The following is a 69,122-nucleotide window of genomic DNA, read 5'->3' as shown; positions in this document are numbered from 1 at the left end:
GGGACCCTTATGGGGTGCTGAAAACGATCTCGATCTTGATCCTGGTGGTAAGAATTCATGGAGCTGGACCCTTAAGCCTAGTGTGCTTTACTCCCCTCCAGCCATCCCCCCGCCCCCTGCCGCTGCCCCCCACCGCCAGGCTCTCTTCTTGTTCTCACTTTTCCTCCGCTTGCCAGGAGCTCCTGCTCAGTTCCTCTTTGCCGGCAGAACATCTGCCTTCCCCATCCTGCTTTCTGCTCCTTCCCCTCCTCTTCCTCCTCCTCCTTCTGGGAGTCCTGCAGGACCCTCTGTGGATGGGATGAGGGGGAGGCAGCTTTGCTTAGGAAGGGAGGTACAGGCCAGAGACCCTGGTTCCCCTCCCCTGGGCAGGCAAACTGCAGACTTGGTTGCGGGGAGGGTAAAGTGTAGCCTGCGCTTGCAGAGGAAGCCTAGAAGGCACCTACCTGGCATCTACCCTCAGAGAGTTCACAGCTTGGCAGGGTTCAGAAGATGCCCCCAACGAGCCAGGGGCCCAGGCAGAAGGGAGGAAGTGCCGGGCGCAGGTGCACAGAGGGTGCTGCATTCTGAGCGTGGCAGTAGGAGTCCCCTGGGGTGGGGTTGGGGTTGGGGTAGACATTCCAGATGGAGTAAAGAGCATCAGATGTGTTGTGGGGAAGTCAGTTCACACCTGGTCCCTCTCCGGCAGAAGCTCACAGGTGTGTCTGGCAGTCTTCCTTGGACAGAGACCATACCTCCTCAGGTTTATTTTTATTTTATTTTTTAAAAAGCGAATGTGGGGCTTCCCTGGTGGCACAGTGGTTAAGAATCCGCCTGCCAATGCAGGGGACACGGGTTCAAGCCCTGGTCCGGGAAGATTCCCACATGCCACAGAGCAGCTAAGCCCATGCACCACAACTACTGAGCCTACGTGCTGCAACTACTAAAGCCCGTGCGCCTAGAGCCCGTGCTCTGCAACAAGAGAAGCCACCGCAATGAGAATCCCGTGCACCGCAATGAAGAGTAGCCCCCGCTCGCCACAACTAGAGAAAGCCTGCGCGCAGCAATGGAGACCCAATGCAGCCAAAAAAAAAAAAAAAGTAAAATATCTCAATAACTTTTATATGATTGCTTATTGAAATAATAATATTTTGGATATATGGGTTAAATAAAATAGATTATTAAAATTAATTTCACCTGCTTCTTTTTACTTTTTTAAAAATGTGTCTACCAGGAAATTTAAAGTTACATGGGCGGCATGCATTATATTTCTACTGGAAAGCACTGCTCTAGATGATTCCAGACTGAAGAGAGGGTTCGTTGACACAGCACGTGGCAAATCCACACTCATGCACTTGGCTGTTCCCCCCAGCCTTCTCCTCACCAACATCAGACTTGTTTCCTGGTCTCCTACTCCAGCCTCAGGCATCTCTGATGAGCTTGCGAATTGCTTCCTGCTCCCAGTTTAGAAAACAGCTCAGGGATGGTCATGTGAAGAGAGTTACATGATCTTTTCCTTTCCCAAGTGGCTTATCTTCGCCCACCCAAACTGGGTCTCTTCCTGGGCAGGGCTGAGAGTTCTACCACCAAGATGGTGAAGGTCTTTCCTTTTGTTTCACTCGCCCAGCCCAAGCTGACACCTCCACCAGCTAGTGACCAAATATGGCCACCTGACCATGCCCCAGGGACTGGGGCACCGACCTTGTCCTTTGCCCCAAACAGCTTAGATGCTGTCCTCCCTACCCCTAGATAAGACTCTTCCTAAGAGGAATTCTAGGAAATAATTACAAACAAATAGACTTTATTCTTTAGAGCAGTTTCAGGTTTACAGCAAAATCGAGAGGAAAGTACAGAGAGTTCCCATATACTTTCTGCCCCCACCCAGGCATAGCTGCCTCTTCCACTGTCAACATTCCCACCAGAGTGGTACATTTGTTACAACTGATGAACCTACAGCGACACATCACAATCACCCAAACCCCATGGTTTACATTAGCGTTCACTCTTGGGCAATGCATTTTTCATTTTGTGAAACGAACAATTATTGAGTACCCACTACCCACTACATGCTGTGCTGAGTGTTTCCCACTCCTGTCCCACGAGATTCTGACAAAGCAGGTGGCATTAGCTCTTCTGTAGGTAAGGCGCCTGGGCTTGGACAAGGACACTGGCCAGGGTGGTGGTGGCCCTCTTCCCGCTGGCCAGCATGGCCACCTGGAGTGGCTGGGTTTCCAGGAGAAGCCTTGGGGTGATTCTGCCTTTGTAAGGGGGTTGGTCATTTGCTTGGTGGGGCTAGTGCCTGGGAGTGCATCCCAATTCTTGGGGTGAGGGGGGGATGTTACTACAAGCTTGAGGACTGAGTCTGGGTGATCACTTCTGCTGTGGACAGGGCAGCTATCACAGCACATAGACTAGGATTTAAAGAACAGTTTTTTGGATCCCTAATTCCTTTCTTTAAACAAACAGTGGCTGAAACCCACACTTTGACAGAAGGGTCAGAGGGGTCGCCAGAGTTCAGTTGTGCTTGACAGATGAGCGGGACAACGTATGTGTGTGTGTGTGTGTGTGTGTGTATGTGTGGGTGTGTGTGAGTACGTGCAGGTGAGAGTGCGTGTGCAGGCTATAGGCATGTGAGTGTCAGGGTGCGTGTGGATGCACATCTGAGTGAGTGTGAGCGTGTATTCGTGGGTGTTTTCCTTTCTCTCTTCCCAGATGCTCCCGAGAATCTGAGAGCTTCCTGCGTTGCAGCCCAAACCCAGGGGAATCATCTCAGTCCCTACAGGAGGCCCTGCTACAAAATTGGGGTTTTAAGTCAAGGGACCATTTGAGATGCTGTCCTGCTACTCGTCTGTTCTATGTCCTCAGGCTGTAACCGAGTCCAAGCTCGTACTTCTCACCGCAGGACAGGCCAGTAAATCAAGAGACCAGTTGTTGGGGCAAAGGATAACGACTTTACTTGGAAAGCCAGCAGACAGAGAAGATGGGGGACTAGTGTCCCAAAGAACCGTCTTCCCCGAGTCAGAGTTCAGGCTTCTTTTAGACTAAAAGGGGAGGGTGTGTGGTTGGTTGCTGCAAACTTCTTGGTGCCAGAATCCTTTATTCTTTTTTTTTTTTTTTATTAAAACAATTAAAAAAAATTGGAGTATAATTGCTTTACAATGTTGTGTTAGTTTCTGCTGTACAATGAAGTGAATCAGCTATACGTATACCTATATCCCCTCCCTCTTAGACCTCCCTTCCAACCCCCCATCCCACCCATCTGGGTTGTCACAGAGCACTGAGCTGAGCTTCCTGTGCTTTATAGCATGTTCCCACTAGCTAGCTATTTTGCGCTTGGTAGGGTATATATGCCAATCCTAATCTCCCAATTCGTCCCACCCTCCCCTTGCAGCTGTCTGCGTAGGTCAGGTTTTGATGTTCCTGTAAACCTTCAACAAGAAAAATGTTATTCTCTGTTCTGCAACTTTTTATTTCTGTATGAATAGAAAAGTGTTATACCTTTAAAGGTCAGAGCCTTAAGAATGGGCTATCCTGTAAATTGCAGGCTATAAGCAACATTCTTGTAAGAAAAGCAGTAGGATGCAAAGGTTAAAGTAAAAGAAACAGATCCAGTATGGAGTCAGGTTTGTTCTTCCCTATTACAGGACAACTTGCATAACCTCTCTGAGCCTCAGTGTCCTTTCCTGTATGTATCAGGAAAAAAACCCACTGGTTTATCTATAACCTGCAGCCCACCTTCTAAGGAGAGCAGCTCCAGTGCCCTGAGGGGCCTTAGTTGGCAGGTGGAGGAGACTGGTGGAGCTACGATGCTGGGCGAAGGATGAGACCCCCGGGGAGACTTCAAGGGAGGGGTAGGCATGGCCAGTGAGGCTGGGGGCCATGCAGTCTGTGGGGACAGGTGGAGAGGGAGGGTCTGGGAGAACCTGGATTTGTGCACCGTGGGTGTCCCACCTGACCTATCCTCACTGCTCCTGCCGAATCCTTCGTAAAATACCAATTGCTCACTGGTGCTTCTGAGGACAGGATTTTCTTTTGGGGACAGAGTGAGGTTTGGGCTTTTGCTTCAAGACTGGCCTGGGCTTCTGCATGGGGGAAACTGTGACACTTTGGTTACCTTATAGGGAGGCCATGGCCTGTTGTAGAAATATTATTTACTATCTGCTTCCAAGTGATGGGCTTGGCATTAAGCACTTTATATTTACTGTCTTGTTCAATCCTCCCAACACCCCACCAAGTGGGAATGGCTCTTCTCTTTTACAGACGAGGACACTAAACTTAGAGAGCTGGGATTATTTTCGCAAGATCATAGCTAGTAAGTTGCAGGGCTGCATTCAAGCCCTGAGCCTGTGCCCTTAACTGTGAGGGTACTCCCGCCCTGGAGGACTGTGTGTGCCTGGCCGTGCCCCCCAACAGATACCCCCAAATCACTGCTGGCTTTTCTTCCCAGGGCGGGGGAGGCACGGAACCCCCGCACAGGGCAGGACGGCCTGGCTTGGCCCTTGAGTGAACCCACTTCCTTCAGTTCTTTCAGCATCTCTATGCTTTATTTTATTTTCAAAATAATGATGATATCTCCCCAAATTGTAAAATAATACATTCTTATTGCATAAAAATTTAAAAAGTAGAAAAGTGACCCCCCAAAAAACACCTGTTAAGTCAGTTACCACCTAGGGATGACCAGGACCCATTTTGGCATGTTTCCGTCTGTTTACGTGGATTTTTATGAATCTGCCCACTGCTTTGAGTGTCCTTCTGCCTTGTGCCTTGCTATCCTGTACACAGCCTTCGGCATGGCTTCAGATCCTCCCCAAAGAATCCATTCTTACTTAAAACATGAGTGAACGATGTAAGTTTTACCCAGTGACCCTCAACAGAGGGCACTTACACCGCCTCCCCTAACTTAGCTCAAAAGTCTTAGCTTGCGCAGACCCCTCCTGGTCTTTCTAATGCGGCTCTTTCTCCATCCGGGACCCACCTGTGCTGGCTCCTTCGTCTCCCGCTTTGATCCTTTCCCAGTTCCAGGCCTTAAACTCTTGCCCCCTTGATTTTGCAGTTCAGCTCTGCGCCATGCCTCCCTCTGCATGTGTACAGTCAAGACCCATCTCCACTTGGCAAAACAAAAGGTGTACAGGATTGTAGGATCCCTAGAGAGCAGATGCGGTTAGAAACATCAAAAATGTTTTTTTTTTTCTATTATTGTACATTTAAAAACAATATTTTTGTTTGGGATCAAACTTTACAAACTGTTTGTAACTTGTTTTTGTCTGTAATAGATAAGGAGGTACCCTAGTCTTAGTAAGAAAAAGGATACGTGTGTGTGTAAAAAAAAAGGTCTTTAAAAAAAAAAGGTTACTTGTAAGGGGAAAGAGGGGATATAGTAGAGGGGACAGGAATAGAAGCTGGATTTCCTTGACTTTATCTTGTTTTAGAGATTTGATTTTGGAACGATGTAAGTATTTTACATAATTATAAGGATAATACATGCAATAGATTGAAACATACCATATATATTTATTTTTTAATATTTATTTATTTGGCTGCACAGGGTCTTAGTTGCGGCATGTGGAATCTTTAGTTGCGACATGCATGTGGGATCTAGTTCCCTGACCAGGGATCAAACCTGGGCCCCCTGCATTGGGAGCACAGAGTCTTAACCACTGGACCACCAGGGAAGTCCCCAAATATGTTTATTTTAAATATATTTAAATTTATAAGTTTGTAATGAGGAAAGAAAATCCTTATGAGTTACTGTTGGAGCATGTTAGGGAGTCATCTCATCACTTTGAAAGCTTGCCTTTCCCGTAACAACTGTGGAAACAAATTGTAGTTGCAGGGGAGGGGCATGATTCTCCTTATAGCAGTATTCCCAGGTAGTAAATGAAGAAGTACAATCAGAGTGTTGCCATTTTGCAACCCCTAATGAATGAATGGATCTGGGCATTGATCACCTATGGCTGCTAAAGTCACCAAAAGAGAAACAACATATTTCTCCCGCACCACCTATAAATTGCCCCTGCTGAGAAGGAGGAGGAAACCTTAAATTTGATCAAGACTTTAGGTCTAACTAGCAAGTTTCAGGCAATACAGAGGACAGGGAAACATGTTAAATTACACCATGGGAATGCAATCAAAGAAGTCCAGACTCTTTGGCCGTTGGGTTGACCAGCAGTCCGGGTCTACGGGACAAATCATTTTTTCCACAACAGATACATTGGGAGGGGAAAGAAAAGACAGGGAGGAGGTACCCATCATTTGAAAGACTTAGGATATATACAACCAGTTGTTTTGTGTGGACTTTATGTGGATCCCAAATTCAAAAGAAAAAATTGTCATTTACAAGACAGAAATTTAAACACTGACCAGATATTGGATTATGTTGTGTGGTATTGTGATAAAACAAATAAATATTTGGTCTCTGTCCCCAGTTCCTGGCACAGAGCTCCTAAAACCATTGTGATTTCCTGAATGATAGGGGTGCTGGGAGTATCTTTTATTAGAATATTTGGTCTTAGTCCCTGGTTCCTGACCCAAGAGCTTCTAAGACTCTTAGAATCTCTGGAGTGATAAGAGTGTCTTTTTGTCTGTGAAAGTGATGCCTGGTGGCTGGGGCCCCTAGATAGCTTCCGGATGGGGGCTGGTTACCAGAGGAACCAATCACGTGATTAGAGGGTTAGAACTTTCAGTCTTGTTCTCCAACCTCCTCTGAGGTGGGGGAGGGGCTGGAAATTGAGTTACTCACCAGGGGCCAAGGATTTAATCAATCAGGCCTACATAATGGAAGCTCCATAAAAACTTTAAACAACAGGGTTCCTGTTGGTGAACACATCCACGTGCTGGGAGGGTGGTGTACTCATTCCCTGGGAATAGAAGCTCCTGAGCTTGGGACCCTTCTGCACCTTGCTCTGTATTCCTCTTCATTTGGCTGTTCAAGTCTGTTGTTTATAATATCCTTTATAATTAACTGGTAATAGTAAGTAAAGTGTTTCTCTGAGTTCTGTGAGCCATCGTAGCAAATTATCAAATCCAAGGAGGGGGTTGTGGGAACCCCCAATTTGTAGCCAAGTTGGACAGAACTATGGGTACCTTAGGACCCACCACTTGTGATTGTCGTCTGTAGAGAGGGACTGAACCTTTAACCTGTGGGGTCTGTACTAACTCTGGGTAGTTAGTGTCAGAATTGCTTGGTATGGAAAACCAACGCATTTTGTTCAGAAGTCTTATGAGTAGAGAAACCATGTTCCTTTACTAAGGAATTATTAATTATTTTAGGTGTGATAATTGTATGTGGTTATGTTAAAGAAGAAGAGTTCTTATTTGCTAGCTACATACTGAAATATTTATGGATGAAATGCAATGATTCTTGGGATTTATTTGAAAATAATATGTAGGAGGAGGGAGGAGGTGGGTGGGGTTATGGATGAAGGCTGTTTGTGAGTTGGTAATTGTTGACTTTGGGTGATGGGTGCATGGGGGTCTATTACATTATTTTTTCTGCTTTGGTGCATGTTTAAAAATGTCTGAAATAAAAGAGTAACAAATGTATATATTTGAGCCTCTTTCTGTGCTGATAAAACAATTCTACAACCACATTTTTAACGGCTATGTAGTTTTGATTTATCTGAATGTAGCATAAATAATGTAACCAGTTTCCTTTTCTTGGACATCTAAATCATCTCCAATCCTCTGTTCTCATCAACAGCACTGGATGAACATCCTTGTGGGTAATTCAACTTGCACACCTTTCAGGAATTCTGAGGATAATTCCTCTAAGTGGATTTTCTGGGTCAACAGATAAGCATATCTTTAAGGTGTTTGCTAAACTGCCCTCCAGAGACAAGCTGGTTCACATTCCCTCTAGCAGCCCATGTGGAGGAGGGCCTTTCCCCTCTCTCCCAGCCACTTCTCTGACTCTTTCCTCCCTGGGCTCTGTGACACTCTCTCAGCTCTCTGCCAAGGGTTTTACAAATCCTAGTTCATCATATTTAGTTGTTACGTCAACCCAATGAGGCAAGGACTTTTTAAAAAAATTAATTAATTTTTGGCCGTGTTGGGTCTTCGTTGTTGCGTGCGGGCTTTCTCTAGTTGCGGCGAGCAGGGGCTACTCTTCGTTGTGGTGCGTGGGCTTCTCATTGCGATGGCTTCTCTTGTTTCAGATCATGGGCTCTAGGCACGCGGGCTTCAGTAGTTGTGGCATGCGGGCTCAGTAGTTGTGGCTCACGGGCTCTAGGGTGCAGGCTCAGTAGTTGTGGCATGCGGGCTCAGTAGTTGTGGCTCACGGGCTCTAGGGTGCAGGCTCAGTAGTTGTGGCATGTGGGCTCAGTAGTTGTGGCTCGCGGGCTTCAGTAGTTGTGGCTCTTGGGCTGTAGAGCACAGGCTCAGTAGTTGTGGCTCACAGGCTTAGTTGCTCCGCGGCATGTGGGATCTTCCCGGACCAGAGCTTGAACCCATGTCCCCTGCATTGGCAGGCAGACTCTTAACCACTGTGCCACCAGGGAAGTCCCAAGGCAAGAAGTTTTATCATCACCATTTTATAGATGGGGAGACAGAGGCTCAGAAAGGGTAGGTAGGGACTTACCTACTTATAAGTAAGTAAGTAAGTAAGTAAATAAATAAATAAATAAATAAGAAAGGGTAAGTAACCAGCCCAAGGTCACACAGCTGCTAGCAAGCTGTGATTGGATGGCCTGTCCTGGGACTGTACTGACAGGCAGCTCTCCCTTTGCTTTCTCTGCTAGCTCCCCTTCCTTCTCTGGACTCCTGCCGGGTCCCAAACTCCTACTTCCTGCTGTCTTGGGTCTCACATTCCTCTCTTCTGCAGCAAACTGGCAAACTCGTTGCCCACCAGCGCTATGAAGATGGCTCCTAAGTTTGCACCTCGGTTCAATTCAGCTCCCACAAGTTTCTATTTCCAGGTCTGTCTCTAGCAGAGGTTTCCGAATCACAGTGGCCAAGCGAACCAGAAACATCTCTGGGGCAAGCATCCTTGGCTCAGGGCTCTGCTACCTCCTGTAAGTTCCTTTTCCTGTCTGATTCTCAAGCCCTCCTGTGTAAAAGTGGGGAAAAAACACACAGCGTTGGGAAACAGCATAGCAGCGCCTCAAAAAAACTAAACATAGAATCGACATATGATCCACAATTCCACTTCTGTGTATAAACCCAAAAGAATTGAAAGCAGAGCGGCATGAGCAGATGTACACCCATGTTCATAGCAGCACTATTCACAATAGCCAAAAGGTGAAAAACCCTCAAATGCTCATTGTTGGATGAATGGATAAACAAAACGAATTCCTATACAATGGAATATTATTCAGCCTTAATAAGGAATGAAATTTTGACACATGCTACAACATGGATGAATCTTGAAAACACTATGCTAAATGAAAAAAGCCAGATACAAAAGGACAAATATTGGATGATTCCACCTAGATGAAGTGCACAGAATAGGCAAATTTATAGAAATAGAATGATGGTTGCCAGGGGTTGGGGGAAGGGAGAATGAGGAGTTATTGTTTAACGGGTACAGAGTTTCAGTTTGGGATGATGAAAAGTTTCTGGAGATGGATTGCGATGAGGAGGATGGACGATGGCTGTACAACAATGTGAATCTACTTCATGCCACTGAATGATATACTTAAAAATGATTAAAACGGTAAATTTTATGTTACGTGTACTTTCCACAATAAAACACACACACACAAACGCACACACACATGGTTACCAAGTGGGTTGAATGAAGTTAATTCACCTGATATCCGCCTTGTGATGTTTAATAAACACCCCAAACTTACCAAGCTCTAGTCTGAGCTCCTAATCTCCCCTCCCTGCCCAAGCTGCCCCATTCACAGTCGCCCCATCTCCGCTGATGGCAGCTCCTTCCCCGTGGAGACAGTATCGTGACTCTTCCCTTCTCTCCCACCCCACATCCAATGGTCAGGCAACCCTGAGCTCTCTCTGCACAATATATCAAAGCTTGATCACTGCTCACCACTCCTTGGTTCCTGCGCCAGACTGAGCCACCATCATCTATGCCTTGGATTGTTGCAATAGCCCCCCAACTTTCACCCCAGCTCCCTGGAGTCTGGTCCCCACACGGCAGCCTGAGGAAGCTCCTTAAAATGGAAATCACGTCATGACTGTCATCTGCTCAAAAGAAAAAGCCGGTCTTCACATGTTCTACAGGGCCCCTGTATCAACCCTCGTCACCTCTCCCAGCTCATCTCAACTACTCCACCCTCCACCCCCAACTCCAGCCACACCAGCTCCCTTGCTGGGCTTAGAACGTGCCAGAAATGCTCCCACTTTGGGATCTGGAAGCTTCTCCCCAGATATTCACATGGCTTTCTTTCCCAAAGTGCTCTAGGGGAAGAAAACATAATTTTCCCTCCAACCTTCTAAGTTCTTGGCTGAGACTCCTGTAATAAAAGACAGATTAACAAGAGAAAAACAAACAGGTTTATTAACATGTATACCTCATGCATACGGGAGAGGTACCCAGGAAAAAAAATGAGTAATTCCAAGATGGCTTAGAATTCAGGCTTTAAATACCATCTTAATAGAAAAAAGGGAAGGCGGGGGGAATATAGGCCTCTTAGGGGAAAGTAAATTAAAAAAATTAAAAAAATTGAAGTATAGCTGATTTACAATATCGTGCTAGTTTCAGGTGTACAGCACAGTGATTCAGTTATATATAAATATAAATAAATAAGTAAAGTAAGTAAGTAAGTAAATAAATAAATAAATTCTTCTTCAGATTCTCTTCCCTTATAGACTATTACAAAATATTGAGTAGAGTTCCCTGTGCTATACAGTAGGTCCTTGTTGGTTATCTATTTTATATATAGTGACGTGTATATGTTAACCCCAACCTCCTAATTTATTCCTCCCCCACACCCCTTTCCCCTTTGGTAACCATAAATTTGTTTTCTATGTCTGTGAGTCTCTTTCTGTTTTGGAAAAAAGTTCATTTGTATTTGGTTTTTTTTAACATGCCCTGCTACCCTTCCTCTCGAGGTTTTACTTAAATGTCTCCTTTCTTGACCACCCTGTTTTATTTATTTATATTTTTTAAAATTAAATTTTATTTTTTTTAAGTTGGAGTATAATTGCTTTACAATGTTGTGTTAATTTCTGCCGCACAACGAAGGGAATCAGCCATACGCATAAACACATCCCCTCCCTCTTGGACCTCCCCCCCCCGCACCCCCTCCCCCCGTTTTAAATTGCAGCCCTCCACCTGGTCCTCCCATACTCCTTTCCCTGCATTACTGCTCCTTTTTTCCCATAGCACCTTCTAGAACACCATGTACTTTACATATTTATTAGGGCTGTTAATGTCTGTCTCCCCTACTGGAATCAACCACCATTTACTGATGGATCCCAAACCATTTAGCACAGGACCTGGTGCATAGTAGGGGCTCAATAAATACTAATCAAAGGCATGCATGAGTTAAAGTGCTTTCTTTCCTCTGTAGTCTGTACACATGTGAGCGAGTGTTACTGCTGCCACTTTTATTAATTTATCATTTCTAGTTGTGTGAAGGACGTCTTCACGGAGAGCAACGCAAGCTGAAGTCCTCGTCTCTCCTGGTGGCCCTGGCTTGTCGGCACTCTCAGTAGTACCACCATCAGCGCTGCGTGTTCTTCATCCGTTCTCTTTGCCCAGCACCTTCTCAGCTGCCCAAAACTTCTCTCCTGTTTGCCCTGTTCACTCCCCTCCTCTGCAGCTACTATGCTTTTTTCCCCTGGAGAGATCCCTGACAGAGCTGTGGCGCTGCTCAGAGACTTTTGCTGGCTCCTTACTGCATAAGGATTTAAGTACAAACTCAGCTTTGCCTGTTAGGCTCCCAAATGATCTTGCCCTCAATGCCTTACACCTGACCTAGGCTTGGGACAAACTGGATTCCTTAGAACCGATGTTTTCCTGCCTCTGTACCTTTGCTCAGGCTGGTCCCTTCACCTGGAGTGTCTTCTTTCATCTTCGCTTGCCCCCAGTTCTACCTGCCCTTTAAGGCCCAGCTTCAACATCACTTTCCTGATGCCTCTCTCCATCTTTTGGAACCTTTTGCAGACCTTCTATTTTGGCGAGTATCTGGCGCTAAGTTGAGTTTTGGACCATGTCACTTGGAGGCCACCCGGCCAGACTGGAAGCTTTAGATGAACTGTAAAGGAACGGGCTGTGCCTTGTCCATTTCTATGTCCCTGGGAGCCGGAGCACACTGCTCAGTTTCGCTCAACCCGAGTGCTAACTTGGAACTTTACAGGACGAACGCAGAGCGGCGGAACAGGCGCGCTTCCTGCTAAGGCCACAAGATGGCAGCATAGACCGGGCTTCAGAACAGGTGAGGTTTCCGCCGGTCCCCCCCGCCCCCCTTGTTCCTACCACCCTCCCAGCATCCAAAGCCCTGAAAGGTTACCCGGTTCCCTCGAGGTGTGTGGAGGAGAGTCCTCTCGCTAGGGCTGGGGGCGTTAGGTCTGGGGTGGGGACACCAGTTGGAGGCCTATAGTGAGTGTGTGCGTGTGGTTCCTGTACCGCCCTCTTCCAAGGTCCCTTTTCCAAGAGAGATCCCGGTAGGATGGAAGGAGCACCAGGCAGAGAGGGAGTGGCAGGTTTGGGTCCTTGTTCTGCACTGCGGCCTCGGGCAAGTGTCTGTGTACCAGGAAAAGGCCGATCACAGAGTCCAGCTCGCGGCAAATGCCCACGAAGTCTCCACTTCCTGTCCTCTCCCAGTCCCCCTGCCCCGATTTTCGCGAAGGCGAAATGATGGTTGCACTAATGACCTGACGGTCACCACATTCTCCCCCTTTCTGGGATTCTGTGTGGCCCAGAAGAGGGGCGATGTTGGAGCAGGGAGGGACTTTAATAATTTACTATTATTATTAAAGTCCTCTTCCGCTCCAACATTTGACAATTGAGACCAACTGAGAGAGCGGGGGTGGGATGGCGGGGATTTAGGAATGCCTGAAATGTGCTTGCCGAGGGCGCAGGAGAGAGGCGAGAGGAAAGACAAAGATGTCTGCGGAGGGTCAGGTACACTCTGGGGCTTCCCTGGGCGACGGGGTGTGTGAGGAAGGGGCGGGACTATCCCCAGTGGTTCGCGGGCATAGAGGGGAGGAGGGGGCGGGGCGGGGGTAAGGACTGCGTGTCCCCCCACCCCCTCCCGCGGCGCGCAATGATGGGTCTGTCCAACAGAGGGCGCCGCGAGCACGCAGGGCTCAGTCTTGAGTTTCCTCCAACTTTTTAACTGAGTGGCTTTGTCTTCCGAGCTTTGGGCCTCTGCACCTTCACCAGGGATGTGATAGGGGCGAGGGTACTGCTGGTTAAGCTGGGGAGCTGTGTCACCGTTTGTAATTGTGCTGGCCTGCGTCCCGAGTGGCAATTGTGGGTTTGCATGTAATCAGCACAGTGATCATTCATTCACTCATTTATTCACTCATCCAGCTAAAATGATTGCACACCCACCAGGTGGCAAGCACTGTACTGGGAGTGACGTGGCAAACGAGGAGCGCTCACTGATGACCGACACCTAAGACCCGCGTCACAGGTCAGCCCAGGGCCCTGGGGGCACACCGAGGGCAGGGAGCACTTCCTGCCTCCATCCCTCGCAAGTACACCCACTCTGAGGTGAGCAGTGTTATGCCTCTTTCACAGAAGAGAGAATCGAGGTTCAGAGAGGTTAGGTAAGAGGTCCAGGGTTACACAGCCATTAAGGGGATGAGCTGGGATTTGCACCTGGAGCCTGGTTCCAGAGCGCCCTCCCACCTGCCCTGTGAGGCTGCCTCTGTCAGGGGACAGCCAGTGAGGCTGTGAGGGGGTGAGAGGCTGTCCTGGGGGCAGGGAGGCCACTCCACCTGTGCATGTCCTGAGCAGGACAGGAGTCTGTGGGCAGGGGGAGCTTACAGCTGGCTACTTCACCCCAGAATGAATAACTTGCCAGCGATCAGAACTGCCCAGTCATGGAATGGCTGAGCCTGAGGAGCAGAAGTGCCCTGCCTCTTCCCAGACCTTGCAGGGGCTGCCCGTTGACCCTGGTGCATTCACCCAGCGTTGGAGGCTCTGCCCGGCACAGTCCGCTTCTCCCTCCAGCCTCGTCTTGCATCCTTGCCCGGCTGCTCTCTGTGTTCCTGCCTCTCAGGCCTTCTTTCAGCAACTTGCTGGGCACACTCACCTCTGGGCCTTTGCACATGCACTCACCCATCCTCGGGCCACTTCAAGCCTTCCCCAAAGCCTTGTGTGCTGCTCTGCTGGTTTAGGCTTCTCCGCTCCCCCTAAATATGGCTCCTCATGCCTTACTGAAATTATCGGGTAATAGCCTTTCCCACTGGACTGTCAGATGCACGTGGCAAGGACACTGTCTTGTTATCAGGGCATTGCCTCGTTTGGTGCTCAAGAAAGTTTTCTTGGAAGAATGAATGAATAATGAATGAAGGTAAGAAAAAATGAAAGAAGCATGCAAAGCCCAATGCATGGTTGGGGGACTTGGGTCAGTTCAAGATCTTTCAAGTCCCTTCCAATCATCCTCTGGCCGCAGCTCTTGTTCCCCCCACACCCCCACCCCCGCAGGAAGTGGAGACTGAGAGCCACAGTCAACACCTGACGTTTTTAAGCATCTAGGCATCCCGCTAGGCACTGTCACGTGTACTCTCACCCATCAAATAAGCAGGAACGAGGTGAAACGTTTTCATTGGACACTAGCTTGAAGGCTTCAATCTCTGCCTGAATAGTTTGCCGGTTGGCCTCGGTCGTTGCTACATCTATCTGCATAGGCCCCGCCTTCCCTCGGACCTCGTCCTCCTGGGCCCCTGGCTGCACTTCCGAAGAAGGCCACCAGGTGGCGGCAGACGCCAAGAGTCGGGGCTCGGCGCGCGCCGTCCAACCTCCGACCGCCGGCAGGGGGCACTGCTGCTCTTCCGGGTGCTCGGAGGAGGTGGGTCGGGTTTGCCAGCAGGGTTAGGGAGGCGGGGTCAGCTCTGCCTGGAGTTGGGGGCAGGTCCGAACCTCAGCAACGGCGGAAGGCTGCGTAGCACCCTCATTCTTCCTCATTCGTACAGTGCGGTCTTAACCTCTACTTTATAGGCTTAAGAGGCAAACTTTTTTGTAAAGGGCCAGATGGTAAATATTTTAGGTTTTGCTGGCCATTTGGTCTCTGTCACAACTACTCAACTCTGTCCTTGGAGTGTGAAACAACCCATGGAAAAATGGGCGTGGCCATGTTCCAATAAATCTTTACTATTGGACATCGAAATTTGAATTTTGTACAATTTTCTCGTGTCACAAAATGTTGTTCTTTTACTTTTTAAAAAAACTACTTAAAAATGTAAAAACTATTTTAGTTCTTGGGAAGGGATCAGGTGAGCCCTGATCTAGGTGAAGTCCCAAACCAGTGCCTGTCGTAAGGTAGGTGCTCAATGAGGGGTCACTGATGTCAGCCACTCAGAAACACTCAGCAGGGGCTCCATGGACCCTGGTCTCCAGCAGCCCTTGGAGGGGGTCAGGACACTCTCCTCCCAGTTTTGGCCTTGGCTCTCCTCCACCCCTCACAGAAGTGCTCAGTGAGGGAGACCTGTCTCCTCCCCTTCTTCCTGTGGCTGCATTTTCCCACCTCCATGCCTCCACCTGGGCAGTTCTCTCTTTCTAATGAAACCCCTGTCCTTTTTACCTTGCAAGTCCCAATCTCATTGCTCTCTTTGTAAAAATTCAACTTTAATTGAGGTATTGAAGTATTCACCCATTTTAAGTGCAGAGTCCATGAGTTTATTTATTTATTTATTTTTTGGCTGCGTAGGGTCTTAGTTGCGGCACGCGGCATCTTCGTTGCAGTGTGTGGGCTTCTCCCTAGTTGTGGTGCGTGGATTTAGTTGCCCTGTGGCATGTGAGATCTTAGTTCCCCGACCAGGGATCAAACCGGCGTCCCCTGCATTGCAAGAGGGATTCTTAAACACTGGACCACCAGAGAGGTCCCAAAGTTCATGAGTTTTGACAAATGCGTGTACCCAAAGGACCACCACCCCAATCAAGATAGAGAACATTTCCTTCACCCCAAAATCTTCCCCATGCCCTTTCCTAGTCAACCTTGGATTTTTTTTTTTAAATGTCTCCCAATTATCAAGCACTTGCAATGTGCCAGGCTTCATGGAGGCCCTTGACAAGTCCTGTCTCACTGAAGCCTCGGGAACCTGGTGAGGTGGGGGCAATTGTTATCCGTGGGCATCTTTCAGCTCAGGACCCCGAGCTCTGGGTTGGGGAGACACGTGTCCACTGCAAATCAGGACAGGGCTGAGATTTGATCCTGGCCTGCTGGTTCCTAACCGCTCTTTTACCTGCTTTTCTCCCAGCCCCCTTCGTGTACCCAGGGGCATTGTGCACACACATCTATACTCCTGGGTGCTTGCAGAGTGGCCTGGGACTGGGAACATCAGTATCCCCTGGGAGCTGGCCAGAAATGCAGAGTCTCGGGCCACACCCAGAACTACTGAGTTCCCAAGTCCCCAGGTAATTTCAAGGCTGAGAAGCGCTGTCCTGAGCCTGGCTCTTTACTGGGGAGTGGTGGCTGGGTCTGTGTCCACTTCCCAGATAGACTGTGAGCTCCTGGAAGGCAGGGGCTGAGCCCACCTCAAGGCCTCCATCCTGCAGCCCTCTTGTGACTCAAAGTTGAACCAGTAGGTGCAGGGAAGAGCAGGAGGCTGGAGCTTTGGGATGAAGGTGTGGGGGTGGGGGCTATGTATGCTAGGAACTAGTGCGAGGACTGAGACAGGGCTAGGGGGTGGTCTGTCCCTTTGGAGTTTGAAGGTCTGGCTGTCCCCTTGCTCTGGCCACTGTCCAAGTTGACGCAGGGAGTCTAGTTCATTTGCATATTATTTGCATACAACGAGCAAGTCTCTCTGGTGCCTTTCCTCTTCTTGCAGATTACATGGTGGTGGGGGAGGGGAGCAGACTGGATTTGGGAGGCGGTGGACAGGACACAGAGCCGTGGGTCTGGGGGAGGCCTTGGGCTGCAGACTCAGGCCTGGGTCCTGGCTGATGCCCAGCCTGGGAGCTGGTCTGGTGTTAAGCAGTGACCCTCTTTGGGTTAGGAGGGGCACCTGCGAGGTCCTCCAAGCTCCAGATACTTGCTGTGGGAGCAAGGTTGGGGGCTGGGCTGTTACTCACCTCCCTGCCTTCGTCCCCCAAGTTCCCCCGCCTGGAATGTCCTTTCCCACGTCCCTGTCACCATCCTACACGTCTGTTCACACAACAGGATTCTCTCCAGCAGTGAGAGAACCTTGCAGACGTAATGTTCAGCAAGCAGACATAAAAGGAGCTGTGTTATGAGTCCAATTATATAAAGCATGAAAGCAGGTCCTATGAGTCTCTGCTGTTAGATGTAATGGTCCCCCTGGGGGATGGTTAGTACCTGGAAGGGAGCACGGGGTGGGGGTGGGGGCTCTGGGAGATGCTCAAGTCACTTTGTGATCTGGGTGTTGGTTATACGGGTGCTGGTTTCACTTTGTGAAAATTCACTGAGCTGCACAGGGATTACACATGCATTTTTCTTTATTTTCTTTCTTTCTTTCTTTCTTCCTTTCTTTCTTTCTTTCTTTCTTCCTTCCTTCCTTCCTTCCTTCCTTCCTTCCTTCCTTCCTTCCTTCCTTTCTTTCTTTCTTTCTTTCCTTTCTTTCTTTCTTCCTTCTTTCCTTCCTTTTTTTCTTTCTTTCTTTCTTCTGATTTACTCAACATTTATTTTGTATTTGCTATGTAAGAAGTATGGCGATAATATGAATTATAAAAATTCACTTTCTGGACCAAGGACCTACACTATGTCTGTCCCTCAGATCATTTATATTCAAGATATGTCTGTATTTCAGGAACTAAATTGTAGCATTCTAAATCCTCCAACTTTGCTTTTCACATGTCCTTAAAAAAGGAAAGTTTTCGTTAAGATCCATTTGCATTTTCATATCTTAACAGGTAATTTTAATGTGTAATAATAGCACATGGAGGGATCATTTTATGAACTACTGCTCCGTACGTGCATTTTTCTGTATACAAAGTTGAAAAAAGACCAGATTGAATGACAAGATGAATCCTGGGCACATGAGCTGCTAGGAACGCTTCTCTCCCCCTGCCTGCCCTTCGCAGCTGATAAGGCCCCGGCTGCTCCGTGGCATTTTAGTTTTCTCTTGCCCTCTTCTCCCCTTGGGCTGGGACACCCTGACATCAGGCCCAAGCCTGTTCATCCGTGTCTCCTGGCCTGGGACCTGGCACGGAGCAGGCGCTGAACATCTCAGCATGAATGTGGTTCCTCAACATCCCTGGGCTGGCCCACGAGGCCCTGGGGCACCAGACAACATGTGTATGGGGGTATTTCTCCTTACTCCCCCTCACCGCCCTGCAAAGGCCAGCATTGAAACACCTGGCTGTGGCCCAGGGTTAGAAGTGGGCTAAGGGATGGGACAGCAGAAAGTGCCAGAGGAGAGAGAGGGGCCCCTGGTGTGGGGAACCACTGACATTCTGGGACCTCAGCACCCTGGCCTCTCATCGCTGCTCCCTCTAGCCGGAGTCGGCGCCTCCTCTTGCCTTGTGCGTTCACCCCTGACCCTAAGGGTGCCTGGGCCCTTGCTTAGCCCCCACTTCAGTCTCCAGCAGGCGAGGCTGAGGCCTGGCTTCTCTGCCCTTGGCTCTGTGCTCAGGCTGCTCTGAACCTGCCCGGCCCGGCCTCTGACTCACCCCTGCTCGCCCTGCCCTGCAAGTTGGGGCTTCCCAGTGGTGCCTGAGTTACAGGGACCTGCAAACAGACACAGAGCCCCCTCCCCACGGTCTGGAACTTGTCACAGAGGAACTTTGGGCAACGGTCTGGCCTCTCTGGCCTCGCTTTCCCTTTTCCGTAGAGTGGGAGGGCAATTCTGCAGCTGTGGGGTCTGAGGAGTGTGGGAGACCTTGGGAGCCGGAAGTGCGGGGTCAAAGGCCTGCTGGGGAGGGGGGATGGCTAGTCAGGGGCCACACGGCCCTTCCCCGCCAGCTGGGTGGGTCTGCGTGGCGGGGGCAGGTGAGGGGGTGGAGAGGTCTGTGCTGCTCTTCCCAGGGTTCCTCTGGGAGGTGGGTGGAGGTGCCGGGGGAGCATGGGAGAGTCAGGGGCCCAACTTGGTCCTAACTGTCTGCAGGCCTGGTCCTTCTTCTATGGGCCTCAGTCGACTCCTTTGTCAAGGGGGCCATTTTGTTCCATTGTCCCTCAGGCCCCCAGAACTCTGAGGCTCTCTCATGCACATGCTGTTTGACCTGCCTGGGGTGTTATTTTGGAATCAGTGTCTACATTTAAAAGATCAGAGGCCTCCCGGGGCTTCCCTGGTGGCGCAGTGGTTAAGAATCTGCCTGCCGATGCAGGGGACACAGGTTCGAGCTCTGGTCCGGGAAGATCCCACATGCTGCGGAGCAGCTAAGCCCGTGAGCCACAACTACTGAGCCCACGTGCTACAACTACTGAAGCCTGCACGCCTAGAGCCCGTGCTCCGCAACAAGAGAAGCCACTGCAGTGAGAAGCCTGCGCACCACAAGGAAGAGTAGCCCCCGCTCGCCACGACTAGAGAAAGCCCGCGCGCAGCAGCGAAGACCCAATGCAGCCAAAAATAAATAAATAAAATAAATTAAAAAAAAAAAAAAAAAAAAAGATCAGAGGCCTCCCAATCAAATCCTGCGCTCCAGCTTCCTGAGCAGGCAGGCAGAGGTCTGGCCTCTTTGGGATTGTCTGTGCCAGCAGTGAACGGGGACAGCTGCTCCCGGGGGCCTCCATTCCCTGGGGGCCCAGCCCCCTGCACTGTCCACACCTGGGGGCCTAGCCCCGCGGGCATTTGAGTGGAGTCGCTGGCTCCCCTTCCAGCCTGGGGCCGTCCCTGCCCAGGACCCTCTGCTTCCAGCCACGTCAGCCCCGTGGATGCCCCACCCCCAGCAGCCCAGTGGTCCAGCAGCTGGCGCACTTGCACGAACGGGCCTCTTTTCTCTCTGTTTTGCCAACTTAAGGCTTTGGAGGGCAGGTCTGGATTAGTTGGGCCTTTGCTCATGTGTTTATCCAAAGCAAAGACCTAGGTTTCGGGATTTCCGGGGGGGTGTCTAGAGCCTCGGTCAGGGCCCAGAGATGGTGTCTGCTTGTGGGGAGGTGGGTCCCTACCTCCTGCGGCCAGGTCCTTCCCGTCCCCCTGCGATGACCCCCATTCTCAGTGTCTCAGCCTGGTCACAAGGCCCTCGGAGACCAGCTCCCCGTCTGCCTGTTGATCTCTTGGCCTCACCTCCACACCCCCACCCCCAAATGCCCACACTCATCGTGTTCTTGGTGGCGCTGCTGACCCTCTGCATCCCTAAGTCCCTTCCCCTCCTTCCTCTGCCTCAGCTCCCCCTCCCCCTCCCCCCCCAGCCTGCCCTGCTCTGTCCCCATGGGCTGCTCCATGATGCCCGTGGCCTCCTGTACCATGGCTGTGTCCCTGGCGCTGGGATGGGGCCTCGGTCCGGCCTCCCAGCCTTGAGCACAGAGCCAGACACACAGTCAGTGCTCAACGCATGTTCTAACGATTGAAGCTGCCTTTTGTCTGAGGGGCAGGGGGCTGGTGAGGAGTCACCGGAGGTCAGGCCGAGATTCTTTCAGCTGTTGCTTGGCCATTGCTGGGAGAGGGAGGAAGGGTAGCCCTAGCCGTCGGGCGAGGGGACAGGGAGGCCCCCTCCCCTCTGACACCATTCCTGGCCACAGCCCTGGGCTCCTGCCCTCAGCCACTTGTTGGCACTCAGGTGTGCCAGCCCCAGGATGGGCAGCGGCCTGCAGAAATCCAGCCGGCCGCGATCCCCTGCCCACCGCCCTGCTCCTCCCCCTCCCGGCTCAAGCCGGCCCAGCTCATGGTGGGCAAACAGAACTAGGGAGACTTCTCAGGGATCACCCATGCCAGCTCCTGACACTTTACAGATGGGGAAACTGAGGTCGAAGAGGGGTGGTGCCTTGACCTGGAGCCCTGGGACCCTCTCCCAGGTGGCCTGAGCCCTGGGTGGTGCAAAGTCAGTCCTGGGGGTCGGGACGTGGCAGTGCCTGCTGTGCGGGGGGCCCCTGCCCCCATCTGAGCAGCACGGGAGCCAGCCCTTCCCTTGCCCGGTTCCACCTGGCCTGGTGCCTCCCAGAGCTGGCAGAAAGGTAGGGCGGGAGCAAGTCTGAATCAGCCCAGGTGGCTTCGAGTCCCAGCCGGCCCTCCCTGCCCGCAGGCCCTGGGAGCGGGGACTGAGCTCACACCCCAAATCCTCTGCCTTCCCTCCCCACCCATGCATTCAGCCTGGGGCCCAAACATGGGAGGGAGCCAGCCCCAGCCTGTCTCCTTGGTAGTGGAGGCACAACACCCAACAATACAGACTCTTTGCCCTGCCAAGGTCACACCCGAACCTGGGCCTTCATGCCTGGCCGGGGAGAAGTCTGGCTGGGGGAAGGGGGACGCAGGGGGTGTGGGAGGAGGGGGCAGCAGGGTCCCTGGGCCTAGAGACCCTTCCCTCCCTTCTCAAGCTCAGGGGAGCCAGGGCTGTTGTCCCAGCAGCCTTGGATGCTGTGACCCCAACCTCAGCCCTTCAGACTTGGTAGCGTAGCGCGTGGAAGGCGGAGATGGGCCAGGTAGATCACAGGGAGAAGTGTGGGTCTAAGCAAGAGAGCCCTCCTGGGCCAGCTGGGCTGTGGGAAGGGCTCAGGGAGGGAAGGTATGAGAAGGTCCTTCTGTTCTGGCTGGGGGGCAGCAGGACCTCCTTCCCAGCAGGGGAGGGATGGGACATTCACCAGCCCCCAGGTTGGGGCAGGGGCACTGGGAGGCCGTTCCAGCCTCATGTTTGGGGGCTGCTTGGGTGGGTGAGCAGAGGGGAAGCTGGGATGGCGCTGGAGAGGGGAAGGACAGTTTTTCTGACCTTCACTGGCCTTTGGTTTCTGTGGCCCAGGGCTTGGGATTGTGGGGCGATACAGGCAGACAGGGTCTCTGTCCCTGGGGAGCCCCCGTCAAGGAGGAACATGGCCCCAGACCTTGGGAGCTCCGGGTCTGAGGGGGGAGGCCCAGCCTCTGTCCTGGGGAGTTTGGGAACATCCATATGGGCGACAAAGACAGAGGACAGATGGAGCCACTCAGCTCTGGGGCACGGGGCTCACCGGGCCTCCCTGGTGAATGCCTGTGCCGCTTAGGGAGTGATGGAACCTGAGGGTCTTTCTGCTTCTCCTCCCTGGGTTGGGGGTACCACCCCAGAGCTGATGGGCCCTTCCCCAAGTTACCAGGCCTGGTCAGAGCTGTGATCAATTGAAACTGCTTGTCCAATGCTTGCAGGTTAAGCAGAAACTTCTCCCACCATCTCTGCCTGGCTCTGTGGGGAGGAACCATCATTGGCCCCCCTTTATGGATGAGGAAACTGAGACTCAGGGAGGTGAGATGCCCGTGCTAGAGGGCTCGGGTCCTATGGGCCAGACCGCTGTGTTTAGAGTGCCCAGCTCTCTGATGTTTGGGGGAATCTGAGGCAGGCAGACTCTGGGCAGTGCAGGGAAGGGCAAGTCAGATCTGTGTCCCTGCTGTCTCCCAAGTCCTGAGACCCGATGTGTGCTGTCCCGGTTCTCGGCCCCTCTGTTAGGCCCTGTACCCTGCTTCAATCCCCGGGGGGCCAGGGGGGAGGGTGGGGCCGGGGAGACTGGGTCCTGCTGAGGCTGCATCTTCCCTGCCCACGGCCCACCCAGGCTGAGTCAGGGCCGGGCAGGAGCTACGGGGGTGGCAGCTTTCCCAGGACCAGCCCGGGCGGTATCCACATTCCGCACAAGCTGGGTGCGTCTGGGCTTGGCCAAGCTAGGAGTCCTGGGCCCCGCCCAGGCCCCCGCCTGCCCCAGAGCCAGCTCAGCACCATGGCCTTGGCCTTGTAGGGACCCCACCTGGACCGGGGTGTTGGAACTGCTTGCCTTGCACATACCTGCTGGGTGGGGTGCAGGCTGGTGTGGGGGGGGATCCTGTTGGAGCCCCAGCCCCCCACCATGGCCGGGGCATTGGGGTGCCCACTGCTCACCCCCTCCTCAGGCCCCCCTTTTGCCTCTGCGCTTGGAGACCTGGAGGCTGAGGCTTATGCCGCCCATCTGCGGTCTGGGCCTTGGTGTTGCTCATGGCTCAGCAAGCGCTGGTAGAAGAGTGAAGCGTGTTCCGACAGCTGGGGGGTGACGAGGGCCCCTCCAGGGCAGGAAGCAGCAGGGGGCTCATCCTGTTTGTAGCCCCCAGTCTCTCAGGGAGGCCTTTGTCCTCAGCAGCTTGGAACCCTGGGTGCCAGGTGCGGTGCTGGGGTGGAGGCTCTGAGGGGGGCCCCATGCCCACGGGGGCTCCAGCTCTGGGGGCTGCCTACAGCTTGCCCCTCCCCGCTTCCTCCGCGTGCCTGCTGGGCTCTCTGCAGGGCAGGGGGCCGCTAGGGATCCATGTAGGCGTTGGTCAAGGTCAGTCCCACCTCTCCTTAGTGAAACGTTGCCCGCAGTCCACCTCCTCTCTCTGGGCCTCAGTTTCCTCTCCTGTCAAAGGAGGACAGACCCCCCTACATACCTGCTGGGTGGGGTGCAGGCTGGGGTCGGGGGGAATGTGAGGCCCCTGGCCTCTTGGTGGGCGGACTGTGACCTTGAGACTGAGACCTGAGATGGGCTGTGCTGGCCCACCTCCCCCTCCCCACCGGGGGACCCTCCACCCCAGCTCCGCAGTTTCCCCATCAGCCTCTGTGGGTCAGGCCAGGCCCCTGCCTGGGGGTAGGGGAGGTAACCTCAAATCTGGGATCTGGGGACCCTGTCCACGGTTCCCCACTTCCTCTGAGGGCTGCTGGTAGAGCTAGCATTTCATTCGCTCCAGCGAATGGCTGACAGGTGCCACTTGCCTTCCCGAGTCACCCAGTTCTGCGGCCTCAGCAGTTCTGAGTTCAGCCCGTGGGGCCTGGGCTGGTCGCCTCTGTCATGTCCCTGCAGCAGGCAGGGCCGGGCTGTTTCCTGGGCAGGCCCAAGGCTGCTTGGGCTGCAGAAACCACTTCCCAGGCCTTGGTGGGAACCAACGGGCCCTGGCCCTGCACCCAGGGTGGGCATGGGAGTTCTGTCCTGCATGGAAGGTCGGGAAGGGTGACACCGGGGCTGTCGGAGGAGGGGCAGGGGACAAGCTGAGATGTCAACTCAGCATGTCACTTGGAGAGGCAGCAGGCTGAGTGCCAGGCGACCAGGGGGCCTGGGCCAGGGGAGGGGGGAGCAGGTGGGCACAGCCCCTACCCTATCTAGCCCATCACTGAGTACCCCTCAGGCTCCCCCCTCCCCAGCTTCCGACGGCTGAGCCCTAGAGCCGGCATTCTGGGTGACCCTGTTCCTGCGGACCTTCTAGGGCAGCACTTTGCCCTGGGAGTGGTGCTGTTTGCAGTGGAAGGAAGTGCCTCAGCCTCTGAAAGCCCGCTCTGTGTCCTGGTGTCCTTGGGCTAAGGATGGTTCAGTGTGTGTGTACATGTGTGTCTGTGTGCGTGTGTGTGTGCACATGTTTGTGTTGGGGGGAGGCAGTTGTCCCAGTGGAGGTGGATTTCTGGACATTCAGACCAGGGTCTCTCTAGCTGGATTCTGAACCCTGAAGGATTCTGGGAGTTAGCACTGCGAACTGGGCCCGGGGCAGCCTGGGAAACCGTGGGAACAGGTGAGAACAGGTTGGAAGGGTGCGGCAGCAGCTGGAACGTGTAGGCTGGAGCAGCTCCACCCTCCCTCATACAGGAATGGGCGCTGGCTGGGGAGCTGGGACCCTGTGCCTTCCCCATGCTGTCCCCAGCTCTGCTCCGCTGGCCTCCCCAGCCCCTGCTCCCTCCTGTGGGGCATCCCCACATCCCCTCACTCCTTGCTGGGCTAGAGCCAGTGGCTCAGCTGGGCCAGGCTGCTTGGGAGAAACTGGCCACTTTTCCTGAAGATTCCCAGGTTTTTGGTTTGCACGTTTGTTTCTGACCCTCTGCACAGACAGACTCTGTCACTCACGGGGGTCGTGTTCTGATGAGTTAGGGAAGCACGCAGCTCACCTGTGGGGTGTTCCCTGAACCAGTGGATGGGGTTTCTGGGCCAACTCTCTTCCTGGGGTAGGGGCTGAGGGCACCTGCCATTCCCAGAGCTTCTGGACACACCGTTGGCCTCTGCAGAGAGGCTCTGTCCTCGCCTGTCCTTCACGGTTGATCAGGGAACCCTGTAGCCATCAAGAGAGAGGCTGTGCTCCTTAGCAGAGCATACAGGGCCTTCCACTGCGGGCCCCTGCCCGCCTCTCCAGGCCTACATCCCATCTCGGCCTCCCCAGCCAACCCCCCCAATCCGGAGCGTCTCACTTCCCTGAGGGTGCCAGGCCGTGGGGCCTCCTGGCTTTTGCACATGCCAGTCACCTGCCAGGAAGGCTCGTGTCTACCTGTGACCCTTATGTATACAGGTCCCTGCTCAGACACCTGCCCCAGCTGTCCTGCCTCTTGGGCTGCATCGGGGGTCCCTCTTAGGTGCTCCCACGGCCCACCTGCTCAACCAGCTTGTGATGTCTGGTGCCTCCCCCGGGGACAGAGCTCCCCAAGACCAGGGCCCACTGTCATGTGTGTCCCCTGCCACGTCCCCAGGCTCTCCCTCACGGAGGTCGGGGAGTGAGAGGATGAACTAGTGAATGGGTGCAGGCAGCTTGGGGAATTCCTCTGAGGCCAGCAGACTTGTAAAGGGCTGTCACGTGATCCTGGCCCTGATTCTGCTCCCTCCAGTCTGAGGAAAAACATCCCTCTACCTTGGGATTGGGGCCTCCTGGGCAGATTCCAGAAATCTCTCTGAGAGCAAGGTGGGTAGAAGCTCCCCACCCCCCCAGGGGGAGGACTCAAGGTTAATGGGCCAGTGTGCATGGCAATGGCTGCTTTGTGTGAGTGGGTGGGTAAAGGACAAGCCGTGAGAGGCTGTGTGAGTGTGCACAAGTGTGAAAGTGCCCACAAGTGTGTGAAAGTGCCCATGAGTGTGTAAAAGTGTGAGCGTGAGTCTGTGAATGTGAATCAGTGTGAGGCTGTGCACGTCTGTATGCATGTGTGAGGGTGTGGATACAGGTGAGTGTGCATGGGCGTGTGGGTGTTAGGGTGTGTAAGTCTGTGAGTGTGAATGTGTGTGAGTCTGCGTGAATGTGCGTGAGAGCTGATTGTGAGTGTGGGTGTCTATGAATGCGTAATATACTCTGTGCGAGTGTGTATGGATCTATGAGTGTGTGAGTTTGTGTGCATCTGTGATTACGACTGCGTGAGTCTAGGAGTGTGAGTGTGACTATGTGAAAGCTGTGGGTGAGTGTGTGAAGGTGGGAGCCTGAGTGTGTGTATGTGAATGTGCCTGAGAGCGTAAGAGTCTACGAATGCATGTGAGTGTGTGGTATGAAGTTGTATGAGTGGGAGAGTGTGAATGTGAGTGTGTAAATGTGCGAGTGTATGAGTGTGTGAATATGTCAGTCTGTGAGCATGTGACCATGGGCGTGTGAATGTGCGTGTAAGCTGTGTGTAAAGGTGTGGCTAATCCTGGAGGGTGGTGGCAGGGGACCCAGGGCCATGGGAGAAGCTCGGGTCTCCCCTTCCCCAGGGTGGAGGTCAACCCCAGGGAACCCTTCCAGGAGTCTGGGGAGACCCTAGGAGCTGCCAGGCTCATGTTTGCCCCAGAAGTTGACTCAGAGGGGCAAGGGGTCTTTCCCTGTTCTAGAGAGAGCTGAGGTCAATCTTTATTAGAAAGAAAAAAAGTACCACCAAATGGATTCAAAATAATATCTACAAAATATGGGTAGGATTTAAGAATTAAGGCAACAAACACCTGTGAACCCACTACCCGATTTTCGAAACGTTGACAGCACCCCCTCCCATCTCACCCCGACCTGCAGTGTGGATTCTGGGCTGTTAATCCCTTGCTCTCTTTGCAGATCTGAAGCACTTCTCTCCAGGCCCCGTGGGTGAGACACAGGCCTCTTTCTGCCTGTCAGGCTGCCGGCAGGGCCAGAGCAGCTCAGTGCTGCCTCCTGGGGGCGCGGGACGCCGGCCTCCTCCCTCTCCGCGCCGCCGCCGCCTGGGTAGGCGCACCCCCAGGTCACTCTGCAGACCCCACAGAGGTGCACGTACTCGCTGTGCACGCACGCGCAAGGCACGCCTGGACACATGTGCACACCAGGCACTCACAGAGCTTTGCACGCAGACGTGATCCATCTATTGTGAAGGGAGCAGGTGCCATACTCTGTGTGGGGCGCTCCAGCAGGAGCCAGCCCACAGCAGCTGCTGCCCCAGGGAGCTGGAGGCAGGAAGGGGGTGGTCCTCACGCAGGGGGTCCTCGGGGACCCTCCCACTCAGGGCTGGGGGAGTCTCTGTAAGAAGTACCTTTAGGGTGAGTCATTTAATAGAAAGGTCTAAGAACGGGGTTGCCGGAGGAGGGCTTTGTGCCAGAGGCAGGGGAAGGTTTTTTGGAGATGGAGAACGAGGGGAGAGGCATAATGCAATGCACAGGCCAGCTTCAACAAGGAATTTCATGTCCATTGGCCTGGAATGGACGCAATGGCCCAGCCGGGGCCCCTGGTGCTACGGGGGTCATGGGACTACAGGGAGAGGAGCTGAAGACGGTGAGGAGGAGCCAGGCCCCTGGAGAAGGCGCCGGTGTGAAGCGCAGGTGGAGGATGTCTTGAGTCCCGTGGTCCCTCCGCTAGTCGCAGGTGCCACCTTCCAGAACTGCTTGGCAGAGGTGCGCGACGCAGGGCGGCCAGCAGAGGGCGCTCCCGCTACAGATTTGAGGCTCCAGTCGGCGCGGTCTTGAGCCCGGGGTTTAACTAGGATCAGATAGATCATCCTTAGAAAGCGCCCGGGCCTGCAGTCCTGATGGAAACATTCTGGCTTCCCCCTTGGGGGCTACGGAGCAGAAGGGTGAGAAGAGACGACCACGTGAGGTGGGAGCCCCACGAGTGTCCTCCTTCTCCCTTTCCTCTGCTCCCTGGTCAGATGCTGTCCGGTCAGTGTTTGCATCCCCTGTCTCCAGGTGGCGACCTTGAAATCAACCCAGAAACGCGACTGGCTCTCCTAACCTGCCCTGGAAGTCTTCCTCGAGGCCAGCCAGCTTTTCTAGAACGTTCCCCAGGGAACTAGTCCCCGGGCTCTGCCTCGGGAGTCTCCCCGCTTCCCTCGCTGGCCACTAGGTGGAGGACTTCCTCGCCTGGTGCCCAGGAGGCTTCCCCCGCTGCCACATCCACCAAGCCCGTGGATGCTAGAGTTTTCAGGACTAAATGCAGCCCTTTGTCTTCTGCCACAAAGCGTGACAGGCTTCCACGTGGCCGGTTGGTGGACCCAGCCAGGTCCAGCTGACTCAGACGAGGTGGCAGCCCCGTCAATCCCTTGGTGGTGGTGGTGGGGGATTATGGAGGAGAAAAGTCCCTTCATTTGTGAGTGCCTCCTTCCATACCCTGGCATTTCCACCCAGGCAGAGGCACCTCGAACTCAGGTCATTCACGTATTCATTCATTTCTGCAGTTATCAAGCACCATTTGCTATGTCTGTTCCTGGGGACAGAAAGGAGGCAGGGTCCCTGCCTGAGTAGAGGAGGAGACAGGAAATAGGTGTGACCACACAGGGTGGTACGTGCTTTGAGGTCAGTGAATTGGTTTCTTCCTCTGAACCCCGCTTTTCTCTCTGGGTTCTCGGACCCAGTCAGTGGCATATTACCTGCCCATCTGCTCAACCCCGAAAATGCGGAAACATCCTGATGCCTCCCTTGCTTAGGCCCATCTCCCTGTCGGCCACTGTGTCCCATCCTTGCCCTCATCATCTCTCTCCCAGGCCATCCCTTTAGCCCTGGAGCTGGCCCTTGGCCCCCTTCCGGCTTTCACATCGCCACCGAAGTGAGCGCTTCTTCAAACTACCTGATGCCCAGAGGCATAAAAGAAAAAATTAGCAAATGTGACCTAAGGGAAATCGTTTTGTTTGGGGGAAAAAAACACTGTAAACAAAGTTGGAAGACCAGTGGTCAGCTGGGAAAAGACATTGCAACCCATGTGGGAAAGGCCTCCTTCCCACGTTGACCAAAAGCTCACACAAGTCAGGAGGGACAAGATCCCACAGAAAAAAAAAAAATGGTGAAGACTAGGAACAGCCGGTTCATAAAAAACAAGAAGGGTGCTGGCTTTGGCAGCACATGTACTAAAACTGGAACAATAGAAGATTAGTATGGCCCCTGGGCAAGGATGACACCCAAATTCGTGAAGCATTCCATATTAAAAAAAAAATGATACAAATGAATTTATTTAGAAAACAGAAACAGACTTTGAAAACACATTTATGGTTACCAAAGGGGAAATGTAGGGGGGAGGGACAAACTAGAGTTTGGGGTTAACAGATACACACTTCTATATATAAAGTAGATAATCAACAAGGACTTACTACTGTATAGCACAGGGAACTCTACTCAATATCCTATAATACCTATATGGGAGAAGAATCTGAAAAAGAATGGATATATGTTTATGTATAACCGAATCACTTTGCTGTAAACCTGAAACTAACACAACATTGTAAATCAACTCTACTCCAATATAAAATAAAAATTAAGTTAAAAAAACCAACCAAACAAGAAGGGACCAGAAAATTTAGGGAAGGATAGTCAGTCTCACTCATGATTAAAGAAATGGAAACTGAAGCAACAGAGAGGCCTTTTTCAACTATCAAAAAGACAAAACTTGGAAAACAACAACAAACTTCAAAGCTTGATGAGACTCAGTGCTGATGGGTGTGGGTAGGTGGAGGGAGGAGTTATTCTCATTCATGGTGGGTGGGAACGAAAATTTGTAGACCTTTTCAGGAAGACTTGGAGGTGAAGATCCGTGACTGGTACAGGGCCCTGGGGCTGCCCGTGACCTTTTTTTTAAAACTGTGGCAATTTCAAATATACACAGAAGTAGAGAGAATGGCAGAACAAACCCCCATATGCCCATCACTCAGTTTCAATAATTGTCAACATGCTGCCATTCCTTTTTTTTCTCTTTTCAATATTTTTTTAATCAAAGTATAGTTGATTTACAATGTGTTAATTTCTGCTGTGCAGCAAAGTGATTCATTTATACATATATATATTCTTTTTTAAATATTCTTTTCCATTATGGTTTATCACAGGATACTGAATATAGTTCCCTGTGCTCTACAGTAGGACCTTGTTTTTTATCCATTCTGTGTATAATAGCTGACATCTGCTAACCTCACACCCCCACTCCACCCCTCCCCCAACCCCCTTCCTCTTGGCAATCACCAGTCTGTTCTCTATGTCCGTCAACATGGGGCCATCCTTGTTTCTTCTCTCCCCTCCACCATCTTTTGTGGGGGAGATTATTTTAAAGCAAAGATATAATTTCAGTTCACTCTGAATGAAAATTTGGCAAGAGCTATCAAAAGAGAAAATGGATCTACCCTTTCACCCAGCAATCCCACGGCTAAAATTTCCCCTAAGGGTATATTTGTAAAAGTTCACCAGGCTTATGTTCAGGGAGGTTTATTATGCCATTGTTTGTAAAAAACCTGGACACCGTTTTGGGGGGGGACAGGAATGAGTGAATTACAGCTCACGGTCAGGATGGATTAAAGAGAGTGAGGTGGCTCTCCAAGAGATATTATTAGCTGGGAAATTGAGACATTGAAGAGGTCAGTCATATCCCTTTGTATAATTAAAATCTCTATAAACAGACAAATTAAAACAAAACAGTACAGCAATGCTTGGATGACTGTATTGCTATAGAATAAAGTCCGAACCCTGCAGCACACTTTTCGTGGAGGTCTCTCTTTCCAACTTTCATTCTAGCCATTTCTCCCACTAATATGCCCTAGGAATTGGCCATTAGATTCCCAAAATGGGTTCCAAGGAACCGTAGCTCCACATGCACCTCCTGAAAGTGGGTCCATGGGTGATTAAGTTTGGGAAACCCTTAGCGCTCTATCTTCTCCTTGTAGAGTCGCAATGCACATTAGCTCGTTAAGGGCTCTGGGAATTCTGCAGTCAAACAAACAAAAACTGCTTGACACGGATGTACGTGCCTTACCCTGGTCTCCCAGGCTCTGGAGCATGGTTCTCAGCCTTGGCTCTCATTAGCACCACCTGGGCCCAGCCCTGTGCATCAGGGCTGAGAACCACTACTCTGCAACGTTGCTCTGCCCCTTTCTGAGCTTATGTAGCCCCACTCTCTCCTTTGCTCACCCCACCCCAGCCATACTGGCCCTTCTTCTAGTTCCCTGAAAAGGAGTGTCTTGGTTCAGCCCCAAGGCCTTTGCACTAGCTCTTACTTTGGCCTGGAATGCCTTTCCCTGCACCCGCTCGCTCCTTCCTTATTTCAGTTTTCCCCTTAAGTGTCACTTAGAATAGGCCTTCCTGCCCTGCCCAGGAAGCACTCACATTCCCTTTCATGTTTCCGTGAAGGATGTCTCATTCTCTGGATTAATTACTGTCCATCTTACCCCCTAGAATGTTTGCTCCATAAAAGCAAAAATGGTTTCTTTTGTGTTCATCACCATATCCCCAGAGCCTAGGGCAGTGCCTGGTACACAGTAGGTGCTCAATTAATAGTAGCTGAACAAATGTGTTTCCTTCGAGATCTGCTTTCCTTTTGCTCCCCCTGAAATTGTGATCCAGCTGCAAGTCTCCTGATGGCCCCCAAACATGCTGGGCGCGTCCCCACTTCTGCCTGGATGAATTCTCACCTCATCTTCTCTGCCTGGCAAAGCCCTGCCCTGGCTTCGAAACCCAGCTTTCTGGTCCCTCCCTATGAAACTGCCCTCAGCAGCCTGGTCTGAATGAGTCGCTCCTTCCCGCTCCTCCCAGGTGCTTGTACACACACACCTTCATCACCACACAGTAACACGATGCTTGGATGGACTGTGTGTGTGTCTGTCTCTCGCTCACCTGCCTGCATTCATTAAGGGCAGGGCTCGCTGACTCAGTGCCGAGTTCTTGGGCACCCAGCCCAGTGATGGCCACACCATGAATGCAATAAATGGGTGCTGAGCGAAGCCCAGCATTGGGCTCTTACTGCCTGCATTTATCCAGCCAGCATTGATTGGGCACGTCCTGTGCACAAAGCACCGAGTTAGACCTTAGAGTGGGTCCAGAGATAAACAGAAAGCCATCTTTTGGCTGTAAAGGATTATCATTCTAGAAGGGAAGCAGATCCAAATAATTCTAACGCAAGTGAGAGTGGCTAGCACTCGTTGGTGCTAGAATGGGCTGGGGGAGTGTATTAATTTCCTATTGCTCTTGGAACAAATGACAACTTTAGGGCCTTAAAGCAAAACACACTTTTTACGTTACAGTTCTGGAAGTCCGAGGCCTGAAATGTGTCTTAGGAGGCTAAAGTCAAGGTGTCAGCAGGGCTGAGCCCCTTCTGGAGGCTCTAGGGGAGAACTGTCCCTTGTCTTTTCCTGTTTCTAGAGTCTGCTTCCCTGGCTCATGGCTGCATCACTCTGACCTCTGCTTCTGTTGTCACATCTCCTTCTCTGACTCTGACCCTCTTGCCTCCCTCGTTTAAGGACACTTGTGGTTATATTGGGCCCAACCAGATAATCCAGAATAATCTCCCCATTGCAAATCCCTTGACTTAATCACACTTGCAAAGTCCCTTTTGCCATATAAGGGGATAAGGCCGTGGACGTCTGCCTAGCACGGGGAGGGAAGGGTTACATCTCACCCCGGGGGCCTTCACCTAGCCAGCTTTGGAGTCATTGATCCTTCCCCCGAATCCCTAGTGTACACGAGGACTGGGGCCAGCTGCTGTGACAAGCTATCTCATGTAAGCCTCACAAAGAGTTTTTCATGGAAGCCGAGCAGCCTCATTTTGCAGGTGAGGCTAAGAGAAGGGATATGACTTGTCCACGGCAGAGTCCACATTGACCCAGGCCTTCTGAGCTCTTTTCATGAGGTGCGGAGTCGTGATCATCATAGATAACATGCTTCACGATGGGGGTCGTGAAGATCAGGGGCTGTGGTTCCTCCCCCACAAAACCTTGCTGGAGAAAGTGTATCACACCTGAACTGTTAAATAACAAGCCCCAGGGCCCGGGTTCTGAGGCAGAGGCAGGGACAAGGGGGCTGTGAAACTGCCAGGTTGGGGCAGCTTCAGGGACGAGGCCGGGTTTAATGGCGAGGAGCAGGTGAGGGGCCTGGGGTGGGGCGGAATATTCCATGGAGTTCAGGCCTCTGCACAGGCGTGCTCTCCCTGTTGGTCAGGCACGTGGCTCATCCTGCGGTGGGCTGGGCTGTCAAAGAGCCAAGAGCGCCCCTTCCTGCCGGCGGTGTCAGGTGAAGGAAGGAGGCAGGCCACGCTCAGAGCGTCCCCAGGCTCACACGGGGGAGACACGGCCTCCACCCCCAGCGAGCTCCCAGGCTGAGCGGGGAGATACAGCTTCTATCCTAGGAAGCCTCCACTCTGAGGGGAGAGACAAAGCCTCTCTCTCTCTCTCTCTCTCTCTCTCTCTCTCTCTCTCTCTCTCTCTCTCTCTCTCGGGGAGCCCGGGCCGCACCTGCCCCTGGAGGAAATCGCTCAAGAGCATCGAAGGACAGGGACCAGTGAGGGTGAATTAATGGAGAGCAACCAGCCTCGCAGGGCATGGAGGGCGAAGAGCAGAGTGGGCAGGCGGGCCAGGGCCCAGGGGCCTGGGAGGCTGGGGTTTCTGGCTTGGTTCCCCCAGACCCTGCAGGGCAAAGGGGAGGGGGTGAGCCCCAGGTCCGAAAGCCCGCCCACCTGACCTGCTGCCCTCTCTTCCTCCCCCATAACTCCCTGAGGCCAAGGAAGGGGGGAGGGAGGGAGGGGCAGAGGGGAGGGGCTGGCCCTGTTAGGCTGGAGTCTTCTAGCCTGGGAAGAAGCCAGGGTTCCCTCCCTCGCTGGAAGGCCGAGGCTCCCCTTCGCAGACCTCCTCCCCACCCGTTCCCCGGGCGGCTGAATCCGGTCTTGGGTCCACCCCAGGCACATGTTTCCTGGAAGCCAGTTACTGGGAGGTGGCTGAGTGTGCTTGGGCGGGAAAGGGAGCACCTGAGGACCCCTGGAGTCCAGGGGGCATCGCAGGACGTCCCGCCTCTGACTCTGCTAATCGTGCCTCCTGGGAGGCGGGAGCCAGGACCGCTCCCCGCCTTCCGTAAACCCCGCCCCGCCCCGAGGCGGAGGGTGGGGCCTTCGTTGGAGTCAGACATAAATCATTAGTGGGTGGACCTGGGTGGGGCGGCCCTGGGGCCTCAGGACAGAGGCTGAGGAAACAGAACAGAGGAAGAGGATTCCACCTGAGGGCAGGTGTGGCCGGGTGAGGGTGCCTTTGGCAAGGGGTGGGGAGGCTTCAGGGCCGAGGTAAAGGGAGGGGCACCTGTGGGCTCCTTGGTGACCTATCCTGGGCAAGGTGCCTGCAGGTGAGAGGGACTATGTGTCTGTGAGGAAAGGAGCTGACAGGTCCTAGTGGCAGGGTCTGGGGGTGGGGTCCAGGCTTTGGGACCCCAGAAAGATTTGGGGTCCTCTCCTCACCAGCCAAGCCAAAGTCCAAGCTGGGAGCCCACCCCCAGATCCTGGGCCTCTCACTTCCCCGAGCTCACCTGATACCGACCCTTTCCCTTGGGCGTAGGGTAGAGGTAGGCATGTATTCCTTTCCTGGGCCCCTGTCTCCGCCCCGGTCATGGCCCAGGCTCCCTGTTCCTAACAACTCAGCGAACACTTACAGAGCACCTGCTGCATACCTGCCGTGCCCTGGGTTCTGGGTGGGGGTGGGCACTGTCCTAGGAAGGTGACAGTTAATGCTCGGGGGGCCTGTAGGAGCCAAGGTCGGCTGGGCCCATGTGGCGAGACCTTTGTCAACATCGATACGCATCTATCGAGCATCAGGTGTATACGGGGCCCCCAGGCCACCCTACACCTTGTGCCTTCCATCAACATCGTAGGGTGGGTACAGTCCTGGGGACTCTCCCCCCACACCCTAGTCCTGCTCAAATCTGAGACAGGGTCTGTCCTAGTCAACCCGAGAGCACGCTGGCCGTTCAGCAGCCTCTAGCGAGGAGATCCAGGGCCTGTGGTGTTGGGCAAGGCTGGGGCTGGCTGGGGACACTGGGGGATGCTGGGAATTGTCCCAGCCGTCTCCCTGGGGCCTCCTCCTCCTGTCCCCTGCCCCCTGTGCTGGACCCCCGGCAGGCTGTGGGGCTGGATCGCCTCGTCCTTTTCCTCTCCTCCTCCTCCTCCTCCTCCTCGTGGGCCAAGCTGCTGACAACCGTGAGGGCTGTGGGCCTGGCTCTGCCCCTCTGGCTGCTGGGCGGGGGAGGACAGGCCCGGGCAGGAGAATTCACAGCTGAGAGGACCTTGGCATAGCCCTCCGACCAGCTCCTGCCAGGCCTTGCTCCCCTGGCAGGGGGAGTGGGCGCTGCTGGGGCCCCGCTGCAGGCCAGGCTCGGCTGCTAGCGCCCGGCTGCCCTGCCGCTCCGGCACCCTGGGCCTCGGTTTCCTCATGGCGTCGTTGGCAGGATCTGGCCAGGGCTGTCCTGAGCTGTGAGGGAGGAGTGTCCGGGCTCTTCTCAGGCCTGCCAAGGGTGGCCACACTTTCCAGAGGGCCAGGGAGGCCTTCCTGGCTCTGACCCTGTCCTTTCACCTGGGGAGAGGGCTTGAGCCGGGCCTGTCCTTCAGCAGCAGGTGAGGCCTCTCTGGGCCGAGGTGCTGGAGGGGGCTTCAGAGGTGGCAGAGTCTCCAAAGGCCAGAGGCAAAGGGCCTGGGGGTCACTGGTGTGGAGACACACCGAGGCCCAGACCTTGACACACAGCCTGACATCGGGGGGTGGCAAATGGAAGTGATGGGGGGATGGTGGGACCTTGGTGATTTTGGAGGGAGAAAGGAAGGTTAGTAAACTCTCTGCCCCTTCAAACTGGGCCTCAAGACTAAGGTCTGAGGGCTTTGGAGGTGGGGTGCGGGCTGGGATGCAGGCTCTGAGAGAGGCAGAGGGTGGGTGGTGCCCTGTGGCCTGGCCCCCTCCCCCGGCCCCTGGCTCTGCTCCAAATTCACTTCTCTGAACTGAGTGGGGCCTGTCTGGAGGGAGGAGGTCAGTCAGCTTCTGGGGGAGGGGGCTTCCTGGGAGAGTGGCTCCAGTGGGAAGGGGGAAGGTCATTCCCTGTGAAGGTGAGTGGGTAGTGCAAGGCTGGCCTCTGACCCATTCAGGTGACCCCAGGTTCTATTGCTTCCCTTCCCCAAGACTGTCCTGGAGTAGGAGGAAGTCCTCCCTGGTGTCTGGCCTCATGGAAGAGCCCCTGTGTTCTGACCTTGCTCCCTAGCCTTGACCTTGAGCCCCCTCCGTGGCCCCAGGAACCCTGAGAACCCCCAGACTTTACAGGCGGGGTGGGAGCAGGATGAAGTCAATCAGGTTGTCCCCTCTCTCACAGTAGCTTGTGGAGTCCCCACTCTCCAAGCAAGGAGACATCCTTGCGTGCGAGGACACTCACTTTCTTTCCCTGTGTGTGGGCCGAGAGCCCAGGCCAGCCACGTGTCTCCCTCCGCCCCTGCCTGGCCCGAAGGCCTCGCTGCCCCTGGAAGCTCCCCATTCAGACAGGCCCGGTGCAGACGCCGGGGTACTGGCAGCACATAAATCATTAGCACTGAAGCGATTAAGGCTGGTAATCTCCTGGCTGGGCGTGGGCGGTTGCCAGCTGCCAGGATGTGGGATTGTGCTTTGTCCTCGAAGAGGCCACACTTCCCCAGGGCACGGTGCCGTGGGGGGTACCCACCGCACAGGTCCTGCTTCTCCTGCGCCCCGCATCTCCTCTGGGGGCCCCTTGGGAGTGTCTTCCCTCCGGTACTGCGGGGGGGGGGGGCGAGTGTGTGAGCAGGAGTGCCCTCTGCTTCCTTCTGCTAACCCTCTGCTAACCCTCTGCTTCCTTCTCTCCCTCAGCCCCAGCTTGACTGATGTCAACCATCTCTCCAGATTCCCTCAAAGACCCCCCTGGGAGGCAGCAATTACCCCGTTTTGCAAATGAGGCAACTGAGGCTCTTGAACTGACTTCCTGAAAGGTTTGGATCCAAAGCTCCCTCAGGTCAGTGGCTGTGACTATTCCCCTCAGATAGGGCAGCCCCCAGGCCAGGGCCTACGCCTCCCCCCACAGACTTGGAATAATCCCAAGAGACCTGGGGGGCTCCCTCAGGTCAGAGGCTGATTCGCCCCCCACCCCCAGCCTGGGGGGCTCCCTCAGGGCCACATTGTACGGGGTAGGGGAGGGTGTCCCCTGCATCTCTCCACCCTCTCCCTGGGACCCAAGAACGCTGGGTGGGGGGCCAGACCAGCCCCAGGCTCCGGGCCTGTAGAGCCTTGTTCCAGGCCCTTTCTGGCTCCAGGGCTGGGTTCTGCGGACTCCCCCCAAGAATGAGCTCAACCACCTGATTGCGGCCGAGAATGGAGGATCACCCTACCCCGGGGCTGTGGCTCCAATACCACCTTTGTTTCTAACAGACAGTGGGCTGCTAAGAAGCCATCGTGCCCAGGCCAGGCTCGGGATGCACTCGGTGTGTCCAGCCTGAGCCCCGGGCCCTGGGCGGCTGGTACAGAAGCAAATTACACAGCTGGGGTTTTGGGTCTGACTTCAAGAGCCAGGGGCCCAGCCGCCCTTTAGCCTGGCTATAAAGGGCTATAAAGGGCTACCTGGGGTCTCTGTGCAAACCAGACCCTGCGCCTGACTTGTGGACACCATGGCCGCCACCACCACCAGCATCCACCGGCTTTTCACCTCCGGCTCCGTCAAGGGCCTGTGTGTGCCCAGTGGCGGGGGTTTCTCTCGATGTCTTCCATCCGTGTTGGGGGTGCCTGCCGGCCCCCCAGCCTCCTGGGAGCCAGCGGCTCTGGCAACATGTCTGTGTCCTCGTCCCACTTCTCTGTGGGCACGGGGGGCAGCTATGGCAGGGGCTGCTCCTGCAGCCTGGGTGGGGGCTTTGGCTCCAGCTTTGGGGTGGCAGACGCCCTGCTGGGGGGCAGCGAGAAGGAGACCATGCAGAGCCTCAACGACCGCCTGGCCTCCTACCTGGACAAGGTGCGTGCTCTGGAGGAGGCTAATGCCGACCTGGAGGTGAAGATCCACGACTGGTACAAGAAGCAGGGCCCCGGGCCCACCCTCGACTACAGCCACTACGTCAAGACCATCGAGGACCTGTGGAGCAAGGTGGGCGCTCCCTGCTCTCTGTCCTTCGTACCTGCTTCTGACTCACACCATCCCAACTTTGGACCTTTGCCAACATTTCTCCTCCAGCCTAGGTCTCCATCCCTCGCCCATTCATTCATTCACTCACTCTCTCACTTGCTCTGGAACCCAGCCCTGTACCAGTCACTGGTCCCAGGCCTGGAGGACATTCCACGCTGGGAGGCTGTTTGGAGTTCCTCCTTTCTGGGGGAGGGTATTTGGGCTGGGTGATAGAGGAGTGGGCAGGGAAGGCTTCAGAACCTTGATTGAGGGCAGCAGATGGCATTCCAGGTATAGAGATCAGTGTGGACAAAGGCATAGATGTGGGAACGTGTTTGGTGTGGCTGCTGGGAGATGAGGCTCAATGTCTCCTTCTCACTATCCCATTCCCCTTTGAGTTTGCCCCCCCCGCCTGCCTCACCTCCTCCAGGCAGTCCTCCTGGATGGACGGCACTTGCCTTTTATCCTTGGATCTGGGGGTCCCTTCTGCACTTTGAGGTTCAGTCCATGCTCTGTTCATTGGGCTGATTTCACTGAGTCTGACATGTTCTAACAGCTGCTTTCATTGTTGGTCCTCCTCACTCCTTCCATGATGGTCACTCTGGGGGTCCCTAGAGCATAAGAGCAGAGGCTGTCTCTGCTTGCAGATTGCGGGGGATGGTCCCTGAGGAAAGGAGCTGTGTCTTCCCACTCAGACTGGAAGCTTCCAAGGGGAGGAGATACTTCTCTAACTTAGTCTGATGGAGGAGACAACACACACACACACACACACACACACACACACACACACACACACACACTATGATCTCTGTGAACATGACCTTGGCATTCTGTAAACACGGCACCTGGGTCTTCTGTGCAAACCTTGCCCCTGGAGGGACCTACAGGGCTGCAGCCTCCAGAGGCAGGAGAGAGGTCAAAGAGGTGCAAGAGCCAGGCTTGGGGAGAGCCGGGCTGGGGGCTGGCTGGCCCGGGGTCAGCCCACTCAGTTTCCTGGTGGAGAACCAGGCCTGCTGCCCTGCGAGGGGCTTAGCCTGCTCCTGCCCAGGACCCAGGCCCGGAAGGGAACTCCTGCAGTTGCCCACTGGAAGCAGAGCTACTGGGAGTACCAGATCAGATACTGGGCTTGACCTGGGCAGCAGGGAACTCAGGGGAGCCCTGGTGAGTCAGTGTTCCTGAGCTTCGGGGTCAGCCAGCTCCTCACCGCCAGCACCCGATGCACTGCGCCCCAGGCCTCTGAGTCACTGCCCCTCGGCGGTTTTTTACCACTGCCCCCTCGCTGGACCCAATCAGCCTCCTAAGCAGGGAGGTGGATGGGGGCCCAGTCTGCAGGTTGCCGATGGGTCTAGTGAGGCCCTGGGGCGGGTTCAGTCAGACTGGCTCTTAGGTTCAGTCTGGAAACGGAGCCTGACTCAGGGTGCCTTTTCAGAACTTAGGGCCACGAGCGGGCTCTGAGGCCCAGGATGAGTTTACTGGGGCTGCCCCCTCTTACAGCTTTACACTTCAGCCCTCAGCCTTAAAAAATTCCAGATTCTACTCAGCTCATCTGCCACCTCCACCGCGACCTCCTCTCTGCTTGCTCTGGGCAGTGTAGAGGGGCCTCCCCCTCCCCCCAGCCCCATGGCCTTTGACTAGAGCCTCTCTTGGGTATTTCTCCCAACAATAACGACAGCAGCAGTAATAATAACCAACCCTCTGCTCCTTCCAGAGCCTCTCCCTTCCCTGTTGTCATTTAACCTCCCAGATGACCCTGTGGGAAAAGAAAACCTTGCCCTAGGTTTGACACGGGGCTAGCCATAACGTTATTAATTATTTAATTAATCGTTTAATTAAACTAATGTTTCCTGGGGGCTGACTCTCGACCAGGCACTGTACTCAGTGCTGGGGATTCCAAACTGAAGGAGACAGACATGAGACAGGGCCTTGTTCCTCTGGAGCTCAGAGTCCAGTGGAGGAGAGAAAAAGACACACAAAAAAGTCACAGAAAAAAATTGCACTTGGGAGAAGTACTATTTAAGAGAGATGGGCCGAGGGGAGGTATGATGGGGAAGAAGGACCCAGACGGGGAGTTGAAGAGGGCTTCCTGGAGGAGGTGGCAACTGAGCCTAGAGGTGAATTTATTTTATTTTATTTTATTTATTATTTATTTATTTATTTATTTTTTTGGCTGCATTGGGTCTTCGTTGCTGTGCGCCAGCTTTCTCTAGTTGCGGCGAGCTGGGGCTACTCTGTTGCAGTGCGCGGGCTTCTCATTGTGGTGGCTGGCTTCTCTTGTTGTGGAGCACGGGCTCTAGGCGCACGGGCTTCAGTAGTTGTGGCACGTGGGCTCAGTAGTTGTGGCTTGCAGGCTCTAGAGCGCAAGCTCAGTAGTTGTGGCGCACGGGCTTAGTTGCTCTGCGGCACGTGGGATCTTCCTGGACCAGGGCTCGAACCCGTGTCCCTTGCATTGGCAGGCGGATTCTTAACCACTGAGCCACCAGGGAAGCCCTAGAGGTGAATTTAGTTGGGGGAAGATGGAGTGAGGTCCAGGCAGCTTGGGCAGTGACCCTCATGGTGGGAGAGGGGTGCATATGGGTCTCTTTCCTGGCACCATGGTTACCTGTGCCTGGGTATCATGCCCCTACCCCTTGTGAGCCCCCCAGCAGGGCGCTCAGAGGAGGAGACCACAGGGACCCTCATCTCCCTCACTCTGGCCCACTCTCCAAAGGGCTGCAGGAGGGGTGTTGCAAGGTCTTCCTGTGGCTGCCCAGGGCGCTTGCTCACCAAGCCCACTGTGTCCCCCAGATCCTGGCGGCCACCATCGACAGTGCCATCTTGGTGCTGCAGATCGATAATGCCCGCCTGGCAGCCGATGACTTCCGCACCAAGTGAGTCTGGGCCTTGGGGACAGCTCAGGGGGCTGGTGGGGGTCTGGCTCTCTGTGTGTACGAGGGTGTCCTAATGGCACTCCATGGTTCAGGCTTCCCTGCCTCCCCCGCTGCCCTGCCAAGGTATGAGATGGAGCTGAACCTGCGCGTGAGCGTGGAGGCCGACATCAACGGCCTGCACAGGGTGCTGGACGAGCTGACCCTGGGCAGAGCCGACCTGGAGATGCAGATTGAGAACCTCAAGGAGGAGCTGGCCTACCTCCGGAAGAACCATGAGGAGGTGAGGCCAGCTCGTGTATGCAGGAGAAACTTGCCTGAGAACAAGCAAGGCCGGGGCCCCCAAATCTTTCTGGGCCAAGGCCACGCTCTCCATCCAGTTCCCATCTCTGCTGGGTTCCTGGCTCTGACCCTGGGAGACTCTCATTGGGCCCTGGTTGAGGCCTGGAGGGCCCTTTCCCCCCAGAGATACTTCTCTGTCCCTCGAGGCACTGCCTCCTGTGTGGTGGCAGTTAACTATCTAATGGGCGAATCAGTCTAAGAACACGCAGGCTAATTATTATAGTTAATTGTAATAGTGATAGTCATAACAACCACAAAAATCTGCCCAGCCCATTATGAGTGTTTCACAGCAATTATCTCAGCTGATACGGACAGCCTCACTGGGAGAAAGGAGCAAGTTCTTCTCTTTACCAGTGAAGAAACCGAGGCTCAGAGAGGTTAAGGAATTTGTCCAAGGCTGTACAGGGGTGGGTCTTCCCTCAGGTCTGCCTGAGCCATATCCACACCCAACTCTGACTCCACCACTCTGCCACTTCTCCCACCTCCCAGGGACCCCAAGGCTCAACCCAAGGATAGGGATCCAAGACCCTGCAGGGGGACTAATGAACCTTGTGGCTTCCTTCCCATCCGACTTCTGGGCTGGCCTGAGCTGAGGGAGCCTAATGCCCGAGTAGCAGGAGTCCAGAAAATGTCTCTACTTGGCTTTGAGGCTGGTTATAGGGATTGCATCCCCCAGCAGATTCACATTTCCTAATGAGGTCTGACTCCCCCGATACCGACGGGGCTGCTTTCCCCATGCCTGTGCTGCGTGGTTGGTGATGGGGGGGTGAGGCGGGTGGTCAGGGCTGGAGTGAGGTTGTCCTGGCTCATCCCCCACCATGACCGGGAGTTGCCATCTCTCCCGGCCCAGCACACACCGGGACTGGGCAAAGTCCACCCCGTGAGCGTGTGTTGGGGGAGATTGTTGATATCCACAGCCCTGCATGTTTGAGACATGATGACATCCACCTCCACCTTCAGGGTGAGGAACTGTTGGCCTGTCTGTGTCTGTCTGTCCTCTGCACCCATCTCCCCCAGACGTAGGAGGCAGCCCCAGGGACTCTTCCCAGGATGGCCCTGAGTGAGCTCCTGCTCCCCTCTCTGCCCAGGAAATGAACGCCCTGCGAGGCCAGGTGGGTGGTGAGATCAACGTGGAGATGGACGCTGCCCCCGGTGTGGACCTGGGCCGCATCCTGAATGAGATGCGCGACCAGTACGAGAAGATCACGGAGAAGAACCGCAAGGACGCCGAGGACTGGTTCTTCAGCAAGGTGGGTGGCCCGCGTGAGCAGGTATGCACACATGTGCGTGCATGCGCTGTGTGCCGAGCACATGTTGGAAAACTTACAGATCCACAGACTGTGGATTCCCAGCTGGAAGGACCTTTGGAAACCAGGGGACCAACCCCTCACGTTCAGGGGGACATTGTGAGGCTCAGAGAGGCCTTACGCTCACACATCCCTTCACTGTGGCCTGGGGAGCAGATCCAGGTCTCCTGATCCCACTAGGGATTCTCCCAGCCCGGGCATTGGTAGGTAGGTGTGTGTCTGGATGCAGACTCTCATGCCCCCAGTAAGCATGCACTGAGTAGCTGCAGTGCCCAGACAGTGACAGGCACAAAAAGAGTAAAACCCACGGCCTGCCCTAGAGCAAGCAGTACCTGCAGTCCAGTGAGGAAACAAACGACCACAGAGCAAGGTGAATTCTACAAGTTCCAGGGTATGCAGGTGGGCTTGGGGCCCTGCAGAGGCCGGGGAGGGGCAGGTCTGGGAGGTCAGCCCCCTGCCCCACCTCTGCAAGCCTCCGCAAGCCCCTAGGGCCCATCCTGCCTTCCAGACGGAGGAGCTGAACCGCGAGGTGGCCACCAACACCGAGGCCCTGCCGAGCAGCCGGACGGAGATCGCGGAGCCACGCCGCACCGTGCAGAACCTGGAGATCGAGCTGCAGTCCCAGCTCAGCACGGTAGGGCCTCCGTCCCCTCCCTGTCCTGTACGCGTCACTCCAAGTGGGCCCTGCCTCCTGGACCCCCACTCGGAGAACCAGAGGCTGCCTGCCCCGCCTGCCACTGCACACTCTGCCCCACTTACTACCCCACCCACAAACCCACACACGTGGGGCCCCCTGCTGGGGGCTCGGTCTCACCAGCCACCTCCACCTTGACCCACAGAAAGCGTCGCTGGAGGGCAGCCTGGCAGAGACCGAGGCGCGCTAGGGGGTCCAGCTGGCCCAGCTGCAGGGGCTCATCAGCAGCGTTGAGCAGCAGCTGTGCTAGCTCTGCTCTGACATGGGCTGCAGAACCAGGAGTACAAGATGCTGCTGGACGTGAAGACGCGGCTGGAGCAGGAGATCGCCACCTACCGCCGCCTGCTGGAGGGCGAGGTTGCCCAGTGAGTGGAGGGCGCCCCGCACCTGCTCGGTGGGCTGGGTGGCTTCACCCAGGGAGGGCCAGCACCAGCTGAGGCAGGAGGTGAAGCTGAGAACACTGGCTGGGGTCCCACTCGATGGAGTAGGCAGTGGGGAGCCACGGGGGCTTTTGCGCAGAGAGAAGTATGATCATCAAGACATCTTAGAACATTCACCCTGGCTGCAGAGGGAGAAATGCATCCGAGGGGCGAGGGTGGGGTCAGGGAGACCAGTCAGGAGGCTGGAGCAAGGGCGTCAGGCCAGAGAAGACGTGCCATAAGGCGGGCGAAGGGCAGGGAAGGGGAGGTGGTGCACCAACAGGATGTGTTATAGCTAAAAACAGCAGGATTGGATGCCTGCATGCAGGGGCGAGCGTGGCCTGCAGGCGGGACTCGATGAACGTTTGAGTTAGCACGTGAAGTGGTTAATGATGATCCTGGCTTTCTGGTTCCAGTTTTTGCATGGTTGGTGATCCCATTGTCTGGGATGGGTGGTGATCTGGTTTGGAGTTGGATGGGTGATGGGGAGCTAGTGTAAAGGGGCCGAGGATGTCCTGGAGTCTCCATGCTTAGTCACACATTCCAGCTTTTTGCTCTATGATGATGGCTAAGTTTATCTACAGTCTAGCCACAGCCTCTCCTGCTTTAATTAAGTTTATTTGTTGGGCCCTTCAGGATCTGGAGAAACCACTTGCTCAGCTTCTCCTTGTAAATCCCTGGCTGGCCGCAAAGTGCCTCTGGGCCTTCTGTTGGGGTTTCCCCTTTCCTTATTCCTGCCCACTGGGCCTGTGCCCTTTGACCCTGTGATTGCCATTCTTTCCTGTATATTCCCTGCTGTGATTTCTGTCTGATTTGCTGGGACCTCTCTCCCCTCGGCCGGGGGCCTCCCCAGCTGCTCCTCCTCCCAGGGGGCTGGGCTCTCAACCAGCACCACTGGGCTGACAGGTCCCCCTTTCCCTGCAGCCTGGCGACCCAGTACTCCTCGTCCCTGGTCTCTCAGCCCACCGGGGAAGGTAAGAGCCTGCCCCGTCCTGCCCAGGGCGGGTGGGGAGAGGCTGAGGACCCTTCTGTGGGGGAGGCTTGGGGAGGGCCTCCAGCCTGAGGTTCCCTGTGCCTCCCTCCTCCTCCGCCCGTAGCCGCGGTGACCACCCGCCAGGTGCGTACCATCATGGAGGAAGTCCAGGACGGCAAGGCGGTCCCCTCCCGCGAGCAGGTCCATCGCTCCCCCCACTGAGGCCCCGTCTACCTGCGACAGCCCAGCCTCCAGGGTCAAGGGGCAGCCATTGCCTGCAGCTCCCAGCACGCTACTGCTGCGCCCCGAGTGCCCGTCTGGGCCACCGCCCAAGAGCGGTTGCCTTTCTGTATCTGCTTCCCACAGCCCCTCACCAAGGGGACCTCCTGAGTTTGCCCCAGTGACTGCAATTAAAGCTTTGCTTGAAGTTCAATGCCTCCTGTGGTTTGGTCTGGTCATTGGCTTGGGCAGTGTGGGCTGAGGGATGGGGGGGACAAGGAGAGTTTGCTGAGGGTTTGGGGCTGCTTGTCCCCTGCCAACCTGTTCTGCCCACCCCATTCGGGCCTGGGGCTCAAAGGAGGGAGACGGGAGGCTTGAGGGCTGAGAGATGGGACAGCCCATCAGGTTGGGAAAGTTCCTGAGGATCAGCCCCTGGGTCCCTGTTGCCTGTGGCTCGTCCCTGGGAGGGCCCCACAGACTTTCCGGGGAGCCACACCTGTTATAGACAGCTCCCTGTCTCAGCCTGGGGCCGTACAAGGTCAAGATCGGAGGGAGAGGGGCTGGGCAGGGCGCTTTCTGGAGAAGTGGTCCTGGGCGCTGAAGCGTGCGAGGGGTGGCAGTGGCACGGCCAGTCCAGGAAACCAGACCGGCTCTGTTGGGCTTGCTGGTGTGTGGGGTGGGGTGGCCCCTCTGAGTGTGAGCATGGGCGGGGGGGCGTCCTCCTTGCTTTGGTGGCTTGGCAGCTGCTGGGCTCTTGGGGAATCTCTCTCAGCTGCTGGCAGGGGCTGTCTGGGCCTGTCTGGGAAGTGGAAGCCATCGGCAGTCTGAGACACGAGCACGTTCCGCCCACTGGGCCTGCCGGGACCCTGGAACTGAGGGTGGTGGGCAGGGCAGGGTGGGGCTGTGGGGCGGGCACCTGGCCCATCCTGAGGGGCCAGGTCAGGGGATTGGGTGGGGCCCCTGGGGGAGACTGCAGGGGAGGGGAGCGGGGGGGGAGGGGGAGGAGAGGGGAGGGGGGGAGGGGACTGGCCGGTGGGGGGGCGTCTCAGGAAGACCCTCTTCTTGGGCAGTGTCCTTTAGATTTCCAGCTGGCTGGGACCCAAAGGCATATGCCCCCTGCCTGAGGCCTCTTGGGGAATAGGAGGGGTAAGGAGGGTGGAAGGGGCCTGCCCCTCACCCTTCTTCCTGTTGCCTTTACCACGATGCCCCCTCTCAGCCTGCCACTTCCCCAGCCTGCAGCTAAGCTCCCCTTTGCCCACTCCAGCCCAGGACTCCCCATTTGTGAGAGAAAGATGGGGAAAGGTCAGAAAAGGACACTGGGTCTCCAGGGGGTTCCAGGGATGGACAGGGTCAGAAAACTGGACAGAGGGAACCACGGCCCCTGCAGTGCTTCCTTGGTGTCAGGGCTCTGCAGAAGGGGGCCAGTGTGTCACAGGCCCCTGGGGAGGCGTATAGATGCTGTGGCAGGGTGCAATGAAGGATGAAGGATGAAGCCCTGCCAGCCCCGTTCTGAGTTAGGTGGGGCGGTGGGACACTTTCCCTCTACGAGCCCCAGTTTCCTTATCTGTAAATGGGGTGGTAATCTGAGACCTGACTGAGCTACTGTGTGTGGTGAGGCTGGTGGGTTTGGGTCTAGTTTCCAAGGCAGGATGCGGTACCGGTCCTCGCTGTCTCCCCTGCACCTCGCCCAGGGCCAGGGTCGTGTGTGGCGTGGTGTGTGGCTTGGGGAAGCTGCCTGGCAGGGCTCAGTGATGGTGACGTCCTGCTATTCCTCTTGTCCATACTAGGTCATGGGAAAGTGTAGCTGAAGGGCCTGCCTGAATCACAGGTGACAGGCCTGAGACCAGGAACACGCACATACACACAAGCAGACGCCCAGCACGGGGGTTCGGAAGAATGATGCAAAGCCCCGACGGTGGGAGGGAAGGGGACCCACAGCCACCTGGGAGCTGGCAGGCAGCCAGCGGTGATGAAAGCCCAGGGGAATGGAAACAGAGGAGCGAACCTGTTGTGATCGTTACGCCCATTTGTCGGGGCTTATAAAGGAGGCGGGCGAGCCCTGGCAGCAACACACACCTTGGGCCTCTCTCCTCTCGAGCCCTTTCTCTCCGTGTCTGCCTGCCACCCGCTGCCGCCACCATGACCACCACCAACCGCCAGTTCTTCTCCTCCAACTCCATCAAGGGCTCCTCTGGCCTGGGGAGCGGCTTGTCCCTCACCTCCCGCCAGCAGTCTGGCAGCCTGGGTGCCGGCTCCTGCAGGCTGGGGTCTGCCGGCAGCCTGGGCAATGCCCTTGGGGATGGCAGCTACTCCAGCTGCTACAGCTTCGGCTCTGGCGGCGGCTATGGCAGTGGCGGCTATGGCAGTGGCGGCTACGGCAGCGGCGGCTATGGCAGCGGCAGCTTTGGCACTGGTGGCTATGGCAGTGGCTTGGGAAGTGGTGATGGGCTCCTGGTGGGCAGTGAGAAGGCCACCATGCAGAACCTCAACGACCGCCTGGCCTCCTACCTGGACAAGGTGCGTGCCTTGGAGGAGGCCAACACGGAGCTGGAGGTAAAGATCCACAGCTGGTACCAGAAGCAGATCCCAGGGCCGGCTCCCGACTACAGCCACTACTTCAAGACCATCGAGGACCTGAGGAACCAGGTAGGGGCTGTGGTGGGAGGGGCCTGGCGGGGCACAGCTTTTCCTCCCCTACCTCCTGACCTTGACCAAGGCCTGGAGTCCAGCCTGGGGGCTGCCACAGGGTCTTGGGGAACTAAGGACAGCTTGGATCCGGCTTGGCCTCTGGGAGCCCATCCTGGGGCCACCTTGTGGCCTATGGTCTCTGTTTTTGGGGCAGCAGCCTGGACTAGGGACAAGCAGGCCTTGTGGAGCTCCTTTGAGCCTCAGTTTCCCATCACGGAGCTTTTTGCCACCTTGTGTGATTGTAGGATAAGGTGAATGGATGCATGTGGAGGGCTGGGCCCCTGGGGTCGCCGGATACTCAGGCACCTCTTCCCTCGGAACAAGAGGGGGATTTAGGGCTACAGTGAGGTCAGGGGTCTGAGTGAGCTCCTGCTGGCACCTGCTAGGAGGAGGAGGCGAGAGAGAGGGGGCGGGGCCTCAGGAGGCCTCTTGTGTGCCTTATTTGGGGATTTTTCTGGCTTCCCCATCTCTCCTGCTGCGCCCTCAAGACTGGGGCTCAGCAAACCCGGGGCGGGGCCGGGGCTGCCTGCTGGAGCCCGGGATCAGGGCTTAGCAGGGGTCATGACTTCTGATTTGGAACTACTCTTTGGTGAGGGTTCCTTTAGTCTTCCTTTTTGGGGGAGCCTCTCAGGGACACTATATCCCCAACTGTCAAATGAGGTTTCCCACATCCGTCCTCTTTCCAGGATTCGTGAACAACTTCTGCCCTGGGGCATCCTCCCATTCTTTTCTTGTTCTCCTGCATTCCCAGACTGGCACTCCCAGATGGCTGTCCACTCTGGTTTAAGGCAGAGCCTGGCATGAGGGTGCGATGCAAGGTTTCAGCCATCAGACTCGGGCTGGCCCCGCCTCTCTTACCAACTGTAATGCAGTAAAGGGGAATGGCTGGGTGGGAAGGGAGCCTTCCTGGAGGAGGCAGCCACATCCTGGCCCCCAGACAGAGAGATCCATCTCAGAACCCTGGTCTGTGCTGAGCTACTCCCAGCCAGTGACCTGATTACTCTCCCATCTTCCCAGATCCTCAAGGCCACCACAGACAATGCCAACATCCTGCTGCAGATCGACAATGCCCGTCTGGCTGCTGATGACTTCTACACCAAGTGAGCCCTGGCCAGGGGGGCTGGGGAGGAACTGGGGGCACCCCTCCCTACCCCAGGACTCCTCAGTTGCTGGTGGCAAGGTCCAGGAGCTGGGGGTGGGGGAGTCCCTGCTAAGAGTCCTGCACCTCTTAGCCTAGGATGCAGCAAACGCAGCAGATGCTGAAGGTTGCTGGGCTTAGTCAGGTGATGGAAGAGCGGGAGGGGAGGCGGGAGGCAGAGAGGAGAGGAGCCAGGAAGCCGGGTGGGGGTGGGGCCTTGCCCTGCGTGGTCCCAGGCCCCCAGGGCTGCGATGGGCTTCTACTGCACCCCCTCATTGTTGGGAGGCAGGGTCCTGGCCAGAACCTGCACCTGCCAGTCCAAGCATCTTGACGGAAGTCTCTGGTTCCCTTCGCAGGTTCGAGACGGAGCACGCCCTGTGCATGAGCGTGGAGGCCGACATCAATGGCCTGCGCAGGGTGCTGGACGAGCTGACCCTGGCCAGAGCCGACCTGGAGATGCAGATCGAGAACCACAAGGAGGAGCTGGCCTACCTGCGGAAGAACCACGAGGAGGTGAGGCAGCCGGGGCAGTAGGTCAAAGAGGATGCTGAGTGGGTGGCAGGGCTCTGGGGCCATGCCAGGTTGAGACCGTGGGAAGGGCACAGGTGTCCAGGCTGTTCGCCTTGCAGCGCTGCCCTGGCTGCAGAGCCCTGGTCCCCACGCAGGACAGCCTCCTCCACGTACTACCTCGCTTCCCTGCATCTGGGGAGCCTCCCAGGGGCCCGCAGAGGCCTCTTCTGCCCCTCCTGGCTTCCCTTACCAGGACAGGAGAGAATCGAGGAGGTTGCCCCCTTGTCCCAGCTCAAACCCTCGAATCTGGCCCCTAGGTAGAAGTTTGGAAATTAGATGGGATGTTTTGGGGGCTCAGGCCTAAGAATTAGATTTTATCTTCAGAAAGCCCTCAGTCTAATGGGGGAAACACAGAATCTGTCCTCAGGGAACCTCTAGCCTGATGGTGGAGGCAAAGCCCACATAGAGCAGGTGAATAAAAATCATTCAGAGGGTCGGAGGGTAGAGGGCAGGCAGAACAAAGGAGGTGTCCTTGGGAGGGGTCTGGAGAACTTGCGTGGGAAGGGTTGGGAGTGAGAGGTCAGGATGCATGCCCACACCCACCACCCACCATCCCCTCCTCCACAGGAGATGAGCGCCCTGCGAGGCCAGGTGGGTGGTGAGATCAATGTGGAGATGGACGCCACCCCTGGCGTGGACCTGAGCCGCATCCTGAATGAGATGCGCGAGCAGTACGAGAAGATGGCGGAGAAGAACCGCAAGGACGCCGAGGACTGGTTCCTCAGCAAGGTGGGGGCTGCCGCAGGCCAGAGGCCTCCCCCAGGGGATGGGGTGCAAGGCTTGAGTCCCCACAGTAAGCCCAGCGCCTGGCATCTTGGGTGCCTTATCCCCGGTGAGCCACACGGACACCAGGGGTCAGGGTCGCCTGTTGCATCCACAGGCCTGGAGCTTGGCTGAAGTTGGGATCTGGTGGGTGGGTAGGGAGCGCCCCTCAGGAATAAAACCAGAGGGTCAAGACCCCAGGAGCTTGCATCTGTCGCTCAAGAAGTCAGAAACTAGCACCAGGGGTTCTCAAGTTTCCTATTCTTGTGCTTTACACTTGCAGGGATTAAAGATAAAACTTAACATCCTTTCAAAGGCTTCTGGGTTTTGGGAAGTGGGAAGCTGGTGAGAAGGCACTGCTCCCACAGTCAGGGTTGGGAGGAGGCCTGAGAGGCCCAGGGGAGGTCAGGAAGGTGGCCATGGTGAGGGGGTGCTGGGGGGAGTGGGGAGAGCCCAGGTGCCTGTCTGGGCACAGAGTGGGCCCTGGGCTGAGCATATGGAGGCCATGGGGGTCACCTGACTTGGAGAAGGGAAGCTGGGCTCACGCTGCCCTGTCCTGTGTCCTGTTTGCAGACAGACGAGCTGAACCGCGAGGTGACCACAAACTGCGAGCTGGCACAGAGCAGCAAGTGCGAGGTCTCAGAGCTCCGGCGCACCATGCAGGCCCTGGAGATCGAGCTGCAGTCCCAGCTCAGCATGGTAGGGGCGGCTGCCAGGCCTCGGGGGTGGGGGCGAGGTGCCCAGGTCCCTGGAGGGGGCACTGAGAACCCTTCTGACCCCTGCCCCTCCCGCTCTCCTGCAGAAAGCATCCCTGGAGAACAGCCTGGCGGAGACAGAGAACCGCTACTGCCTGCAGCTGGGCCAGATCCAGGGGCTGATCTGCAATGTGGAGGAGCAGCTGGCCCAGCTGCGCTGCGAGACGGAACAACAGAACCAGGAGTACAAGATCCTGCTGGACGTGAAGACGCGGCTGGAGCAGGAGATCGCCACCTACCGCCGCCTGCTGGAGGGCGAGGACAGCCAGTGAGAGGGGGCCCGGGGCCAGGGCTGGGGGCCTGGGGCAGAGGTGAGGCTGAGACCCACATCTAATCTTCTCTCTCTCTTTTTTTCTGCAGGCTGACTCAGCACAAGCTCAAAGAATGTAAGCATCTTGGTAGCTGAGGGTGGGGCTGCACAGGGCAGGCGACCCACCTGTACGCTGCTGGGGGAGGGTGTCCAGGAGCTCCAGGAAATGATGGCTGATCCTCAGCAGGGGTGGGCGAAGGGACCCGGTAGGGCTCAGGGTCCTAATCAAATGAGGGAGACACTATCTGGTCCAATGGGGGAGGGGCAGGGAAATGGCCCTTACCTTGGAGATCCTAGTCTGAGGTGGGAGACGTGGTCCCAGCTCTGGAGACTCTCACGTGATGGGGAGATAGGGACATGGTCTCATGATCTTTGCTCTTGGGACCCTACAGATGAGCAAAAGCAGTCTTGTGTCTGGAGTCTCTTGTCTGATGGCAGAAAGGGACTTGGTCCTTGTCCTCCAGATCCCAGTCTGATGGGGAAGAAAAAATCCCAGCCCTGGGGCATCTAGTCTAAGGGCGTGGACCAGGGTCTTGTCTTGGAGATCCGCTTCTGAAGGGAGCATGACCCATGCCCTTGAGACTGCAGAGAAATGGACACAGACCCCATTTCGTGTAGCGTCCAGTCTGTGCAGTCTTCCTCTTGCAGAAGGACATGTGGGTCAGAATCAAACCATCTATTCAGGAGGCAGGATTCACCCAGGGGCACCAGCAAGGAACAGGGTGCGAGGGAGGGAGTGGCAAGGTCAGGGGGACACCTGTACGGATGTGATGTTGAGGGGCCAGCAGAGGTGTGGACACCAAGTGGCCATGGGGGAGGAGAAAGCTGGCTCCGCTCAGGGGGCTGGGGGCTGAGCCAGGACCTCTTGGCCCCCGCCCACCCTGAGTGTCTGTCTCCTGCAGCTGCGACCACCCGCCAGGTGCGCACCATTGTGGAAGAAGTCAAGGATGGCAGGGTCATCTCCTCCCACGAGCAGGTCCACCAGACCACCCACTGAGAACTCTGCTCCCCCCGCCGGCCCCTCTGGGGCCCCCCATTGGCTCCGCAGACACCCCAAGCCCCAGCCCCCGGCTTCAGTCCCTTTCCCATCCCCCCTCCCTGACCAATAAAGCTTGTTGACTGAGACATGGAATGCTCCCTGTTTGTGGCCACTGACGTGGCCCTAGTGCGGAAGGGGTGAACCGGTGTGGGGGGCGAATGGGGGCAGGGGGAGGAGTCCGTGGACACCCACTGTTGTTGACTTGGAGGTCAGGGGTCATCTTAGAACAGGGTGAAGACTAGGTCTGGGCAGAACTCGAGGGGTGGGGGCTGCTTTTTATCTCCCAAGGGCTGGTGATCCCGGGGAGGGTGGTCCAGGCAGCGCCAGACCCAGGGCGAGGTCAGCGTGTCAGGGGGAAGTCTTAGGTGTCCTCTTCTTGGCCTGTAATTGGGTCCGTGACCTTGGGCGGAGCCTTCCCCTCCCTGAGCCTCATTTCCTCATCCATAAATGGACAAGATCTCAGGAGCCAGAGACGCGGGGATAAGGCATCCGACCGGTTGCTCCTCACGGTCCTCTGGGCTGTGTCCTCCTCTAAGAGGGGACAAGGTGGGGAGGGGGCAGGGAGGCAGGCCAGGACAGGAATCAGGATCCTCCTGAACGGGGGGATGGAGGACGGAAGGCGGGGAGGCAGGCTGGGTGATTAGGGCCCAGGTTCCTGTGTGAGTCTCAGGAAACCCTTAGAAGGGGTTTGTGGGTCCGGAGGCTCCCATCGCCTCAACCCGAGGAATGTGAGCTGAGAAGGCAGGTGTGGGAGAGAGGGTGGGGCCTCTCCCAGGGATATGCCTTCAAATGGTGAGCTCAGGATGGGGCGTTCAGGGGAGGTTGTGCCTGCGGAACGGCACTGCCCTCCCTGGCAGTTTGTCCCCTCTTGGTTCCAGCAGCTTGGAGGTCTCGGGGAGGTGGGAAGCTGCCTCCTGGGGAAGGGGGAGCGGCCGTCCTGCCCCAGCCGCTCCAGCACCCTCCAGCCCAGCCCCTGTCACTCCATGGGCGGGCGCTGAGCCGGCAGGAGAGGAGCCCCGGAAGTCTTCCTTTGAGTAAATCTGGAAACCACTGGGCCAGGCGGGTCTGATTTCCTGGTTTTCTTCAAGAAGTGGGGGTGGGTGGAAGGGGTTAACGGGAGAAGGGATGCCCTCGCCCCGGTTCACTGACAGGCCCCCTCCAAACACCTGCTCTCGCCCGGTGCCTGGAGACCGAGGGCGCGGCCGGGGCAGGGAGGGGACAGGAGCAGCCAGAGCCCCAAGAGGCTGGCGTGGTGGAGGCGTGGGACCAGCGGAGGCCCGGGAGGAGGAGGTGGGCCAGTGGCATGAGCGCTGTCTATGACGTGGGCAGCGGGGTGTGAGGACTTTGGGCAGGTCACAGGCCCTCTCTGGATCTCAGAAGCCACAGTAAAGGAGGGGTGAGATGAGCCGCAGCTAACGGCCCTTCCGGCCCTGATCCCAGGGGCAGGGAAGACAGTGAGTTCCTTTCCGTGGCAGGGACGGCAGGCTGGAGTCCAGGGCCCGTGTCTGCAGAGGCAAATGCCAGAATCAAAGCAGGCTGGGAGCGTGGGCTCCGCTCCTGCAGGGGCTGGCCTCTCTCAGCTGCCTGGGCAGCAATCAGGGTAGGGACGGACGGCAGGAGGGAGGGAGGCACCGTACCCACCAGGCCCCCACCGTACATCCAGCCACAACCGGGAGAACCAGCCCTGGGCTGAGGATGGTCCGTCTGGGGGTGATCTCATTTACCTGAATGACAGTCCCAGGAAGACGGGAGGGTCCGGGAAGAGGTGCCGCATCATGTGGATGGGGACACTTCGGCTCCGAGGAGCGGTGACTCAGCCCCTGTTTGGAGCCTGGCATGTCAGGGGTGGAGTAGGGCGTGGGAAGGGAGGCAGCTATGCTGGGAAAGCGGCCAGAGCCCCACCCCCTGCCCAACCCCAGGCTCTTAGGCAGGGACCTCTCTCCCCGCAGACTCTGGGGGGTCCACTTTTACTGATGGGGTGAGTGAGGAGGGGTCAGAGTGTGGGGCTGGGAGAGGCAGCCCTGGACTTCACCCTTCTGCGGGGGAAGAAGCCGCTGCCCACAAAGCGAGTGGGTGGCTGGTCAGGAGGCCACGATGGGAGAGCAGCCAGGTGTCCCGGGAGCTGCACCAGGAGAGCAGTGGCTGTGGTGCCAGGGCTGGAGGTCCACAGGGCAGAGTGCTGGGCCCAGAGAGGGAAAGCCCCGCCCTTTCCAGGAGTGCTCAGCCCAGGCCTGGGCAAGTGGGGGCCGCAGGGAGGAGTGACTGGGGGTGGAGGCCTGTGGTCCCCTTGGGGATGGTATGGCTTTGTCCAGGCACACCACGCTGACCCAGGCTGCTGGGGCACGTGCCTGCGGCTGGACCGGGGGACCCAGCTGTGGGACTCTCCAAGGGACTCACAGTTCATCCACGCCCACCCACCTGCTGCACAAGATGTTTCAGTGAGCCGGTCTGTGCCTCCCCTGGGTGCCGCCTCACCCACCCTCGTACGATGGACACGCACACCTGATGCCCAGGCTCGGGCCGGCCACGGGTAGTCAGCCCCCGTGACCCTTCCTCCACCTCGCCCACACTCTGCAAGGGTGACCTGACGGTGCTTTCTGCAGAGAAATGACATGGCAGTAACAATGTCCACGGCACTGCGTCGCTCTGTGCCTGGGTCTGCACTGGGCCCGGGGGAAGGCAGAGACCCAGGCCCTGGTTCGGAGGGACCCTGAGGGACCCCAAGGGACCCCAGTCTAGGAGTGGTAAGCCGGGCACAGTGGCAGGCCTGACAATCCTCCCTCAGCCCTTATGCAGTGTGGTCTCCTGTGCCACCCAGGCTCTGGGGGGCTGAGGGGAACAGAGGGACCAGAGCCAGGACAGTTCAGCCCCCAGGCAGAGTCCAGACTGTCACCCAGCTTAACTCAGCCACAGGCTCCCCTGAGGGCCCCTGGTTGTGCAGACCATTGTGAGGGGCTGCGAGAGGCCCTGCCTTGGAAGAGGGAGATCCAACACTGTGGGGGAGGATCGCCTAAGGCGGGTAAGGCACTCACAGACTCACCCAGATCCTGGGACCAGGCACGGGGCCGGAGCCTGCCTGGGGGCCATTTGTTCACCCCCAGAGAGCCCGTCCCCTCCCTGCAGGCCCCCTACCCCCCGTTATGGCCTGAACACTCAGTGTTGGGGGCGTCTCTACCTCCTCCAGACATTCTGCCCTGAGGGCCTCTCTGTCTTGTTCTTTGCATCTGACTGTCCACACAGTGTGTGGCACATAGTAGGTGCTTTATAAATACCTGGAGATAAATGCAGTGATAGCCACCAGTCTGTGACAGCTGCTTTATTTATTTCACCTCTCTGTGCCTGTGAAGTAGTGCTGCCATTCCCATTTCCCAGAGAAGGAAACTGAGGCTCAGAGGGGAGGAACGACTTGCCTAGTATCTGACCCCTGCTGGCCCGACTCCAGCCTGCTCTGTCCTGGCTCATCTGGCTCCTCTCGTTCTTCATCCTGCCCTGAAGCCTGTGACTGTGGCTGTCATCAGTGGCTGGGGGCTTTGCAGCGGCCTCCTCTCTCCCCTCAGGCTCCCTGGAGTCTCCTTCCCCTCCCCTCCCCTCCCTCCCCCAGCCACCTCTTGGTCCCCAGCCTGGCTGGTCACCAGAATCCCCTGGGAGCTTGTAAAACCTCCCCACCATCAGGCTTGTCCTGGGCGATGCTGATGAAGTGGGTCAGAGCAGGGCCCGGGAATCTGTATGGGGATTCTCGTGTTCAGTCAGATTTGGGAACCACTGCAAGTTGAGGTGCGGCATTGGCCAATAATATTTCCTGGCCAATTCAAGTATGTGATGATGATACCTGGGATGGAGCTGGGCCAAGGAGAGAGGAAAGAGGCTTGGGTGGAGGAAGGAACCCACTGCCTGGAGGGATGGTGAGAGTCTGTGCTCTGTGCCGACCAGGTCTGGTGATTCTGGCTCTTGGCAACCTTGGGGCAGGTGTGCCTCACTGGCACGTAGGAAATGCCAGCTGCATCCTGCAGGCCAAGCATCCCAGGTTTCCTGCTGCACTGTGCTGTCTTCCCAGACTTTAGTTTTCTCTCCAGGGTCAAATGATAAGTTCCAAGGTCAGAGACCACGTCAGCATCTCTCTCCTCCCTGCCACAGCCCAAATGCTGGACACACGGTGGGTGCTTGGTCTGTGGTGTTGACTGAGTGATCTGACGGGTTGGTTGGCAACTTCTGGCAGCTTCTCAGCCCATGCAGATCCCCAACCTCCAGGGCTGGGCCTGTGTGTAATCCCACCCCCAATTCCTCCAGGAATGGGGGCAGGGGCGGCGATCTGGTGAGAAGGGAGGTGGAGGGTTGGGGGGTGGTGCAGAGAAGGAGGAGCTCCCAGAGACCACTGGGAGAGTCAGTGTGGACTTCGGTCAGGGTGCTGGACCTGGGTCTAGTCTCTGCTCCTCTGCTGCTGCTTCTTCTTTTTTTAAAAAAATTGTTTTGGCTGCGCCATGCAGCATGTGAAATCTTAGTTCCCCAACCAGGGATTGAACCTGCACCCCCTGCATTGGAAGCATGGAGTCTTAACCACTGGACCTCCAGGGAAGTCCCTGCTCCTCTGCTTCTGTCCTGTTTAACATGGAACAAGTCTTTGGTGCTCTCTGGTTGGGGCTTGGTGGTCTTTGCTGATCTTGAAGGCCATTTCCAGTTCCGAAGGTGATGAATCTGTGATTGGACCTGAACTCCAGGCCCATCCTGAAGCCTGGGATGGTGGGGGTTTTGTCTAAGATTCCAGGGTCCCTTTTGCCTATTTTGGGGGTTAGGGGAGGGAATAGCAGGTTCTCTCTCCCAGGCCTGGCCCTGAAGGCATAGGCTGGGTACCAGCTCTGCTCATCCCTCTGGGCCCTGTGCCTCCAGATGAGGGACACGATGTGGCAGAAACAAAGCCCTGGTTATGCGGAGACAGAATTTCCTGCCCCAAGGTTCAAGGTGGTATTGCCCAGCAGGACTCAGGCTGAGGCAAGCCCTCTTCCGCCTCCTCTCACCTCCACAGAGGCACTGCAGAGCAAGGACAGAGGCCAGCTCTGTCGGTCACCCCCCAGGGCACCCCAAGGAGGCCTCTTTGTTGGGGTCCAGACCCCCCAATCCTGCCTTCAGCCCTCAGGCCAATATCATGCCCACCATGGGCAGAGCTCATTCCAGGCACCTCGGGGAGGCAGATGGTAACGGACATGCCTGCCAGACATTGCGGGAGAGTTGAAGACAGCCCATCTCTGGGATCAAGTCCCGGCTCTGCGGCTTAAACCCAGTGTCTTTGGGCAAATCACCCTCTCTCTCTGGCTCTCTCTGGTTCTCCCTCTCTCCTCCTCACCTCACAGGGTTGATTCAAGACAGGGATGTATGTTGGAGGGGCAAAAAGAGAGTGGTTCAGGATGGTGGAGAGGACTCGGGCTGGGTGAGCAGACAGACAGGGGTTCAAGCCTGAGCTCCCCCCTGACTGGGGTCTTGGTAAGCCCACTTACCCTTCCAGCCTCCTCATCTGTGAACTGGTGGCAGGAATAAGGCCCCTCACAGAACCGTGTGGCATGTGTAGGGAACTCCATGCGATACCTGAGCGTGGCAGGTGACCAGAGAGCCACCTTCCCCCGTCTCCTCGACTGAACGAATAAAGTTGCCAAGTCCAGCCCGGAAGCTGTGGACTCTCCAGAGAAAACTGTTGGGATCTAAGCCCTGGATACAGTGTGGGGTCTTGGAGTCTTGTGGCGGGGTTCGGGGTCACAGGTAGTACCGGCAGCAGGATGGGGAGTGCCTCCCACCACAGTTTACGGTGGGTGCCTGTGATTAGGTGAAGCAATGCGCTGGGTGGGGGAGCTGCTCAAAGGGTGGGAGTGTGGGAGAGCAGAGGAGAGGGCAGGTGCCAGAGCATAGAGGTGGGCGAGGAGGGGTGGGTGAGGGGTAGCTGGGCTGGAAAGGAAGGAAGGGGAGGCTGGGGGTCAGGGCTGGCCATTGGGGAGGGGCCAGCAGGGTCCCTCATGCATGTTCCTTTGTGGCTGGTGGTGTGCCCTCCCCTTCTACAGATGAGAAAACTGAGGTCCAGAGGCTCATAGACTAAAGGACTACCTATGCCACGCAGCTTGTACGGGGCAGGGCAGGGATTCAAGCTGCTACCTGCTCGTTTCATGGTACATACCACTTCTGGAGGTCCTGGGGGCTCAAAGGCAGCCTCTGAAACTGGGATAAGAGTCATAGAATTTGTAGAACTGGAAAGGACTCTGAGATTGCCCAGTTCAGCCTTGTCACTTTACTGAGGGCAAACAGAGGCTCAGAGAAGGTAGATGGCAGGTGGGGGGGGGCACAGGTCACACAGTGAGCAGAGCAGAGCAGGACCATGACCCCAGCTCTCCTGTCCACAGCCAGCCATGTAGGGTTCCCACAGCTGCATCCCGAGACAGCCCCTGGACAGCGTCGCTGAGGCCATTCATCCAAGGCTGTCACCGTGGGGCAGGGAGTCCTTCCATGGGTTGACTCACTGCCCAGGGATGCAGTCACCACAAATTCGCCTGTGCCAGGGCACTGCTGGCCCCTCAGGCTCCAGGAACTAACTCCAGCTAGATTCCCGTTGCCTAGCATGAGTCACCACCAACTTGAGTTGGTATGTTTTCTCTCGGCTCCACACACCCAAAAGCTGGGTGAGAACTCAGAGAGGCACACAGGAAGTGAGTTGACCCCAGGCTGAGTGATCTGGAGAGGGGAGTTGGATGGGATCTGGAGTGATGGAATCCGGAGGGGGGCCTGGAGTCAGCAGCCGGGAGGGCCCCTCCTTCCTCACGTGCATATAAACGTTCCTGGGGTTTGAGGACGTCTCAGCATCCTCCCAGCCTCCCCGAGCACCTTTCTCTTCTCTCTTCTCACCATGACCACCTGCAGGCGCCAGTTCACCTCCTCCAGCTCCATCAAGGGCTCCTGCGGCATCGGCGGTGGCTCCAGCCGCGGGTCTTCCGTCCCGGCCGGAGGCTCCTGCCGGGCCCCCAGCGCCAACGAGGGCCTGTCTGTCTCCTCCTCCCGCTAGTCCTCCGGGGGTGTCTGCGGGCTCGGGGGCGGCTATGGTGGCAGCTTCGGCAGCAGCAGCAGCTTTGGTGGGGCCCTGGGTCGCATCTTCGTTGGAGGATATGGTGGTGGCCTTGGAGTCTGCCTCAGTGGTGGCGATGGTGACCTCCTCTCTGGCAATGAGAAGATCACCATGCAGAACCTCAGCGACCGCCTGGCCTCCTACCTGGAGAAGGTGCGCGCCCTGGAGGAGGCCAGCACGGAGCTGGAGGTGAAGATCCGCGACTGGTACCAGAAGCAGGGGCCCGGGCCCGCCCGTGACTACAGCACCTACTTCAAGACCATCGAGGACCTGAGGAACAAGGTGGGGTGGCCAGGTGGGCGGCTCTGGTGGTGGAGTGTTGCTAGAGGTCATCATGGCTGCAGTGGACCCTAGAAAAACGCTTGCTTAGCATCTTCGTCTTCCAAACAGGGGGACTGAGGCCCGCTTTTGAGGAGTGGCCATGGACTACTCAGAACTGGTGGCAGAGGGTCCCTTTTTAGCATCAGGGTATCTGAGCTGGACCTGGTACCCTGACTCTCTTGCTCCCTGCAAACATTCTTTGGATCAGCTTCTCTCCAAAGTAAGATGGGGCCCAGGATGGGGTGGTGGATATGTGGGTGCATCCCCTGCACATGCTGAGCTGGGTGGAGAAGGCACCCTAGGCTGTCTGGGGGAGAGTAAAGACTGACCTGCCAGCCAGATAACCCCAAGTATGGGGAGGCTCCTTTCTCCCCTCTTTGCTGTTCACCCCTGAGCAGCAGGGCCTTGGCTAACCGGACCTGTCCTTCACCCCCTCTGCAGATCTTCGAGGCCACAATAGAGAATACACAGCCCCTTCTGCAGATTGACAACGCCAGGCTGGCAGCCGATGACTTCAGGCCCAAGTGAGCAGCACAGTGGTGGGCTGAGGGCAGAGAGCAGAGGGCAGGGGGTGAGAAGTGGGGTTGTCCAGACAGGAGGACCAGCAGGTCTGGAGCCTCAGAAACTTCATGATGGACCCTGAGGCCCTGACCTTTGTCTTGCCAGGTATGAGCATGTGCTGGCCCTGCGCCAGGGCGTGGAGGCTCACATCAATGGCCCGCGCAGGGTGCTGGACGAGCTGACCCTGGTAAGGACTGACCTGGAGATGCAGATCGAGGGCCTGAAGGAGGAGCTGGCTGAAGAAGAACCATGAGGAGTTAAGACTGCTGCTGGCAGTGGGAGGCTGATCCAGTGGGTCTGCAGATGCACCTGGGGCCAGGGAAGGGGGCAGCTGAGCTGACCGCCTCCCCCCATCCCTTCCTAGGAGACGCTTACCCTGCGGAGTCAGACCAGAGGGGACGTCAGCGTGGAGGTGGATGCTGTCCCCAGCGTGGACCTGAGCCACATCCTGAATGAGATGCGCGACCAGTATGAACAGATAGCAGACAAGAACCACAGAGATGCCGAGGCCTGGTTCCTGAGCAAGGTGATGTGGGTCCTCAGTCCTCCTGCAGGACCTCCCAGCCGGGGTGCCTCTGGAGTGCCTCACACCTTCTGTTCTTTCCTATCTCAGACAGAGGAGCTGAGCAAAGAAGTGACCTCTAACAGCGAGCTGATGCAGAACAGCCGCAATGAGTTGAATGAGCTCCGAAGGGTGCCCCGGGGCCTGGAGGTCAAACTGCAGTCCCAGCTCTGCATGGTAGGAAGGATCAGGCTCAGCCCCAGCCTCCAAGTCGCCAGTAATGGCACCACCCCCTGTAATGGAACACCGCTGCAGTACGGTTCCGTCTCTCTTTTCCCAGGAGTGGGTTGGAGGGATCACTGTACCCATTATATAGATGGAGAAATTAAGGCCCAGAACAAATAGTGGAATAACTTTTCTCCACGTTGCCTAGCCCATCAGTAGCCCAGCTGGGGTCAAAAATCCATGCACCTCTCAGGAAACATGCCCAGAGACCTGGGGGGACAGCAGTGACCCCCTCCGTTGACTCTCTCTTTCGCTCTCTCACATTCACAGAAAGCATCCCTGGAGAAGAGCCTGGAGGAGACCAAAAACCGCTACTGCCTGCAGCTGGCCCAGATCCAGGAGCTGATCTGCAGCGTGGAGGAGCAGTTGGCCCAGCTGCGCTGCAAGATGGCGCAGCAGAACCACGAGTACCAGATCCTGCTGGACGTGAAGACGCGGCTGGAGCAGGAGATCAGCACCTACCGCCGCCTGCTGGAGGGCGAGGACGCCCAGTGAGTGGGGACCCCCCCCCGTCCTGCCCCACAGACCCTTCAGCCCCACCCCTGCTGCTCCCAACACACCTAACCGCTCTACCTTTTCTTCCCTACAGCCTCTCCTCCCAGCACCCATCCGGCCAGAACTATGTTTCCTGCGAAGGTAAGGCTCCTGAGGGTCCCGGGGCCGCCTTTGCCCACCCGCCGACCTCACCACCTCAAGGCCTGGGTCCAGCCCCTGCTCACCCCAGCTGTCTTCCCTCCCTCTCTGCTGGTGGTGGGCTAATAAAGCTGACTTTCTGGTTGATGCATCAATCCTGTGTGGTCTCCGTTCCTGAGCTGATGGGAGGGGAATTGGAGGTGCCTCCCAGGAATCTTCTGGGACCTCACAGCCTGAGGGATGCAGGAAAGAGCCAAGCTCAGAAGAGCTTGTAGGGTCTTCCTTGAAGACCTGCATGCCGTCGGGGGAGTGGGAGTTGGGACGTAGGATGGGAGGGAGCTCGCTCGTGTTGGCAGATGCTGTGTGAGGCGTTTTACAGCAGCTCTTTCCTCCGACTCACCTGGCGACTGTGAGGGGGCTGTGGTCAGGCTCATCTTGGTGCTTAATGTCACACAGACACGACGTGGCACAACTGTGCCTCAAGTCTGTCCAACTGCAAAGTCCATGCCTTTCTTTTATACGGCTCTATCTTTTTAGGTATTTTAACCCAAGACTCCCAAGCTTGAGCTCCTAACTCTACCCCTTGGAGCCTCTCCTTTGCACACAATGATTTTAGTGTTGGATGGGGGAGGGAGAGCCTTCTGCCTTGGGGGTGGTGTCCACGGTTAGGACTGAATCTTTCTTCTCCAACCTGCTCCCCCTCATCACTCCCATCAACTCCCTCCTCTTCCTCGTTCCCCTCAGCCAGTGAATCGTGTGCCAGCGAGTCCCCTAGAAATGTCTGTCACCCCTGCTTCCTTTTCATCCCCACAACCACCGCCGCCATCAGACTTGCTTCCTCACTCCCTAGAACTGGGCCCAGCCTACTAATTGGAATCCCTTGCTGTCCATCTCCCCCACCCTCATTTCTGCCTAATGACCTTTCTAACGAGAATGTGGTACAGATCAAGAATAAGGAGGCCATCAGGTCCCCTCCGTTCAACCACCTGTGTTGTTCCCTCTCTCCTGGGATGCTTGGCCTTTTCGTCTCAACCCACCATGGTGCCTCTCCCCACCCCCTGCACCCCATGAATCCACCCTACTTGGCTATTGAGGTGTACCACACTTCTCACTTGCTGTGGATGCCTTCCATATTTTAAAATTTTGATTAAAATTCAAAGCTATGGGAATTCCCTGGCAGTCCAGTGGTTAGGACTCGGCGCTTTCACTGCCGGGACCCGGGTTCAATCCCTGGTTGGGGAACTAAGATCCCGTAAGCCATGCAGCGCGGCCAAAACAAAACAAAACATAACAAAACAACAAAAAAAAAATCAAATTTATGTCTGTAGAACATAATTAGATTTTTAAGAAAAAGAGCCATTCCCAGGCTGACATCCCCAGGTGTCACACACCTCCATACCTACCTCCCACTTTCAAGTCTTAGTTCTTACTTTTGTCATTTACCTCGGTCTTTCTTTTTTTTTTTTTTTGAATTTTTGAATTTTATTTTATTTATTTTTTTATACAGCAGGTTCTTGTTAGTTATCCATTTTATACGTATTAGTGTATGTATGTCAATCCCAATATCCCAATTCATCATCCCTCACCCCTGCCGCTTTCCCCCCTTGGTGTCCATAAGTTTGTTCTTTACATCTGTGTCTCAATTTCTGCCCTGCAAACCGGTTCATCTGTACCATTTTTTTTGGTTCCACATATACACGTTAATATATGATATTTCTTTTTCTCTTTCTGACTTACTTCACTCTGTATGACAATCTCTAGATTCATCCATGTCTCTACAAATGACCCAATTTCGTTCCTTTTTATGGCTGAGTAATATTCCATTGTATATATGTACCACATCTTCTTTATCCATTCGTCTGTCGATGGGCATTTAGGTTGCTTCCATGACCTGGCTATTGTAAATAGTGCTGCAATGAACATTGGGGTGCATGTGTCTTTTTGAATTATGGTTTTCTCCGGGTATATGCCCAGTAGTGGGATTGCTGGGTCATATGGTAATTCTATTTTTAGTTTTTTAAGGAACCTCCATACTGTTCTCCATAGTGGTTGTATCCATTTACATTCCCACCAACAGTGCAAGAGGGTTCCCTTTTCTCCACACCCTCTCCAGCATTTGTTGTTTGTAGATTTTCTGATGATGCCCATTCTAACTGGTGTGAGGTGATACCTCATTGTAGTTTTGATTTGCATTTCTCTAATAATTAGTGATGTTGAGCAGCTTTTCATGTGCTTCTTGGCCATCTGTATGTCTTCTTTGGAGAAATGTCTATTTAGGTCTTCTGCCCATTTTTGGATTGGGTTGTTTGTTTTTTTAATATTGAGCTGCATGAGCTGTTTAAATATTTTGGAGATTAATCCTTTGTCAGTTGCTTTGTTTGCAAATATTTTCTCCCATTCTGAGGGTTGTCTTTTTGTCTTGTTTATAGTTTCCTTTGCTGTGCAAAAACTTTTAAGTTTCATTAGGTCCAATTTGTTTATTTTTGTTTTTATTTCCATTACTCTAGGAGGTGGATCAAAAAAGATCTTGCTGTGATTTATGTCAAAGAGTGTTCTTCCTATGTTTTCCTCTAAGAGTTTTATAGTGTCTGGTCTTACATTTAGGTCTCTAATCCATTTTGAGTTTATTTTTGTGTATGGTGTTAGGGAATGTTCTAATTTCATTCTTTTACATGTAGCTGACCAGTTTTCCCAGCACCACTTATTGAAGAGACTGCCTTTCTCCATTGTATATCCTTGCCTCCTTTGTCATAGATTAGTTGACCATAGGTGTGTGGGTTTATCTCTGGGCTTTCTATCCTGTTCCATTGATCTCTATTTCTGTTTTTGTGCCACTACCATATTTTCTTGACTACTGTAGCTTTCTGGTATAGTCTGAAGTCAGGGAGTCTGATTCCTCCAGCTCCATTTTTTTCCCTCAAGAATGCTTTGGCTATTCGGGGTCTTTTGTGTCTCCATACAAATTTTAAGATTTTTTGTTCTAGCTCTGTAAAAAAGTGCCATTGAGGGCTTCCCTGGTGGCGCAGTGGTTGAGAATCTGCCTGCTAATGCAGGGGACACGGGTTCGCGCCCTGGTCTGGGAGGATCCCACATGCCGCGGAGCAACTGGGCCCGTGAGCCACAACTACTGAGCCTGCGCGTCTGGAGCCTGTGCTCCGCAACAAGAGAGGCCACGATAGTGAGAGGCGCACGCACCGCGATGAAGAGTGGCCCCTGCTTGCTGCAACTAGAGAAAGCCCTAGCGCAGAAACGAAGACCCAACATAGCAATCAATCAATCAATCAATAAATCTTAAAAAAAAATGCCATTGGTAATTTGATAGGAATTGCATTGAATCTATAGATTGCTTTGGGTAGTATAGTCATTTTCACAATATTGATTCTTCCAATCCAAGAACATGGTATATCTCTCCATCTGTTGGTATCATCTTTAATTTCTTTCATCAGTGTCTTATAGTTTTCTGCATATAGGTCTTTTGCCTCCCTAGGCAGGTTTATTCCTAGGTATTTTATTCTTTTTGTTGCAATGGTAAATGGGCGTGTTCCCTTAATTTCTCTTTCAGATTTTTCATCATTAGTGTATAGGAATGCAAGAGATTTCTGTGCATTAACTTTGTATCCTGCAACTTTACCAGATTCATTGATTAGCTCTAGTAGTTTTCTGGTGGCATCTTTAGGATTCTCTATGTATAGTATCATGTCATCTGCAAACAGTGACAGTTTTACTTCTTCTTTTCCAGTATGTATTCCTTTTATTTCTTTTTCTTCTCTGATTGCCATGGCTAGGACTTCCAAAACTATGTTGAATAATAGTGGTGAGAGTGGACATCCTTGTCTTGTTCCTGATCTTAGAGGAAATGCTTTCAGTTTTTCACCATTGAGAGTGATGTTTGCTGTGGGTTTGTTGTATATGGCCTTTATTATGTTGAGGTAGGTTCCCTCTATGCCCACTCTCTGGAGAGTTTTTATCATAAATGTGTGTTGAATTTTGTCCAAAGCTTTTTCTGCATCTATTGAGATGATCATACGGTGTTTATTCTTCAATTTGTTAATATGGTGTATCACATTGATTGATTTATGTATACTGAAGAATCCTTGCATCCCTGGGATAAATCCCACTTGATCATTTTATATGATCCTTTTAATATGTTGTTGGATTCTGTTTGCTAGTATTTTGTTGAGGATTTTTGCATCTATATTCATCAGTGATATTGGTCTGTAATTTTCTTTTTTTGTAGTGTCTTTGTCTGGTTTTGATACCAGGGTGATGGTGGCCTCATAGAATGAGTTTGGGAGTGTTCCTTCCTCTGAATTTTTTGGAAGAGTTTGAGAAGGATGGGTGTTAGCTCTTCTCTAAATGTTTGATAGAATTCACCTGTGAAGCCATCTGGTCCTGGACTTTTGTTTGTTGGAAGATTATTAATCACAGTTTCAATTTCATTACTTGTGATTGGTCTGTTCATATTTTCTGTTTCTTCCTGGTTCAGTCTTGGAAGGTTATACCTTTCTAAGAATTTGTCCATTTCTTCCAGGTTGTCCATTTTATTGTCATAGAGCTGCTTGTAGTAGTCTCTTAGGATGCTTTGTATTTCTTCAGTGTCTGTTGTAACTTCTCCTTTTTCATTTCTAATTTTATTGATTTGAGTCTTCTCCCTCTATTTCTTGATGAGTCTGGCTAATGGTTTATCAATTTTGTTTATCTTCTCAAAGAACCAGCTTTTAGTTTTATTGATCTTTGCTATTGTTTCCTTTGTTTCCATTTCATTTATTTCTGCTCTGATCTTTATGATTTCTTTCCTTCTGCTAACTTTGGGTTTTGTTTGTTCTTCTTTCTCTAGTTCCTTTAGGTGTAAGGTTAGATTGTTTATTTGAGATTTTTCTTGTTTCTTGAGGTAGGCTTGTATAGCTATAAACTTCCCTCTTAGAACTGTTTTTGCTGCATCCCATAGGTTTTGGATCATCGTGTTTTCATTGTCATTTGTCTCTAGGTATTTTTTGACTTCTTCTCTGATTTCTTCAGTGATCTCTTGGTTATTTAGTAACATATTGTTTAGTCTCCATGTGTTTGTGTTTTTTACATTTTTTCCCCTGTAACTGATTTCTAATCTCATAGCATTGTGGTCAGAAAACATGCTTGATATGATTTCAATTTTCTTCAATTTCCTGAGGCTTGATTTGTGACCCAAGATGTGATCTATCCTGGAGAATGTTCCTTGTGCACTTGAGAAAAAAGTGTAATCTGCTGTTTTTGGATGGAATGTCCTATAACTATCAATTAACTCTATCTGGTCTATTGTGTCATTTAAAGCTTGTGTTTCCTTACTAATTTTCTGTTTGGATGATCTCTCCATTGGTGTAAGTGAGGTGTTAAAGTTCCCCACTATTATTGTGTTACTGTCGATTTCCTCTTTTATATCTGTTAGCAGTTGCCGTATGTATTGAGGTGCTCCTATGTTGGGTGCATATATATTTATAATTGTTGTATCTTCTTCTTGGATTGATCCCTTGATCATTATGTAGTGTCCTTCCTTGTCTCTTGTAACATTCTTTATTTTAAAGTCTATTTTATCTGATATGAGTATAGCTACCCCAGCTTTCTTTTGATTTCCATTTGCATGGAATATCTTTTTCCATCCCCTCACTTTCAGTCTGTATGTGTCCCTAGGTCTGAAGTGGGTCTCTCGTAGACAGCATATATATGGGTCTTGTTTTTGTATCCATTCAGGGAGGCTGTGTCTTTTGGTTGGAGCATTTAATCCATTCACGTTTAAGGTAATTAACGATATGTATGTTCCTATGACCATTTTCTTAATTGTTATGGGTTTGTTTTATTTTTTTTTTACTATTTTTTTTTTCACACACACACACTGTATTTTATTTTTACAAGAGATAAATAGACTGACACCAAGCATTGTACATGGATGACCACAACAAAAGCAACAATGGTTGCAATTACCAAACATGAAACACACTCATACTATTTCATAATATTGACATATTGACATTCAGTCCAGTAATCCTCCACTGCAACAGCTCCTTTACTTTGCAGTGAAAATTGATTTGTATATTCTTTGCCTCTGAGTCCTTGTGGGATTTTTTTTTTTTTAATTCAGACAGAAAGTCACAAAAATTATACTCATCCTCATCAGTTCACTCAGTCCCATGTAATTAATTTTTTTTTTCATCTTGATCTTTTGTTAGCACTTTTATGAGTTCATCAGTTTTTCATTAGAGTTCTGAAAATGCTTATTCATTCAGTTCAGCAGTACAGTCAGTTACCAGAAACCTGTACTTGTCAGAGTCTTTTCCATGAATTTCTTGAAGATGAAACCCTTGTATAGGAACATATTTGCAAAATCATCAGAGTACACCCAGAACTCTCTGTAAATGACAAAAGACTTAAAAATGACCATGGTTAAAGATTTGATGAAAGTTCATAATAATGCAGTTGACAAGAAAATTAGTTATTTCTGAGATATACATTTTAAAGTAATAACTAGGATTATTACTTATAACATTATACCAGAACATATAAGATTTTTAGAAATTTCATGTAATGTCTGAAACATTTATATTAACATATTTCCATACATATTTCCATACAAATACAAATATAAGATTTTTAGAAATTTCATGTAATGTCTGAAACATTTATATTAACATATTTCCATACAAATAACCCAATGAAAGTTGAGTATTAGTTGTTTTGTTTGTTTTTTTATACTGCAGGTTCTTATTAGGCATCAGTTTTATACACATCAGTGTATACATGTCAATCCCAATCGCCCAATTCAGCACACCACCATCCCCACCCCACCGCAGTTTTCCCCCCTTGGTGTCCATATGTCCATTCTCTACATCTGTGTCTCAACTTCTGCCCTGCAAACTGGCTCATCTGTACCATTTTTCTAGGTTCCACATACATGCATTAATATACGATATTTGTTTTTCTCTTTCTGACTTAACTTCACTCTGTGTGACAGTCTCTAGATCCATCCACGTCTCAACAAATGACTCAATTTCGTTCCTTTTTATGGCTGAGTAATATTCCATTGTATATATGTACCACATCTTCTTTATCCATTCGTCTGTTGATGGGCATTTAGGTTGCTTCCATGACCTGGCTATTGTAAATAGTGCTGCAATGAACATTCGGGTGCATGTGTCTTTTTGAATTACAGTTTTCTCTGGGTATATGCCCAGTAGTGGGATTGCTGGGTCATATGGTAATTCTATTTTTAGTTTTTTAAGGAACCTCCATATTGTTCTCCATAGTGGCTGTATCGATTTACATTCCCACCAACAGTGCAAGAGGTTTCCCTTTTCTCCACACCCTCTCCAGCATTTGTTGTTTGTAGATTTTCTGATGATGCCCATTCTAACAGGAGTGAGGTGATACCTCATTGTAGTTTTGATTTGCATTTCTCTAATAATTAGTGATGTTGAGCATCTTTTCATGTGCTTCGTGGCCGTCTGTATGTCTTCTTTGGAGAAATGT

The 69,122-nt window shown here is 54.2% G+C and overlaps 3 protein-coding genes and 1 non-coding gene across 4 annotated transcripts; all 4 read left to right on the top strand.

Annotated features, from left to right (window-relative positions):
* Positions 1 to 29,107: 29,107 nt before the first annotated feature.
* LOC132356321 (U6 spliceosomal RNA) lies at positions 29,108 to 29,210 on the top strand. Its single transcript, XR_009499837.1, has one exon. It is a non-coding gene; the product is annotated as a U6 spliceosomal RNA (small nuclear RNA).
* Positions 29,211 to 37,805: 8,595 nt separating this feature from the next.
* Positions 37,806 to 45,110, top strand: LOC132356094 (keratin, type I cytoskeletal 42-like). Its single transcript, XM_059908840.1, is given in 9 exon segments — positions 37,806 to 38,129; positions 40,932 to 41,014; positions 41,138 to 41,294; positions 42,442 to 42,603; positions 43,169 to 43,294; positions 43,500 to 43,617; positions 43,620 to 43,719; positions 44,627 to 44,679; positions 44,871 to 45,110. Coding segments are annotated over 9 exon segments (1,206 nt in total). The 5' UTR covers positions 37,806 to 37,820; the 3' UTR covers positions 44,969 to 45,110.
* A 1,939-nt stretch (positions 45,111 to 47,049) lies between these two features.
* LOC132356082 (keratin, type I cytoskeletal 17-like) lies at positions 47,050 to 52,306 on the top strand. Its single transcript, XM_059908822.1, has 8 exons — positions 47,050 to 47,611; positions 48,671 to 48,753; positions 49,148 to 49,304; positions 49,929 to 50,090; positions 50,697 to 50,822; positions 50,926 to 51,146; positions 51,239 to 51,264; positions 52,091 to 52,306. Exons 1-8 carry the CDS (start codon positions 47,105 to 47,107, stop codon positions 52,183 to 52,185), a joined length of 1,377 nt encoding a protein of 458 aa, XP_059764805.1. The 5' UTR covers positions 47,050 to 47,104; the 3' UTR covers positions 52,186 to 52,306.
* A 6,801-nt stretch (positions 52,307 to 59,107) lies between these two features.
* LOC132354626 (keratin, type I cytoskeletal 16-like) lies at positions 59,108 to 61,487 on the top strand. The gene is given in 7 exon segments (XM_059906515.1): positions 59,108 to 59,605; positions 60,086 to 60,168; positions 60,311 to 60,439; positions 60,441 to 60,480; positions 60,570 to 60,731; positions 60,819 to 60,944; positions 61,263 to 61,487. Coding segments are annotated over 7 exon segments (1,263 nt in total).
* Positions 61,488 to 69,122: the final 7,635 nt, after the last annotated feature.

This window comes from Balaenoptera ricei, chromosome 20, assembly GCF_028023285.1.
Source record: "Balaenoptera ricei isolate mBalRic1 chromosome 20, mBalRic1.hap2, whole genome shotgun sequence".
NCBI classification, from domain to species: Eukaryota; Metazoa; Chordata; class Mammalia; order Artiodactyla; family Balaenopteridae; genus Balaenoptera; species Balaenoptera ricei.
This window is presented reverse-complemented; position numbering and strand designations above follow the sequence as displayed.

Bases quoted from the DNA above. Each gene is read 5' to 3' on its own strand.
- LOC132356082 (XM_059908822.1), top strand. From the start codon at position 47,105: ATGACCACCACCAACCGCCAGTTCTTCTCCTCCAACTCCATCAAGGGC. The intron at 47,612-48,670 runs GTAGGGGCTGTG...CCATCTTCCCAG, and splicing joins TCGAGGACCTGAGGAACCAG to ATCCTCAAGGCCACCACAGA. The intron at 50,091-50,696 runs GTGGGGGCTGCC...TCCTGTTTGCAG, and splicing joins AGGACTGGTTCCTCAGCAAG to ACAGACGAGCTGAACCGCGA.